This window comes from Triplophysa rosa, linkage group LG11 (genome assembly GCF_024868665.1).
Source record: "Triplophysa rosa linkage group LG11, Trosa_1v2, whole genome shotgun sequence".
In the NCBI taxonomy this organism is placed as follows: Eukaryota; Metazoa; Chordata; class Actinopteri; order Cypriniformes; family Nemacheilidae; genus Triplophysa; species Triplophysa rosa.
Window position 1 is genome coordinate 22,853,286 of NC_079900.1, and position 72,089 is coordinate 22,925,374.

At 38.3% G+C, this 72,089-nt stretch overlaps 2 protein-coding genes across 2 annotated transcripts; both read right to left on the minus strand.

The window, feature by feature from the left end:
* Nucleotides 1-2,041: 2,041 nt before the first annotated feature.
* Nucleotides 2,042-40,174, minus strand: LOC130561778 (putative nuclease HARBI1). The gene is given in 6 exon segments (XM_057346350.1): nucleotides 2,042-2,418; nucleotides 2,497-2,608; nucleotides 2,641-2,777; nucleotides 2,873-3,253; nucleotides 37,624-37,729; nucleotides 40,103-40,174. Coding segments are annotated over 6 exon segments (1,185 nt in total).
* Nucleotides 40,175-47,446: 7,272 nt separating this feature from the next.
* On the minus strand, nucleotides 47,447-52,698 carry nptx1l (neuronal pentraxin 1 like). Its single transcript, XM_057347025.1, has 5 exons — nucleotides 52,169-52,698; nucleotides 51,301-51,508; nucleotides 49,733-49,977; nucleotides 49,318-49,497; nucleotides 47,447-48,734 (listed from the first exon to the last, which is right to left on the minus strand). The coding sequence occupies exons 1-5, from the start codon at nucleotides 52,607-52,609 to the stop codon at nucleotides 48,513-48,515; spliced, it is 1,296 nt and encodes a 431-aa protein (XP_057203008.1). The 5' UTR covers nucleotides 52,610-52,698; the 3' UTR covers nucleotides 47,447-48,512.
* Nucleotides 52,699-72,089: the final 19,391 nt, after the last annotated feature.

Consider the following 72,089-nt stretch of genomic DNA (forward strand, 5'->3'; position numbering starts at 1 on the left):
CCTTCTTGTTCTTTTGCTTCGCGTTGTTATACAAAGTAAAAAAAATAGCGTCTTGTTTGCATTATAGTGTTTTTGATTCGGTACTCAAGGGGGCCCCCTGGTGGTGCAGGTGAACTTGGCGAAGTGACCTGGGGCCCGTTTCAATAAGGAGGTTCAACCAACACCGAGTTAAAATGTGAACTCTGAGTTGATTTACTCAGAGAATCGCAACTCTGAGTTTTCGGTTTCAGAACAGGTGATTTCAATTAGTTCAATCCACTCTGAGTAAATTCAGCCTAGGTTACGCGCTCACACCATGGCTTTAAAAAGCCATCATCAATTGAGCAAGATAGCACGATTCACCATGGCAACGGCACGTGACAAAAAGCGCTCTGTTTATTTCTCGCCAGTCGAATTGGAGGTACTGTTACAAGCGTACAGCGAATATGAGCACATTTTTCCAAAGAAGAGCAACACAGCCGCAGCAGCAAATGAAAGAGAGTCAGCGTGGGAGAAAATTGCTTTGTGTCAATGCGTAAGTTTAATTGTCAATCACTTTTATATTCATTTTGTTGAAACCGTCAAAATGTGAATTGTATCTAGTTCTCTCTCTCTCTATCTCTCTCTATACAGTATATACAGTATACTGTATACACCTACGTTTTTTTTTTCATGTAGGTGCAATCCTTCTGCAATAAAAAGAACATGGCAGCAGCTGAAAATGAAATATCAAAACATCATTCAGTCAGGTGAGTTTAAAGAAATAAAATGCTCTTGCTAGTAGGATGCCTGACTTTGAAATGTTTGATATATTAATTAAACTGGCCTTGAAAGCTGTGAGGATATGAGAACCGAGCACTATGGCTATAGAAGACAGAAAACTGGCCATGCTTGCACCTGATCCCCCAAGAAATTCATGGCTGGGTTTTCTAAATCCTGTCTGTCAGACAGCTATGCACTGGGTTGTATAGTCCTAGAAACCACAACCAATGAAAGTCATCATTGGTTGCAATGGCCACCAGAGAAAATCCTCTCTGCATGTCTTAATTAGGGCAATGACATTAATTTGACTATTTCATTTCTACTCAGCCAATAGAAAGAAGGCAGAGGCATGTAAAACCGGAGGAGGACCTGCACCACTACCTCTGACAGATGCAGAGGAGATGGCCTTGAGCCTCAACACTGGGCGACCAGTGGCTGAAGGAATTCCAGGAGGGAGTTCATCAGAACCTGTCACTCCCCAGGATACAAGTACTGATATAATATGTAAGAGGCCTACCTATCTTGGTTTGTACAGGCTCTTTCTGATAGTTACATTTATTTCACTTTGGCCTTTTTCTTTGTCCCAGCATATTCTGATGGTAATATTTGCCTTGTGGAGCCTCTTGTCACAACAGAACCCCAGGCATTGGTAAGTGGCCTACCCAATGCAGCAGAATTTAAGGGCATTCTTAAAAAGTGAATACTACACCAAATGCTCATCTTCACAGGATGAAGGGGATGAAGAAACCTTGTCTGCTGACACAGAGAGGTCTACAGAGGTAATGTTCATATGATGTATCTCCAAATCACACACTCTGTAGTAGGCCTCTAGAGTGCTAGTTGGTACGTATGCACAAACTGACATGCTTCTCTTTTTTTGAACAGAGCATGGCAGAACAGGAGGAGGGTCTATCAAATTCTGACACAGAAATAAACTCAGTTCAGTAATGTTCCGTAAATGCCATTGTTTAAATCTGCAGACTTTTTTTAGAACACCAACATCTAACCTCAGTCTTGTGTTTTTCAGTTGCCAGTTAAGGAGCTATTTAAGATACATCTCATTAAACAATTACAAAATACAGATAAAGAACGTGTGTACTTGGACCGTCAGATCCTAAAAACAGATTTGGAAATTGAGCTCCTTAGGCACAAACTAGAGGTGGGTGTACAAAGTAATGGAACAGTTTTACAACCTTAAAGGAAACATAACTGTTGCTTTTGGATTTGTAGGAAATAAAGAAGACCAAATGAAATGTGAATAAATTGAGTTTATTTAACAGTCCTGTGTTGGTGTGGTTTATTAGTGTCCAAAGACATTGCGGCATATAAGATCTCTGACCACCCTTCCATCCTGGAAATCCTCAGGGTGTATGAGGTCTTCCTCAGGGTCTTGAATTTGTAGGGCAGGGTGTTGCTCCCCTCTAATAATGGCAATATTATGAAGAACAACACATGCCACAATAATGTCACAAGCCCTTTCAGGGGTCACCCTGAGGTAGCGTAGGCACTGGAAACGTGATTTCAACAGGCCTATGGTCATCTCCACCTGGGCTCTTGTCCTGCTGTGTGCCACACTAAAGTGCTGCTGGGGCCCTGGCTCAGGTTCTGGGTAAGGGGTTATGAGTGTAGTTTGGCAAGGGTAACCCCTATCACCCAGCAGAAGGCCATCGGTCTCTCCTCTAAGGTCACATTGGTTTAGTGCTTTTCCACAGACAGACAGACATGACCATGTGTTCAGTGCATATATTTACTTACCTTGGCCCATTCTGTTGCTCAGAGATGACTCACGATATATCCGTGAGTCATGAACCGAGCCGGGCCACTTAGCCTCCACATTTGTAATTATGTGTGCAGCATCACATATGATCTTCACAGTGACAAACAAAGACATTAGAGTACTGTACTTGGACACAGTCAGTGTGACTGCACATTAATGCTGTGGATGGACTTCCGATTGACATAATCGGCCTAATTTTGGGAAGGAGCGATGATGGGAATATGGGTGCCATCAATGCACCCAATCACATTGGGAAATCCTAAAGGGCATTTAATTTATTAGCTTACTTCCAGAGGTGGCAGCAAGACGTTCAGAATTTGATCAGCCTAATTTAGAAAGATGTACACCATTCACCTGCAATCCTGTGAAACTCCTCTTTGATGGCTCTCACAGGTTTGTGGCCAGGAAACTTAACAAAAATGTGCAAAAAGTGCTTGAGCGCGAGGCACACTTTTCTTACCGCTCTGCATACTGTTGCCTTGCTAACGTTTTCTGCATCTCCGGTGTTATATAGAAAGCTACCATTAGCAAAGAAACGTAAGGCCGTACAAAGAATTTGCTCAGATGTAAGAGCACGGCCCCGACGAGTGAGGTTTGTGATGTAAGGATGAAGCAGAGAGTGGACATATGTAATGGACTGTAAAGAAAAACGGTATCGCTCAAATAAAAAATCCTCCGGATATGATAAAACATCCAAACGGGGCCTCACCATTCTCTCCCGACGTAAATTTAACTCTCTCCGAATTCATGCAGCTTCCTCATCTACGGGTTCCTGAATAAACGGACATGCCATTTTAATGTCTGTGTGACGAAATTGTGCGCGATTAAGGAAAACGAATGAATAAACAAACGGCGTAGGCAATTTCAACACTGCTCGCGCTTCGAAAAGGGGGCGGAGATTGTAACAAACCCTGGGTTTGTGGAATAAAACCTGCTCCCGACCAGGTTAGGTTCACAGAGTAGGTTACTATGGTTACTCACTCTGAGTATAAGATACCTCGATTTCTGAAACAGGCTTGACTTATCCCGTGGTCTCGGGTTTGACATACCTCGCGTTCTGAAATGGAAAACCCTGAGTATCCCGTTTTCCGGGGTTAACTTACTCTGAGTTTGCACTTACCCTGCTTTCTGAAACGGGCCCCTGGAATACCTTTATAGGTGTGCATTTACGGAAAGTTAATGCATACCCATGGAGCGTTTGTCAACCAATCAGATTGAAGCATTCAACAGCCCCGTGGTATAATCCAGTTGAACCCAGTGGTGTTCATGTCTGTCTGTTTTCCACACCAGACACAGTTGAAAACATATTTTTCTAGAATGTTATTGTATGCTGTATTGTACTTTAGGAGAGGGTCTCAGCATATTTTGGCAATGTAGTGTAAAATGTCATAATTTGAGAATCCTTTTTTTGCTGCTATAAAAATTACTTTCTGAAGGGCAAATGGAGCTTGAATATTGTATTGTGCCAACAAAAGGAATGAATATGAATGCATCAAGCAGCAGAATAGCAAAATCATCAGATAGTATGGCAAACATTTGTTGACATGTTTTCTTCATGAGTAATTTTTCACCCTGCCTGTGTGCAAACAAAAATCATACAAGTAAAATCACTCAATAAAATGATATTTTCGTATTAGGCTCTTGACTACAGTGTCTGACAGCAGACAGACAGTTACAATGTATTTATAATTATATTTGGCTCATTATTTTGCAATGTTGAAGTTGCCTACAGCAAAATGTAAAAAAATCTTGTAAATATCAATCCGCAACTAAGCTCATATTTGGTCTCTTTTCAGGCATTTCGAGTAAAATAGTTCTATATTCAACAAGCGCATACAAAAGACATGAAGTGCATGCGATGAGACCTGTTTTCCAGTTTCTGCATGTGTCATGGAACTGACAGGAAACAGAACCCAAGTGCAGACAGCTCTCAACAAAAGACATTTTATTTTACATAGACAAAACATAACTCAAAATCCCTCGATGGGGAGAACAAGAACAATATACTGTGACAAATTAAACCTTGACTAAAACTTAACGACAAACCAAGGGCAACAGGATAAACCAGGGATGAAGACAAACAATCCAGCGCAAAACAGCAAACACAAGGGCATTAAATAGGAGAGGAACAAAAGAGGCATAACGAGGGCAACAGGTGAAGGCGTGAACTGATAATGGGATAATGAATAAGGAAACAAGGGGGCGGGGCTAAGACGCAAAACAGGGGAGAACATGCACAATCAATGGCCATGTGCTCTCCAAAACAAACACAAGAAATGGGGCTGCCATGATCCCGTCGGCCAGAACAAGATACAGTTTGCTATGAAGGTGGGATCATGACAGAATGTGACGTTCAGCATAAAGCATATTACAATCAAGAATTGTTTCGACTCACTGACTAGGAAAATCATAGAAATTAAATAAAATTATTGTATTATTCATTATATGTATTTCTTATGTATAACGACCATTTTCATTTGTGGGTTTATATTGTAAATATATGCAACTATTTTAAAAATAATTTTTGAATGTTCTTCCTAAAAAGCTTCTTTCTAACGTCATGTAAAAAAACTCATTTTTTACTTTTGTTCTAGCTGTACTCAATGAAATCTATCTTTATGTAAACAAGCACCCCGTATTAAGAGTGTTTAGTTGTCACAAAGGATTATCTTACTAACATTCATAGAGTGTGACTACAGTAGCTGTCAGGAGACAGGACACGTGATCTCTTCTGTCTTCACAACCCATTGGTAATCTCTTAAAGTTTTCTCAGTCTTGTCCAGTCAATTGGCACGCCCACATACTGTCACCAGTGCTTGGCAGCTCCTATGAGTGTCAGTTTATAGCTCCAAAGAAACCTAAACCAGCTGATCAATCCCTGTGTCTGAAAGCGCTCACACGTTCGATTACATACTACATAACATTTGAGTAAGTGTGGAAGTGAATGAAAATGAGCGATTTCAGTATGACGGCGGACATTTTCATCATAATCATCACATTAACATCTGTGTTGATTTATGGATTGTATCGTGACACAGAGAAACGGAGAGAAAATGATAAAACAGTCTCTTTAATACAGAGGTCAAACAACTTCTTGTCATATTTATTTCCATGTCAGCAAGATGGCTAGATTGTAAAAAAACGCTTCTGCAGTTGCTTCTAGATGCGTTCACACTACTGCGTGGTTAAATATTAAAGTATATTTGTGCAACATGAAATAAAAACACAAATACTGCAACAGCTATATGACATACTAACATCCAACAAACATGCCAATGCCACAGTTTGATGCAGCCATCTTTGAAACATTTATCTGCCTCCTCATTCATTCAGCTTTAGATGTTCTCAGGGGGATTTAACATTAATAGAAGGGGAAACAGGAGGCAGCTGTTACGTGTCTGTCGTAACCTGTTGTTTTCCATGACTCGTGTGCTTTAGTCGTAATGCCATAATAGCATTAGAAGGTAAGGCTGACAGGCGAATGGGAATGGAAGGAATTCTGCCAAGCGGGAGGGAAACTCGGGACACCCGACAGGGGATGATGGCAGCGAGGTAACCATGACAATTTAGGGTTTGAGCGTAGGCTTTAAGGCACCATGACTGTTTGATGGCAGGTACACTAAAGCGACTTTTTAAAACCAGTCTTAGGGCTGGATAATAAATAATAATCAACCTGATCTCACTGGAATTCGTAACTATTTTACGAGGTGGTTTATTTGTATGAAATACGTACAAATACGTTGTGAATCGTACAAAAACATACAATTACATACAATCCCTAAACCTCGCCACTGGCTCAAAAGCCAACACATTCTCACTCTCGACTCGTCACATATTTACGCTCGGTCAGCGCAACGTCTGTCAGCCGCAGTGCCCTCGTGCTCCACAAGAGGGCACTCATCTCATCACCCGGACTGCCATCTCACACTACATTTCCCATAACCTGTGTCTTGTTATCTTGTGTGTGTATATATAGTGCCTGTGTTTCTTGTGTCAGTTGTCCGGTATTGTTTATATTGTAATGTGTTCGTCGTGCGGTATTGTTTATATTGTAATGTGTTCGTCGTGCGGTATATATTGTAATGTGTTCGTCGTGCGGTATGGTATATATTGTAATGTGTTCGTCGTGCGGTATTGTTTATATTGTAATGTGTTCGTCGTGCGGTATTGTTTATATTGTAATGTGTTCGTCGTGCGGTATATATTGTAATGTGTTCGTCGTGCGGTATTGTTTATATTGTAATGTGTTCGTCGTGCGGTATATATTGTAATGTGTTCGTCGTGCGGTATTGTTTATATTGTAATGTGTTCGTCGTGCGGTATTGTTTATATTGTAATGTGTTCGTCGTGCGGTATATATTGTAATGTGTTCGTCGTGCGGTATTGTTTATATTGTAATGTGTTCGTCGTGCGGTATTGTTTATATTGTAATGTGTTCGTCGTGCGGTATTGTTTATATTGTAATGTGTTCGTCGTGCCTTGTTCTCGGCCGGTGGTTTCCGTGGATATTACTTTTATATTAAATACTGTTGCATTTGGATCCTACTTGACCATCTCATCATTATAGCACCCTTTGGTGTCACTTTTGAACGTGCAGGGTACCCCATTGGCGTCGTTTTTCGAATTTCGAAGGGCACGCGAATTTCACCGTCATTATGAAAATGTATATTAGATATAATTTGCAATGATGATGTTTCGGGGTTTAATTTAAGTTTAATATCCAGGATAATTGTCTTTACATGACAGTATTCAGACAGTTTGAGCAAGTAATGTAACAGTTCATTTATCTTAAAATAAAACACATAATACAAGCAGTCACAATGTCGTTCAAAAATACAGATATTCCAAGGGTACTAACGCGAAACGATTGATTTGTATGAGGAACAGATGCGAAAGCGATCACCGTCCGCCGTAAATCTCAAATCCAGTGATGAACGACGTTCAAAATTTGCCGCCAGAGGATGTTACGTCAGCTTCGATGCCATTGGCTGTCCCGCATCTCGTGACCGATCGCGTCATTTCGTTGGCTTTGAACGTGATACGGTATTGGCTCCCGCAACCGACTGCTTCTATCTGTTTCTGTTTATCTTTAATTGGGTGCCGACTTTATGCATTCACGGACACGCACGGCATCTTCATGTAAAGTTATCGTACGGCTTTGGTGCAAAAAGGTCTTCGAAACGAGTTGTTTGTTATATTTTGTAATGCTTTTGGTCAGTTTTGGTTGTATTCGCGTGTTGTGTTTTATATGGCTGACAAGTGGTTAGGGTTAGGTTTAGGGTGAGGTTGGGGTTAGGTGCTACAAAATATTAAAACCATAAATAATTATGAAATGCTAAGAATTGCACGCATCTCAGTCTGGAGCATGTAGAAAACAGCAACGCAGTTCCCTGTTTGTCGAAAAACGATGCCAAATGGGTACCCTGCGCGTTCAAAAGTGACGCTGAGGGGCGCTGACCGAGCGTAAATATGTGACGAGTCGGGAGTGAGCACGGGTTGCAAAAGCATATCGTACAAAAATGTACAAATGAGATCGTTAGAATTCATACGAATTACAATTACATTGTAAAATAGTTACGTTTTTGCTGTGAGAACAATGATTCCTCAACCATTTATTGAAACTGAATGTGGGTAACATAGATACGACTTTAAATCTGATTGGACATGTTTGCAAGTTCACATAAAAATTGTCTGGTACATGAATGAATTAAACGAATGTATGAGTTGTCAGAAATTTTGCTTTTTCTAATTATAATGTGTATTAGCAATATGTATAATGTTCCTGATGGATGATAGGCATCAGTGTGTGTATTATTAGTGTGTGTATGTGTTGTCTGTTTATGTTTGAGTGTGAAGAGCCGTATGTTAGTGATTAGCTGCGAGTATGCGTGACAGATGTTTTGTGAGTACTACACCCATCCCAGCAGACATACCAACAGCTTTCTTTCTCTCCTCCATTAACACACAGCACCATGTCCTGAAACTGCAGTATACCCGGTCTAAACACACCAAAGTAATTTAAATTGTAGTTGCAGTCAGAATATCTGTGCGCCCATATGAAGATTATATCACAGATGAGATCTCAGTTATTTCTCCTAGACATCAATGAGATTAAATAGAGAGGAAATGGAAACTTTTGATTAAGTTTCATCTGTGTCTCAGATGTTTTACAAATCTCACAAATGTCTCCATCAGAGTTTCAGAAGAGATCTCAAGTTCTCAATAGTCAAATCTCCTGAACTATACAAGAGCAATATCTGAGCAATAACATTTTCCTCTTTGCAAGTAGTGTTATAACTGAAAAAATGCTGCTTTGCATTAATGAGAATGTAATGGCAATCTCTATTGAGAATAATGGTCATTACAAAACAATTTGAAACAAAAGCGTGTTGATGCATTATGGTAATTAGAACTTTGGCTAAAGGTGTGATTATTTAAAAACAATACATCGTATTGGTCCTAAAAGAAAATAATTTAAAAAGAAGCAACGTTTTATTTGTGTAACATTTCTTTAGGGTGAAATTAGACCTAGAGAAATGTTTGTGAAAGGCTGTAGTGAAAAGAAAAATCACAAATAAGATTCATTTTTGCCACATCGATACGATTAAATGGAGAGCAAATGGAAATTGCTCAAGTCCCCTGGCGTCCGAGAAGAAAATTCACATACTGAGCTCAGATTTGTCAAGTCTGCAATCAAAAGTCAATATTATTAAAGATCTCAATATGAAGTCACACATTTCTCAACAAATGTACCCAAATCCAGATTATTTTACCTCTACAGTCACTTATTTTACACCTCCATACTCTTCATGTATTTGAAAAATTGTCACATATGTTTCTATTACTATGTCTTCTTAGCTATTTCATGAGAAACATCTGAGACTAATTTGAAACTTTAAAGGGGTGATATGACACGGCTAAAACAAATATTATTGATTACAATGTGTATACACGATGTAAGGTTCAAAATCACTGTATTTTCCACATACCGTGCATGTTTGTATCTCTTCTTTGCTCCGCCTCTCTGAAACGCACGGATTGCTATGATTGGCCAGTTAACCAGCGCCTAGTGATTGGTCGAATGCTGCAAGCGTGTGAGGGAAATGTACCATATATGGAACATCAGCTTCCAAAGCAATTGTGCTGATAGGTACGCCCACCTTACTTGCGTATGCATTTGGGCGGTCTTAGTCAAATCAGACCACGAACTGATGTAGATTTGTGGGGGTGTGGTTACACGAGGCATTTCAGGCAGGTCTGGGTGAGCATTCGCTTTTAGATAGAATGCATCTTTAATTTTAATTTTAACTTTAATTTTTGCAGTTTTACGTGTCTAATACATGCATGGGCAACTTATAACACACCAAAGACACAGAAAAACACGTGTTCGTGCCATATGACCCCTTCAAATGAAATAAAAGCGAATTCCATCAGACCTCTTGAGTTATGAAAGAAACCTCAGAGCAGGTCCTCTGGGCAGGTACTGTTCAGCTTTTCTGAATCTTAGTAGCTTTGTGGCACTTCTGCAAGGCATGCTGTTAGCTGTGCCCTTATGACATGAGGACCAGTGATATAACAGATTATTCAGTGTGTTTATTTAGTGTGTGGGTGGCCTTTATCAGTGGACAGCTCTTTTTATGACAAACTGCCTGTGATTGTATATATTGCTGTCAATTACTGAGTCATGTTAACCTTTTGGACACCACATCCATACAGCTATAGTCTATACCAGTGACCTGGCTTTAATGCTTTCACATGAACATAGTCTGTGGACCACTTCATGTGAAAAAACACTGTCATCCAAATAGTCCTATTAATCTGCATGGGTCTCTTTCTCTCTGTGTAGCTGGTTAGTGGCCGTTTAGCCCTCTAACTCTGTCCCGAGAAGGAGAGATGAATCATTGGCCACCTCACTCTCAGTCAGCCTTGCTACAAAATCAGCCACAAAAGCTGACAAATTATCCACTGACACCTACAGCCAGCCGGCCGATTACTCACACTGCCTACAGTTATATATTAAAGAGAAGACATGCCAGGGCAACGGTTGTGATTAGAGCTGAGGAACATAACACACAATATAACAAAACAATATCATCAATGTTAATATTATATTATTATATTACACACAGTATATTTTTTTAAACGTCCACACCCCCTTTTCAAACATATTATGAGATATGTAATAATGCAGTTGTGCTTGCAGTGTGAACTGGAGCTCAGATCTAAAAAGAATTTAAAAGACTTGGCATTAAAAGCATATTGAGTAAAGACCTGGAAGAATGACTGTGGTATATTGAAAAGTAATTAAATGTATGCCTATTTTCTGTAAGATTTTTTTTGTTATATTCAGTTTTTCTTATATTAGAATACAACCAATATGCCTTAATACTGGTACATGATACCTTTTTCGCCAAATAAACGTTTAGTGTTTTCTTCATTTACCATACATATCATACTTTGATGAATTAATTTAACCTGAGGTGGTATTTAAAAGAAAACATTGAAGAAAATATTCTCCCCCTCCCATACTGTCCACTATACTGTATGTATAAGATTTATCTCATTGTTTTGGAAAAGCTTGAAAGTTTGATCAGATGTTGGTTTTCTTTAGCATATTATTTTTGGTTTGTATTTCAACAAGAGATATGCTAGCATACACCGTAAAAAAAAACCTGTAAAAACGTTATTTTTTTGTGACAGCTGCAGACGGCAGTAAAGTACAGTAAAAGAAAAAATTCAAGCAAAATTGTATTTTTTTCTTGAAAATTTGCTGTATTTTCTGTAATATATTTTCCCCCCATTTTAAAAGTAATAATAGAAAAATCTGTAAAAATAACAGTAAAATTCTAAAATTACAGCTTTTTACAGTGTACATTTTGCTAAAACACTTCAAAATCTGTGTTTAAAAATTCGTCATAATGGTTAATGAATTAGAAACACGCATTAAATCGAGAATCAATTTACTGAAATGGACAGTTTGAATTCATTCACTCAGATTAAACTCATAAACTCTACTGACAGACTCTTTGGGAAACATAAAAAAACATTAAAGCAGTTAAACTACACTAAAATCATTGCACAGCCCTAGTTGTGATACTCTTTCATATATATTGCATGGCATGGCAAAAAAAAGTGTATCAAGAAAAAACTAAGAAACATCACATTGTCTCAGTTTCCCTGTTATCAGTCATCTCCAGTGCACTACATCTCCCAGCATTCCCTACTGCTCATCACCTGCACCAGATTTGTAATCAGCACCTCCTCACCTCCACAATATATACAGTACAGCCTGTTCTGTTAGTTATCTCGTCTGTGATGTGTCCATGTTATGCTGTGTTCCTGTTTCTCATGTGCTTGTATTACATGTTGAATTATTGAAAGGATAACTCCTTGATCTCCGGTGCATACTTTGCACGTACGTTCTGTTACACACATGTCCACGTGTACATTCATAATTAATTTGCTGTCATACTGTCATGTTGCTTTATTTAGTCAGTTATAGGGAAACCTGATGCTTCTACACGTGTCAACATCCCTCAAAAACACCGCTTTCTGAGTGATTGTCCAGTTATAATGATTTTCAGAACACTTCTGAGGATGAGATGATTCAAACAGAGAACTCCCTAGCGTGAAAGTGTCCAGCAGTGATATGGCTGGTCTGATATTAAATGACCACATACTGCCTGTAAGGCATGTTACCTGATGAATAACGAGAACATGCTGTTCATAAATATTATTGAAACTGAACCAGGTTTGACCTCAGTTTAGTGCACATCAATGAATTATTCAGTCTGAAGAATGAACTGGTGGGCAACAAATTCACGAACTCTAGAAAAAGTGTCAGCAACTGAATATTTATTTAGAAAAATTCAAGATTATTATATTGGAATTTATGACTAAAGAAGAATTGAATGGTTTTAATAGGTAAATGCGAGTGTCTAACTTTGCAAACTTTTTTTCTTGAAAATCCATAAAAAATAATGTTCTCCTTGGTGACAATGATATTAAAAAGAAATAAATCGAGATTTTTGCTTTAGCTTGTGCTTCTTAGGCATTTCTCCTGAGAAACAGACTGTCTGCAGAAGAGATCACAACAATGTGTACATTTGATATCTGAATGAAACCAAACTTACATCTCAAAGACATTGCAATAATATTTTATTGCTATGTAATGCACTTTTGAAACATCATTAGGGTAAAATTATGAAATTTAATTTTTCTCTGAATCATATTGCTTCAAGGATGGAATAAAAATTACTCCCATTTGAATACAATTCAAAACAAAAATAAAATTCACCAAGGGTTTGCAACAACGGCTTGATTCTCTTTGCCACAAAGCTCATTCGAATAAATGTAATAATTTATTTTAACAAAATGTGTGTCAACTTTTGCCAAAAGTTGCCCACAGCGGTTTGCGGGAGAAGCAGCCATGACATGTGCTTTTTGCAAAAGACTTTTAGCCAAAATACCTCAAAGTTGAGAAAAACATTTTGAAAAAAGGCTGAATAAATAATGGCATAGATTTCCTTTTTGAGTGAACTATTCCTTTAAAACATCTGCATACATATTTAATGAATGGGAAACTCGCACACCAATGCAGCAGACTCATATGGACTCACTCTCATCCATCAAGTTCTTTTGTCCACTAATGGCTGGTTTCAAACCCTCAGCGTTCACAAAGAAAATAATGTTACATATCGATTACAGAGAGGAAATACAGTACTGAAAGAGAATGAGTGGAAGTGAACATTCATTACTAATGGGTGCCTGTCAATAATTCATCTATAGGATGTATTTTTGCGTGTCATGGTGAATGCCTGGTCTTACCTGAATGCGGAGATAAAACTGGCTTCATGACTTCACTTCTGTGCGGATGGATGTGGGAGGTTCATTTCATTACATGCTCTCTTGCAGTTTCTCTGAAAAAGGTCAAACACCTCGTCCTCAAACAGGCACCTGGGGAGTGCGATTTTCAGCTGGTGCCCTACAAAATGAGATTTTTCTCCCACTTAGTTTTATTAATATTAAAACAGAGCGCTCTGAAACCAAGCAAATCCATGAAATTGGAGAGAAATTGCAGATAAATGGGGGAGTGTAGCATCTAACACCACCTGTAAAAGTGTTATGACCGAGTTTGCAAACTGTTGGACAAGTTGGTTCAATTTGGCTGAAAATAATGCAATGTAATAAAAGAACACGACCCATTTATCTAAGTATACACAATTATCTTTCTCCAATATAAACCTGCTTATAAGAAATTACCCTGACCTTTGAAAGCCAAGCCAGTGAGTATTTGGGTATATCTTTCGATGGAAGGAAATGATCTGTACTTACAAAAAGGTTCGTAGATGAGTTAGTGATGTCCACCATGATGAGTGTTCTTGGTTTAAAACCTGCATATGACTCTTTCTTCTGTGAAACACAAAAAGAAGATATTTTGAAAATTGGTTTTCTGGCCATACAAAAGACGTCAATGGGGTCCAGTGTTTGGTTAACGTTTAAAATATCTTCTTTTGTGTTTTGCAGAAGAAATAAAGTCATACAGGTTTGGAATGACATGAAAGTGAGTAAATGATTTTCATTCACAGAATTTTCATTTTTGACATCTTGGATTTAACTCTGTTAGGGGTGGATCACTTTAATCTCATTGGAGATCACAGTATTGCTGCTCATTTGCATACCAAACTCTCTTCTTGTCTGAAATACAAAACCCATTTAAATTGAATAACTTCAGGTCGTTTTATGGCTGCAAATTCACTGTCAGTGTGAATGTACCTTTAGAGGGGTTTAAAAAAGCCTGAACCCACATCATAGCAATGTTACTATAGTGAAGCATGTCTAAGCAGCAGCAGTCTTAAGTGATGTACTGTAAGGGTGTGAGCGCTAATGAGCACTGCATTTCAACAAGCCTTTGGGATCTTTTGGAGATTTATCTTGGTGTAATCTTCCGTTCTGCAACAATTTTTAATGCAACTTTAATGATGTTTTATGGGTAGTATGGGGCTGGGTAGAAACGGTCCAAAATTTCCAATTTTACAGGAAGTCATTAATCTTAAACATGAAACGGCAGATTTTACACCTTTGGTAAATCAACTCCAAAAAGTTGCAGCATCATTTACTATGGCATTTATGTTTACAGTGTACCACGGTAGCAAAAATACAGGAATCATTAAGCTGTTTACACGAGATCAATTTTTAACTAAAAACAGAAAACTTTTTATGCGTTTTGGCTGTTCATTTGCACGAAAATGACGTTTTGGGGGACTGAAAACTCAAACTTTAGCAAACGGATCTCAAAGTGCAAGTTTTTGAAAATGACGGCATTATCATTTCCGTGTAAACTCTGAAGGAGGCGTTTTTCAAAAACGATGACGTCATACGCATGTGTATTACGCGTACAGTCTCTAGGCATGCGCGAGTATTCCCCAAACATTAATGGTGGCCTCCGTGCTGCATGTTTGTGCCGCGTGACATACTTATTATCATTTCTCCAGCAAAAAGTAGATTTACTGCACAACTACAACCAGCAGAGACATACGCCGTTTCTCAATTCCAAGAACGCAAAGAACAGACTTGTGTTCTCGTGGAGACCGGTCTTGCTAGGCTGCCTCGGAAGAGCAAATTTGGATGGAAGCGCCACAGTGACTTCTGGGACTTTAAGCGGGTTGCGTACGAGCGCAAGACTTCTTTCGATGCATCCTTGATATCGAGAACACATCCGGGTACTTTCATGCGTTCTTGAGTTTTGGAACCAGACTTTGACGGTTTCTGATGACGTAGAGCGAGAACACGAGGACACAAGACCCTTGAAGAACGCATATTGAGAAACGGCCATAGTATATGCACACTACTATAAACACACATACACGCCGACAACGTGTATTAAAAGCGCGTCTAGAATAAAACCGTGTATGCGGATGTGCGAAAGCATGTAGGGTTTCTTTACAGCGCAACAGCGCCATCCACTGGCCTGGCATGCATAATACATCATTTTTATTCGTTTTCCCGGATCCATGTAAAAGCAGATCGTTTTGATAACGCTGTCGTGTGTACGTGAAACTTTTCAAAAACACAAAAGAAAAACTTTTCAGTTTTTCATCGTGTAAACGTACTCCCATTTGATACAATCCTTGTACCATATACTGTGGGGGTAAGAGTTCAGATAGTTCACTGGTTTTTACATCCAAATCCTCCAAACGCAACGTTTTCCTCCCATATGGGAATGAGCTTTGATATGATACGCTGAAGCTCAATATTGTTCTGATGTTACACAAATCCCTTCCTCTCATTGTCCATATGAGTTCATGAGAACAGCTTTTTAAATGAAAGACCAGAATTATTGAAAAACTTTGACGTGGTCTCAAAGAGACATTTCAATCAGCACGGTGTTTATATTGGAAAGAATCTGAAAAGTGATTCTGCACTGTGTGTTTCTCAGGGGAGATCTTGTGCTTGTCTGTTTATGGAGGTGCTTGGCATTTTTGGCTCAGTGCTTATTGAAGCTGGGAAGAGTAATGATATTTACTGCTTCAAAACGAGCTTTAATATATCACATCTGTGTGTGCTCTTACAGACAGGAAAGGTCATTCAGATCCTCCATTTTTATGCAAGTTAACAAACGGTCACAGGTCGCTAGCACATGCCAAAAGGAGTGACAGTTGTTTTATCTGCAGGATTAGTTAGTCTCTTTATTTGCTCTGTATAAATGTGTTCGTAGGCTTTGATTAATAAAGGATTAAGAGATGACAAGAGATGTGAGGATATGACCTGTGAAACTACAACATGTTTCAGTATCATCCGTATGAAGATCTCAACTGACAGTGACATCACATTCTGCTATCTCGTGTTTCCTGTTAAAAGCACAGATTTAGAAATTCTAAACATCAGTAAAAAGGTACTGTTAAAGCTATTTAATGTTTCAACAGTATTTTCATTGGACCTTAGTGAGTGCGATGCCATAGTCTAACACAAGATGCAAGACACAATAGGTTTATTCAATTTGTCATACTGTCCCAATGAGACCCGTTAGGTTTACACCTCAACGTTCATGATAAACAGTTCTATGGCAGACCAATAACTCCGGCATTCTCTGACATCATCTCTCAATTGGAATTTAGTTGAGGTACTAAAGCGTAATTTGAGGCTACGTGATGTTTTATATTTTATGTCTTTTTTACAGCTGCCATCCGTAACTCTTGCCTCTCTCCATTTCTGTTTGAAATAAAAAGTAGCTAGTTATTTTACTGTATTTACTTATCTTCACATGAGTCAAATAATTATTTTTGTTCTTTTTAAGCAAATGTTAAACCAAAGTGACCTACATTTAGTCATTTAGCAGATGCTTTTATCCAAAGTGACGTACAAAGTAGGGTAAACAGTAGAAGCAATTTGTGTAACAAAAGAACAACAATGCATAGGTGCAGTACAACTGGTCTCAGTCAGCCTATCATAGTATACGAAGCTAAGAATTTTTTTTTTGGGGGGGCGGGATAGGAAAGTAGAAAAGAAGTAAGACTGTACTAATGGGTCAGATGTTGACGGAAGAGATGTGTTTTTAGCCGATTCTTAAAGACTGCTACAGAATCCGCTGATCTTGTGGCAAGAGGGAGATCGTTCCAGAGTCGTGGAACACATCCGGAGAAAGTGTTTGAGAGTGATTTTTTCCCTTTGTGGGATGGAGTGCAGGGAACGGGCGGGTACAGGTACATAAGTCTGCCTAGTGACCATGTGTTATTAGTTCTGAGCAGTGGTTATCAGGAAATAACAAACAGGCAATGTCACGATAGGCCAATCAGAATCAAGTATACCAGAGCACCGTGTAATAACTTTGAATCTGTAATATTTTTACATGTAATATTTCCCTCTTTTCATCACCTCGTCCTCTAAAGGAGTTTAGGGTTTTAAGTAGTGTGAGCTTCGAACATCATACGGCACACTTAACTGGAAACAGTTTGAAGTCGTCATCTGATTGGTTGACTTCTACAACGTTTAACGGTCCGCCTGGAAACAACCCGAAACTGTTTGATTGAAAAACCGACTGTTTTGTTTCCATCGGTTGCAATAAGAATTCATCGTGATTGTCTATACGCTTAATTCTTAAAATTATGTGAAGCTCATGGCATGAACTCATTAATGTTGTTGTTAACATTTGACAAAGGAATGCACACTGGTCTGTTACTGTTGGAACATTTCCACTTCCCTAAATATGATGTGGCACAAAACGAAATGTGATTGGTTGCTTTACCTGTCAGTCATATGACCTCTAAGGCGGTCAGAATTTAAATATTTAAATATGACATTTTTTTGTTAACTGCATGTTTGACACCAAGTCATACAACAGTACAACCAACTTTAATACTACCAACAGAACTACCGCAACTTCACTGTATTTCATGTCGAATTAAAATAATCAACCTAGACAAATATAAATTTGAGAACACAATACTGTATACAGTATATCATGTTTAGACATGATTAATTTCTCAAAACTACAAACAATTGTTGTTGCCATAAGAGCTGCTATTGATTTTTTTCACTTCCACATTGCAATACACTTGCAATGTGGTATATATGGTATATATTTTCATCAGTTGAACATAATTTGAATCTCGGCCACCAGTGTTTTGTATGCTGGTCCACACCAGGCGGTTAACCTACTTTTTGACCCCTTTGGTCATCCTGCAGCTTCACCAAAAAAGGAATTGGCTCATCATTACTAACCAGCATGGTGTTGGTTTGGTAAACAACAAACAGTACATCACTTCTGGCCTTTAATCAAAAACTCAGGAGCTCAATAGAGAGTCAACAGATGTACATGCACCACTCACTGAATTGAACAGAAGCCGGAATATAAATACACAGGGTTAGATGACGTAGCTAAGCCAGACACCGGTGATACTAATCAGGCACCAACGAAACAAATAAACAACGTTTTGAACACGGTGTGCACTTAAAATAATGTTAGCTTTTGCTGTGGTATTAAATTTAGTAACGTGAGTGGTAAAATGATGTGTGATACTGACACTAGACTGAATAAATCTGGGAAAGGTGACATATTTAAGTTATTTTCTGGTTTTGTTCTGTAGTCACACGCATCTGGATATTTTTATCCCCTGCTGTCAGTAATCTCCACCTCATTCTTAACACTAATGCCAGATGGAGGTTGCTGGGCTAGAGTCATTGCTTACACTAAACTGCAGTAATTCAGAGTTGATAAAAAAATATGTGTCACAAAAACATTGCAAAACAAGCCAAAATCTAATTACAACTCCAATGCTACAGCAACGCTAATTAAGTAAATTTAGTAATATTTTACTTCCACACATGCCTACGCTGGAGGAGTAATCGGGGAGATTATTATTTGTATTTAGTTATTAAAGTCTCTTGACATTCATCCTGAATTACCGCTGATAGTAGCCTGTGTTATTTATATTATATTATATTATAAAGGTTACCAGACGCTGCTGGTCTATGCATGCTTCTCTACAGGTTACACAATCTGAAGGTCACAGAAAGCATGTGACTCACAGTTAACTCTGGATTAGAAATCTGCTCCAAATGTGACATGAGGATATAGTCTGGCGTGACATTAGACAGGATGAGATTAAAGAATATGTTGCCTTTGACACTCTAGGGATTATCAATACAGCTAAAGCAGGAGTGCAGTCACGTGGTGATGTCAACCGTGATCATTTACCCCTTTGGAGTCAACGATAGACTGTTATTGATATTAGATATTACCATCCACTCATTCGTGTAGATAATGTGTCCTTGTTGGCGTAAAACAGAACTGAGATGAGGTAAAGATGAAGAGTGTTAAGACTTGAACTGATGCAATACAATAAAAAGTAAATGATGTTTGGTTTGTTGGACTGAGGGAGCGAGGGCGTACACAGGATCTTTCCAGATCTGATGTAAATCTAAGATCAACAAAACGATTTTACTCATTTTCTCATCTGCCGGTGGTTACAGTTTAGGAGGAATCCACAGGAACAAAAACAAATGTGACCAAGACCCATGGTCTTAAGGGTCAATTTTTCGATTTTACATCATCTGAAAAGTGAATAATTAAGCTCTCTATTGATGTATGGGTTGTTCGGATAGGACAATATCTGGAAGAGATACGACCGTTTAAAACTCTGGAATCTGAGAAAATCTCCTTTGAAGTTGTCCATCAGAGGCACTGTAGCAGGCCATCCACTCACAAAAATAAAGTTTTTATATATTTACGGTAGGAAATTTATAAAATATCTTCATGGAACACTATGTTTACTTAACATCCTAATGATTTTTGGCATAAAAGAAAAATTGATAATTTTGACCCATACATTGTATTTTTGGCTATTACTACAAATGTTCTCGTGCTACGTAAGACTGGTTGTGTGATCCAGGGTCACAAATTGAATATCTACACTCAACATTAAGACCTACAGTAAATTCAGACCTGTCCAACATGATCTGCTGGGAAATCAGCATGTTGGTTCCTTACTGCACCAAATTACTCACAAGCACCACAAAGCATTTTGATGTGATCTTCTGCATGCTACATGTGTGAAAGAAGGCAGTTTTGGTTTCAGTGTTTAGGATGTGTGTTAAATGTGTTAATGTCATTGATTGTTTAATAACCAACTGTTTTATTGTTTATTGTATAATGTTTGCTTACGTCTCATGCTTGTGTTATGCATCACACAATTGTGTTTGTATACAGCAGTTCCAGCTTTGGCCAAGGGGTAGAGGACCAGCTGTACAGTCACGTTTCCTCTGTGCAGGGTCATCAAAGATACTGGAAATACATTGTGACTATAAGTCGAGATCCAGGCCCAGACCAGGATAAAGCAATGTTTATGTTATCTGGAGAGTTCTCAAGATCAAGAATCAAACTCAGAAGCCCACTTTCCAGAGGGATGTCTACACAAACCAAAATTTAACAAACTGGTGGACCAGACAAGGTAAAAGAAATCCAATGATGTGTGGAGGATCAGTAATACAAATGCTTTTCTCTGTGTACCTCACATGAACCAACCTATTAAAGGTCTAGTGTGTAACTTTTTTGAGGATCTAGTGACAGAAATGCGATATAATATGCATAATGTGTTCAGAGGTGTATAAAGAGCTTACGTAATGAAGCGTTATGTTTTATTACCTTAGAATGAGCTATTTCTATCTACATTCACCTTGCATGGAATTCTCCATGTTGTTTCTACAGTAGCCCTAAATGGACAAACTGCTCGGACAAACGGACAACATTTACGCATTGTGTAAATACGTTGTCTCATTCGGGAAAGAAGCAAAACGTGGTGACATCATAATCCTGTGTCATTCATCGTAGTGCTTCGAAAGGGGGGGGGGAGAGGTGGAGTGAGCAGTTGGTTGCAATTCGCAACCTAACCACTAGATGCCTCTGAGAATTACACAATGGTCCTTTAAGGAAGAAGAGCAGAGAAAACATTATCATGCCTGATAATGTAAATTTAAAGCCTGGAAATGTCTGAGGATTGGTCAGCACAGAAAGAGTGTATTGTGGATATACTGGAAATCATGTGACTTCAACAGTAACCTCTGAAATAGTTTTTAAGAATATTTAGAGTAAGCAGTCGGTAGACGTTTCTCTTTAAAGCGGACACGATACCGGCAATAAGCAATGTAATATAATTTTGCTAAATGTTGCCATAGTCACATTTCTCATTTGACAGCTTCAGTGTACCTCAATTTAATGGATTTGTCTTTATGTTCCTAATCACAAAAACATAAATATTTGTGAACTATGACATTTTCATGTTGTAAAACATTCGGTATGAAAGCATTTTTCTTTTTCTTGTTGCTGATGCTCGAATTGTACACAGATGAAAAGTGGAGCAGACGACTGCAGTGCATCGCGTTTTGTTCAGGATGTGAATCAGGGGAACAGCCTTGAAAATGAAATCTGTAAAATATTTCAGAGATAAATTAGGACGAGGGTTCAAAACATTTTCTAAATGTTTGGACAGCTCAGTGAGCGCCGTTTGTTCAATTTTCATGGAATCGCATCAGACCACCTTGACGCGGTTTATAAAACATCATGATTCTTTAAGAATCCACACAGGCAAACAATCACTCTGAAGGAGCTATACAGGTACACTGTATACCAGACAGACATATCAGGAACACTACACAGGGCTGTGGAGGAGGGAGACACAAAAGAAGTCATAACTCAAAACGAATCCCTTGGAGCGGCAGCTGCTGGTGGAGAAACACACATACGGATCACTTATCAATGGCAAAATCACAGCTATTTTTATCTATTGCAGTGTTGCTCCAGAAAGCTGCTTCTCGTTTTAGTCCAATTTTTGGTTGAAAGATTTTGAGTTTATACAGCGATATTTAAAAAATCACTGATTATATTACACTCTTAGAAATAAAGGTGCTTGAAAGGTTCTTCACAGCGATGCCATAGAAGAACCATTTTTGGTTCCACAAAGAACCAACTCTTTCTTACTTTTTTATAATCTGAAGAACTTTTTTCGCCACAAACAGAAAGGTTCTTCTGTTGTTAAAGTTTCTTTATGGAACCAAAAGGTTCTTCTATGGTCTCAAAGAACCTTTTGAAGCACTTTTAAGAGTGTACTTCCATTTAATTCACACTGGTTAAGGACAGATAAAGGCAGAATAGGTGATCCTGTCCAGAAACATTTTTTTTCATGTTGGTTGGAAATCTCTTTACATCCTGATAGCAATCAAGAAGTATAGTGGTCAAATAATATTTTTATTAGAGCTGTCAAACGATTAATCGCGATTAATCGCATCCAGAACAAAAGTTTGTGTTTACATAATATTTATCCATGTACTGTGCATAATAATTTTGTATTTACAAATACAAACACATACATGTGAATACATATTTAGGAAATATTTAAATGTATTTATTTATATTTACCAATAATTGAAATTATAAATAAATGTTTATAAATTTTTAGATTTTTCTTAAATATATGCATGTATGTGTATGTGTTAATATATACAAAATTATTATGCACAGTAAACAGATATACATTATGTAAACACAAACATTTATTCTGGATGCGATTAATCGTGATTAATCTTTTGACAGCCCTAGTTTTTATAATTATATTTCGTCTGTGAAAGGAGTAGGACCAAAAAAAGTTTGCCCAATCAAAATGTTCTGGCCGAACGCTGTGACTGGTCATGTGTACGTCATCAGCGCGCTCACGTCCGCTGTGTCAATGTAGGGAGAATGGCGGACAATCAGCAACAATCAAACACTCCTGCGGAACCGACAACAAGTAAATCTACATAACGAAAGTCAGTTTTTGAAAAAGCAGTGACGAAAAAAACATCTGGATCATGAAAGAGGAAAAACTTGAATTAAGATCAGATCAGCTTTTACACGATGGAGACAGCCCTGGCTGTCAAAGAGTCTGAAAGACGATTCCGTAACCATGGTTTCTCTCTTTCTTTTGGACAGGTATGTACATGCTTCGAGAACAATTTAATGGATTTAGTTTTTAATTCGTTACGTGGATTTACGAAATACATTCATGTGTTTGGAGGAGGCGTGGCTTTGGACGGCGAATCGCATAGAGGGTGGGATTATAATTTCAGTGCTAGTAGGCCCTTTCCAAATCAACCATCCCACCTTTAAGTGGAGAGTTGTATTGTGGGATACAGTATTTCACAAGTGTCATTTGAAATGTTCACAGGATCCGGCCGGGAATAAAAATGATGTTTCAGAGCCTTCAGTCCTATAAACATTGATCTTTGCACCATTACAATCAATGTTATCAGACAAATCACGGCTTCAATAGGACTCGATGGGCCATGTGTCAATGGAATCCTATGCATAAATCTATGTAGATTAAAAGCAAATCACTTTAATTGAATAACCTGCACTATTGTGCTGTGAGACACTTTAAAGCTGCAATCCATAACTTATCTTTATGTGTTTTGAGGTCAAATGACACAAAACTGACATATTCCAACATTTTCCATTTCTGAAAAATTGTCCCCAGCTCAAGGTATAAATCATTGACAGTTTGGAATGACTGATTTTAGTATACAGTCGATATACAGTATGTGTGCATATGAAATGTATATATTGTATACTGTTTGTACATTAGGTTGCATTTTAGGTGCAGTCTTACAAACATTGTTGTGAAATTCTGCCACAGTAGTGGTTTTGCAGTAGTTTGCAGTAAAATAAAATGCCGCATAGTTGGGGCCCCCATTTGCCTAGGGCCCCCAAATCACTAAATCCGCCTCTGCCTGTCAAAAGAGGTAGAAGAGGTCATGCAAGTAGGCAAGTGAAAAAACTCCAAGTCTGAACATTTGGAAAGACTTTTGTTGAATTGTGTTTGTGGTTGGTATATAAACAAGCATATCCAAAACATTATGTAAAAGCAATCCTGTAGCTCCACAGCTGAGGTCATAGGGCTTGGCACTCTGGGAACACATATAAACAGACCCCATAAGATTGCTGGGAGGCACTGTATAAGTCAAGTCTCAATATGTGTCTGCCAAATGAATACATTTACATTCAAAAACAGTTAACAGTGGATGAACTGTATTTGAAGCCATTGTTAAATGCTGATACACCTGTGCCTGCGTATTTATTAATGAAGTAAGTTGTCAAGTTTCTTGGCAGCAGTAAACCACCTGCAGGTACAGTAGAACTAATGAACTGCACTGCTTGGCAGATGAATTGTTTATTCTAATTATTAGTACTAATAAACGTAGCCCATCTATCGAGGGTGTACCTTGCCTGTGGCCCAAAATGCTGGAATAGGCTCCAGTCCCCCGCAGTCCTCCAGAGGACATATCCGGAGAATAGATGAATGGATAAATTTAGCTAAATAAATTAAAATTTGGTGTCCTTTATCATATTATTGTTGCCATGCTTCACATTGTGCCTTAGAATACCACTTCATGGCTTATTGTTTTAAAATACATATATTAAAAGACGAATTGTTCAGCTGTATAGAATATTACCATGTTGTACTATTGTCACCGGCTTGGTTCTTATTTGATCTGAATGCGGACAGCACTGCTGTGCTCTTATATCTCTCAAGCAGGGATTTAGCCCTGAACTTCTCCACAACCATTCCAGAGATATTGTGGAGAATACGGAAGATGATTGGTCTTTGAAGTGACAGTGAGAATTGTTCACCATCCAAAGAAAAGGCCAGGGGAGAGATTTGGGTAAATCCAGGTATCGGTCTGCGTCTGCATTTTACTCTTCGTAGATGCTGGCAGAGGTGGATTTGATAACACACTGAGTTGAACAGACTTTTTTGGACTCGATTCGATTTTGTTGTTGTTTGTCGAGCATTTACAATCCTCCACAGTCAAATTGGAACAAAGCCAGCACAGGGGTGAGTGATACAGAATGTTCATGATGAATTAATTCTGCTGTTTCCACTTGAAATAAAGCCTAAAAAAGTTGTTTAAGCTTTAGAAGACTGCTACCTGAACCAAACCCAACTGGATCTGATTAGTATCAGGATGCAGAACTTGCTGTAACCTCACGCTCCAATCTCATTGGCCAGCTTTACGAAGAACCACATGGGATTTTTTTAATCTGACTGCCATGTTTGGGTCCCACAGGGCACGATTCACTGCCGTGTTGGTTATTCCAATAAAAGAGGTTTCTTTGTAAACTTTAATCAAAATGTAGTAACCACCTCTGAAACTTCTTTCCCGTTACTCCTCCCCTCCAAGCACCTTGCTCTATTCTGGTATATGGAGCACTCGTCTCTTGGGATCTAATTTACTCCCAATGGATCCAGTCTTGACCTCCATTTTTTCTAGTTTAATATCCTCTTTCACCCAGAAATATGTAACATTACCCAAGTAAGATGGGTTGCAAGTTGCATTTCACCCTGACTGTGACCCATCAAAATTAGAACTCCAAAAAGATGAGAAAGATTTGAAGTTTGACTTTATATCCTTTCTTTCCCAAATGAGGGAAAAACGACAAATGAATACTTGATCTTTCTTCACCTGACTTGAGACACTGGTGCAAATGGCTTGATTAGAGTTTTGATATCTGTGAACTTTCTGTGAAGTTCTTCAATAGTACTCTCATTGAGTTCTAATTTAATCCTTGTTATCATCTCATTTGGCCAGCTCAGCGTTAACGGATACACCCTGCGCACACTTCAATCCACATATTAGGGCTTAAGTAGCTGTGACATAATTCATCTTTCATAGTCCTGTACTGGAACGTCTTTATCTGCTGTAATTAAACTCTATAATGAATAAGGCATTTAATTCCAACAAACAGCATTAATCAGGAACAATAGCCTTTGAAGAGATTATGCCAGCTGAATGCTAATTTAAGCATTTTCCATTCTACTCATTCTTTCAGTTTTTTCATTTGCTCATTCTTTTTATCTTCAACCTCAAGTTACACCAAAGAAACCCCAAAGAGTGCATTTACATTTATGCACTTGCCAGATGCTTTCACCCAAAACAGTGCATTTAAGGTGTACAATTTTCCAGCACGTGTGATCCCTGAGGATCGAACTTGTGACCTTTGTGCTGACACCAACACTGAAGGTGCGTCCCAAATCGCACGCGTATGCACTATTCTACGCCATTTTGTAGTATAAAATAAAATCGGCAATTCTCAAAAAAGAAGTGCACTTCTAGTACTCGGATGATGCACTCATTCAACCGAAAATATTTAGTGTGGAACTTTGGACACTTCATGCACTCAACGGTTGAGGTTTCGCTCATGTAGCAGAAAGGAGGCGGGGCTATCAGATGCTGCTCGAGCAAAACTCTCCTGCGGAATGATTACCCTTCAATCTGATGGTGACTGAAGTCATGCTTGACAAAACAAATCAAAATAACATTAAATACTATGAACACAGATTTTTATTGACACTCATTGTGTTGTGCGATTGATGTCATTTGCCTTTGTCTGGGAAACCGCATGTGCTTCCGGTTAGCATAAAACTATCAAGTATTCCATTTGGGACGATATTCATACACTAGTTGGCTGAGTGCATAGTTTAAGAGCATAGTGTATAGGATGTCATTCGGGACACAGCCCGATATTTGTTCACTCTGCGACCAATTCAAAACTTTCATTGACCATACATACAAAAACATCTAATCTGACAAACCTGACTGAAATGTGACGATAAATTTCATCTCAACTTTGGCTCAAACAGAAATGTGGGTTCAATTGTAAAAATCTGAATTTGTGTGTCTTTTTCAGACTCCAATTAACTGAATTAATTCAAATTGGATAAAAAATGTTTTGCTTCCTCTCTTAACAAAGTGGCTGCCAGCCATTTTAAGTAGACTAGTTCGGTATTATGAGCCAGGCATTTAATGTCAAGACTAGTCATCTGCTTCTATTGGCTGACCTCGTGTCACCCTGAGCCGTGTCGTTCATGCTTCATTAAGGAAGTTAATTGCACGTCGATTACAGAAGCGATACCCTCACGCTCTGTCCGTTTCGCTAAGCGATCATACGCTACTTGTGAAGTGTCTCTTCTGCAGTCAATTTGCACTTCAAATGACAACCAGAGAACAAATGACTTCAGCTAATGGTGCTGCGATAGGGCTTTCCCTGATAGTGCACACACGTCAATAATACATCTTTTTAATGGATGTTACAACCATATCCCCCAGGTTGTTGTTTTGCTGTTTAACCAGTTGGTCTACCAGCCTGACCCAGTTGACTGGTGTCCAAGATCTCAGAAAACCACCACAACAAACCAGTTTAACCAGCTAGCAGGAGTTTTTTACTACTGCACTATGAATCTACATTTCCCATCATAAGACAAATAAAATATAGGCAAACAATTTATTACATACCCGATGCGCAATCCTTTGCTCTTTCTTTCGTTGCAAAAGCACCAAAAGTGGAAAAAATGACAGATTTCCAATTTTTTCCAACCAAAATAACCACATCACATCATTCCGAGACTTCCAAAGTCATAGGTATAAACCTCCCAGCAGAACTGGGAAACACGCTTTACCGCAACTTTTCAGTAGTCTGAAAACATCCTGCCTCTATTCAGATGCTGCCCAGGCGCAGACTATACCTCATGGACTTTTCAATAGCCATCTGCTATTAAGTCCATGGTATCTGAAAGATGGAAAAACACAAAGAATGAGGGCAGGAGGGAAAGTGTGTGTGTGTGTGTGTGTGTGTGTGTGTGTGTGTGTGTGTGTGTTTTTCCCTCATTAGTCTTTTCTCCAGGAGAAGCGTCACTATTCTTGTTGATGCAGCGTTGCCCTGCAGCACGCTGGCGGAGATGCACATTGTGATGTTACTTTCAGCTGCTGTACAGGGAGTGTGACAGTGTGTCAATGTTAATGCATTCTTCCTCTACAGCTACACTATAATGAGGTCTACGTGTGTGACACTTCTCAGCTATTTTAGAAATGCGATAGCATCTCAGGTCGGCTTCCACACAGGTAAAAGCACAACAAACTTTCACCTCCAAGTTTCGCCCCATTCTGTGCTGGCAATTGTTTGTTCATTTTTTTAAAGAAATTGAAAGTTCAGACCCAAAATTCTGACTGAATGAAACAAAGTTTTATTAAATATGACAAACAAACAAAAAGGCAGATAAATGCACACCTGTGACCGCTATGTTGCTTGGCAACTGTAAATGGCCCACTTGGTGAGAAAAACTATATGACTTACTGAAAATTTACTCTGTGTGACCTGCTGTCAATTAGCATTGAAAACATCAACTCAATCCTCAGCTTGTAGACAAGAATTTAAAGTGGGTTCATAGTAATGCACCTAGAAGTCTAGGATTAATTGTACTGCTCTTTTACGGTACTTGTACTGTAAAAAACACCATCACTGTAAAACTGTCCCACTAACGTATGCACTCCTCGTGTCTCCAAAGGGAACTGTGACCTTTCCTCACCTGAAAAAACACTAGTATACTATAGTATGTACTATAGTACACTGTAAAAACTGCGAGATCTTGGCATTTTTAAACCACAATGCAGTAAATTATTTAGATTATTTGTTAATTAAAGTATCCTAGTTATTACTACATAATACTACAATTTACTGAAGTTTACTGTAAATTCTAGAGACTTTACTACAGATTTTTAAAACTGGGCCTAATAAACCGAAATCATTGGGTTTTGGGCTGCAGTTACTGGAACAGAACTACTTACTAACATTGTTTGTTGTATTTTAATCTTCAATGTTATATTTAATTGTTATTTTGATACAGATTAAATTGTTATATTTAACCTGTATTGTTATATTTAATCTTTCAACTCTTTTCAATCCTTCAAAGCAAACTGCACCCATAGAAATTATGTTGATAAAGTGTAAGGAAATTCATCCACTTTGAAAAAATAGTTCAACATCAAATGGTCAAATTAGTTAAAGAATGTCAGTAATGATCATTGAGTATTAAAGAGGACCTATTATGCAAAATTCACTTTTATCAGTGTTTAAACACTGATATGTGTCCGCATTGTGTGTGAACAACCATAGTGGTAAAAATCCACTCATTCCCATGAATCAGTCTCTTCTAGTGAGCGGTTTCAAAATTTCCCCCATGATGACATCATCGTAGGGAGAAGCTCCGCCCACAACCAGTGACATCTGAACCATTAGCATTGACACAGCCCTGCATTTGAGCACATAGTCCACCATTTCTTTATCCTCGCTGTAACAGCTGGCGTTTTACCATGTATGCGCCAAAGAGGCAGTACTGATGTTGTGTTTTAGGATGTGCCAGTGAACATAAATGCTCACACGTGCCCATTTTGCTGGAGAGGGGGAGACAGCAGCTCATTTGCATTTAAAATTCAAATTATGTTTTTTCTCACAATCCAAAATGGACATTTAGAGCATGATAGGCTATAATAAATGATCTGTGGTACTTTGAGCTGAAACTTCATAGTCTTTTAAAAAGGGGTATAATAGGTCCCTTTTAAGCCCTACAAACTTCCAAGTGCACTCCTGTATGTCCTCTCAAATATAAAATGTCACATTGCAAAATGTATCAACTTGCATTTTGCAAAAAACTTGTGTTTCGTACCTGAGATATCTAGGATCCGGTGAGATTGCTGCTATGTGTCTTAAAGATCAGGAGAAAATAAAGAGTTGGTGGTTAATGAAGCAGGTTTCTCTTCTTACCCCAGTGTGTCAGTATCGATTACTAAAACACCTACCCTGAACTAATGATCAGCTCAGGAATAAAAGATGTGAGCAAGAGGAGAGCCCCGGGTGAGAAAGTCTTAACAGGAAACTGTGCTTTGTGTTTCTTAATGACTCTATCAGTCTGGCCTTCTGCGCTGTACTTTGAGCACTTTAAGAGTACGTTTACACAATAAAAAAAACTGCAAAGTTTTTCCTTTGTGCTTTTGAAAAGTTTCACGTAAACACGACAGCTTTATGAAAATGATCTGTATTTACACGGATCCGGGAAAACGAATAAAAACGAAGTATTAGGCATGCCAGGACAGTGGATGGCGCTGTTGCGCACATCCGCATACACTGTTTTAATCTAAAAGCGCTTTTAATACACTTTGTCTGCGTGTATGTACGTTTATAGTTTGTGTACATAAAAACTATGTCTCCGCTGGTCGTAGTGGTGCAGTAAATCTACTTTTTGCTGGAGAAATGATAATAAGTATGTCACGCGGCACAGACATGCAGCACGGATGCCGCCATTATTGTTTGGGGAATACTCGCGCATGCCTACAGACTGTACGCGTAATACGCATGCGTATGACGTCATCTTTTTTGGAAAACGCCACCTTCAGAGTTTACACGGAAACTTTCAAATGCCGTCTTTTTTAGTCCCCCAAAACACAGTTTTCGTGTAAATGAACAGCGAAAAACACATTAAAAGTTTTTTGTTTTTAGTTGAAAACGGTCTCGTGTGAACAGCCTCTTAGAGTCGTTCACTGTGATTTGAAGCAACAAAATAACAGGGCAATGTTTATTTTCAATGAAGGCCAACTTAAGGTGACATGAACTATGTTAGAGACATTATAGCCACACCTGGACTTGCGTAACACATTCCGGCATATGGCAAAGGGATCAAGTGGGTATGCAAACAGCAAATGTTCGTGACGATCGTTGCTTTTCCTCATAATGATGCACATTATAGACCAAAGTGTGGTATTATAGGTAGAATTCTTCTAAATGAGTTTTTTAATGAAGCACTTAGATGTCTGGGGTATTTGTGTAGCACCTTGCTAAATGTATAAAAATCACAGTTCGAGCACTGCAGTGGGTAATTTCTGCATCATTTACCATTTTGGCAGACAGTCTTATTGGAAGCAACTCTTCCCTGGAAATCAAACCCACTTTGCACTACCAGCTGACCGAGAGGAATGGTATCTATCTTTTATTTGCTCATTGAGAATTTGTAAGGCATTTAGCTTTCTAAAGCTGCCTGGAACAAAATGAAACAAAATGTGTATTTTGAAAAGTTTTATACATTAAATAATAAACAACACTGAATTGATTTCCACCAACAGTTATAGATTTAGCTTTTCCCTGTTCAGATAAATAAGAGATTGCCTGAGAGAAAATAACTGGCCTAAGGTGTTGCCAGAATGCCTGAAAGTGGTTTTGATGGAAGCACCCATTGAAAATTAAAACAAATGTGAACTTCACGAGTTCACATGCCTATTCAGTCTAAACAACATAATAATGGTAGACGAATTTTACTTAACAAAAATCATATAAATGTTCATTTGACTTGCTGTCCGAAACGTGACTTGCGCTCAAGCTAGCAAACCTGGACAACTGAACTGGATTAAAAAACTATAGGTAGGTGATGGGAGGAGTCAGGTGGTAGGGGGATGCTGGAAGAGCCATCATAAGATAAAGGTTATCGACTGGTAGGCGGTTTCTTAAATACACTTGGCAAATACACAATATTGTATTTTCTGCATAGATATAACACACGCCTGCTGTTGTGAATATGCTGCTGTGGCGCTGCTTTGACTTGCTACAGATGTATGATGTGTGAAACAGACCGACCATTTGAGTTTTCTATGAGGTAAAGTACGTCTTCCTCCATTTTCAGCAGCCCAGGAGATGAGAAGATCCCTGATGTACTTCCACTTTTTAACCAGACAGAATCATCTCCACTTGCTGTGATATCGACCGCTTCCTGTAATAAGATCTTTACCTCTTTTGGACCTTTATCAGAAGAAGATGTTTGTTGCTATTTTCTGCCCAACTAAGTCATAGGTCAGACACGTCATTGCATTTCATTCGTTTTTTTTAGCTGTGTCTAAGATCAAACATGGATGGAATACAGTCAAATATACAGACATAATGTCTGGTAGTTAAGGAGATTCTAGGAAATGTTTTGTTGATGATGCTGGGAATGTAGAGACGTTGTTGGCATGCTTCATGTAGATAGCTATTGCGTCAAAGCTTTGAGAGTCATAAATCTACTCTGTCTCATAGCAATGAGCGATGACTTGTATTTTCCCCTTTTTTACGCATATTAAAAATCGTACAGCCAGAGCCCATAAGCCTCTTGGCATTTGCCCATCGCTCATGGATTATGGTACAAACTGTTAACCGTTAGCAAATGGATTACCTTTAAATATGACAAATGAGAGAATAGTCCTCTGACTGCCGAAACATGCCAGTTGTTTTCTGAATCACTCGTTTACCATGTATTGCTGAGTCAAAGAAAACATTTTCTCTGATGGTACATGTAAACGCTTTTGCGTTGACAGGAAAAAGGTGAAATAGTTTTGATGTTTGTATAGGCTCATGATGGTAGACACAGTTTTACTTCTTTCACTGCAGTGGTCTTAAAGTGAATAGCGCATTTCATTTCTTGTGCATTCCCTTGAAACATTGATTACTTCAATTACACAAAACATGTGGCTCTAGAGACACGGAGGGGATTCACAGAGAAAAAGAACAGCATCCACTGATAGCATCCAGTATTTGCACACACTGTTTGTGTTGTTTTAGCATTTGCTTATTAAAAAAATATGCAAATTAGGTAACAGAAAAAATGGCCACAATTCTTGCATAGTAATAATTTGCATGACGCAGTCAACAATTTTGCAGGCTGGTTTTGGGGACTTTCTATTTTAGTTTTCACAATGAAGCAATTTTTGGTGATTTTTGGTGGCATTGGTAATAATGTTGTGAAGTGAATAGTCCTAAACTGGACTACACGAATAACAACAACAATAATAATAACAATAATAACAATAGCAAGAACGATGTTATTATTATATATTTTTTATTAATATTATTAATGTACTATAATAATAAACATAAACATAATATTTATTGAAATTACTATTATAGTTTTATATTTTAAATAAATGTTCATTTTATTGAACATAAATGCTTTTTATTATTGTTGTTGTTATGAATGATGATAATAATCAATAAGTTATAATATAAACGTAATATGTATTTAAATTATTATTATAGTTTTATAGTTGTAAATAATAAATAAATACATATTATTTAATATACATGTTATTTAAAATAAATGTATCAGGTTTAATACTATTTAATATTTATTTAAATCTTACTAGGTTGAATTAAGACGAAGACTAACTCTAAGAGGGGATGACCTGCGTTTTTCAAGACTACTAATTTGAATATATTCTGGATTCAGTGTAAATGTACATTATTGTTGTTACCATATTAGTTCGAAGTAATTGTCATTTCTTTACGTGAAAACCCCTTTAATGAGAATCAAATGACTAAGCGCACCATTAAATACGAGCTTTAATGATGACAGAACCTTGAACAAATGAAGCTCTTCTGAGAGTTACAGAGGCCTGTGTTTTCAGGCCTGTGTAGATTAATCTGACCGGATTTAGCTTTCCTGCAGTCATTTATCAACCTGGAAAGAGTCCCTTTTCCCCGGGCGATAAATCCAACAACGTTCCACATTCGCTAAACATTGTCTTTATCCCGATTGCTGTTTGGTTTCACTCATTCGGTTCATCTTTCTCAACCTGCATTGAGAGGCTGCTAATGATTTCTGTCATGGAAATGAATGTCATTTGTCTTCAACACTCTCATCCACTTTAAACAGCCAACATCGCCCCTGATGCGGCGATCTTCTTTTCTTTGGCAGTCCTGTGGGATACGGTCTTGCTGACTGTATATTTTTGAAGGCTGGTAGTTTTGAGTCCCAGAAGGTCAGCTCTGCTTTGATCATCTACAGCACACTAATGTAAGACAAACTGCATGGCAAGCAGTCATCTTTACTATAGATATTTACAATATCTTTAATATTGAAAACTCAGGACTGAACGAAAATACCCTCAGTTATGAACAACACAGACAAGAGAAATTGTGATCTGTGCATTATCCAGACTGTAAAGAAATCTCTGTTTATATTCTGGGCATGACAAACTATTGAGAAAAATCTACGTGTGACCTTGCCGGACCTGAATGTGCAGAAGGGCTGTTGGCATATGTCCCAGAGCATGGGAAAATTGTGTAAAATCTGTGTAGAAGCCTCCCTGTGGTGTTACCTTATGTCTCATGGCTCACCTAAATATATTTGCATCACACTGAAGCTGGCCTCAGCTGATAAATACATATACCTGTAAAACGATGACTGCCACACAACTCACACACAGGTGGGAATTCACTGAGATTGCATTGTGACCGCTTATAGTGTTGTTTATTTGCACACTGTCTGTATTGTTTTAGCACCCGATGCACTAAAGGAATTATGAAAATGCAATTTGCACTGTACAATTCCCCATCTCGCAAGTGGCTCGGAGTGATTTTGAGGTTTTGAACAGTGTAGCAGATTATCTCTCTGGCATACGTGCTGCTGTACACTGAGACATACTGTGGTCTTTAAAAAATATATAATATTCTCAAAAAGAAAAAGTATATATATATATATATAAGAAACAAATAACACATAATATTAAACATTTAATGCCCTTTAAAAGGTCAATTATTTGTTTAATAGTTTTAGCAAAATTGAGTTTTTGTTACCATTCAACCATATTTGTGTACCATTACCATATTTTAATACTGGGCAATGTTCCCTCCACATATATACATTCAAAAAAATTGTTAATGTGTGCATTCAGCAATTGACCATCATTTTATTATTTATAAATGGAAAACAAACAAAAACATAGTTTAATAAAATTCAATGCAGTGCCTGATTTCGGCAATGCCTTAAATACTTACGGTGAAGTGTTATTTTAGTGTATTTAGTGGCTGGTTTGTGGGTTTACCGAATATGAAAAGTAAAATTCTTGCAAAAGTGATGCAACTGCTTAGTGAGTTTGCCTCTCGGTATCAAACCTCAGTAACCAAAGCAACAATAAACTGATTTATACAGTAAGAACCAAAGCAAAACCAACAGAAACAGACAGCAAGGGAGTTTAACAAAACACAATAACCAGCAAATGGATGTTAAGTTGAATCATTGGTCTATTTAATCTTTCATTTCATAGCATTTTTCAATTCATAGTATGTAAGATTTGTGTACAAAATGTATAAACCAGCATGTCCAAAAGAGTCTGAATGGTGTGCTGTGGATTGGATCTTTCATATGTACAGTAATCAAAATAGCACATTTTGTCGGTCATTTTCTTTAATGTCATTTGGGGTGTGCCTCTGTAAACGAGCAAAATGAAAGCATGTGCCAAAGCAAATGGTTTAAATTACACCAGTAAAATGTTTCATTTATTTATCAAGCCTCAAAGTAATTTAGGAAAATGTAATTGCATATGCAAATGACTACAACTAAGGCAGGTGTTAATATTGTTTGTCACATGGGTTTAATCATGGTTAAGGGATACTGTCTGATTTAATCTAGTTTTACAGCAGGATATACATTTACTTGCCATTTTTTACATTTTACAATTTTCCTTATTATGAACTTGAAAAAGTACTATTTTGTCATCTCGGCTTCCGTTACATTGCCTCTGTGATGTATAAAGTCAATTCATTCGGTATCATCTCCAGCAGAATTATTATATCCTTCAAACATCTTGGAGACCAGCCCTGTACAGTATGTACAGTCCCAGATGAACTGAGATCTCAGATCTGCACAGCTCCAGCATCACTCATCCTCACATCTCCAGCCAATAGAAAGCTTCCTGATTTCATAAGATGCTGACCTACATCTGCAGCATCTTTGATGGGAACGTGAGCTACAGTGCATACATCACATTACTGGGAAATTCCAGGACCGGAAGCTGAGAATACTTAACTTTTGCTAAATTAGACCTTAATCATAGAAAGCCGACGACAAGTTAAGAGTTGGGGCGAAGGGGTTCGAAAGGCGTACAATGAATTATTTACAACCTAATGATAACTTTGGACCAATAGTTGGCGCTTTCAGTTAATTGGTTTAGCATTGTCAGGGCCAAGGGTCATGGTACTCATCCCTCTCCGAGCATTACGGTGAAAGGATTATGAAATAATGCATTTAATGCTGTATGTACACTAAAAAGCATTGTGGATCACTTTGTATAAAAGCATTTGTCATGGATGTAACAGTGCTCTCATCTGAAGATAGCAGCCTGCTTGCTCTTGGAACAGAGCTTAGACGCGAGCACCACAGTTCACCTCTGGAAAGTAAAGGTCCAGGCGTGTCAGCGGTATATGAGAGGTAATGGGATTTCTATCGAGTGTCTACTTTGCCTTGTTAAACTGAAGAGTTGCTCCTTGTTCGGACTTCTCCTGGGGGAACTTTGTCCTCTGTATACTCGGAGAGCCTGGAGTGGATCGTCTAGGGCTGCCATGATGGCGTGGATCAGAAACAAATTTCCCCTGTTGGAGTGAAATCAATTATTCATTGAGTTTGCATGGAGCATGGGTAATGAGATCAGCACTGGAAGACGCTCGAGAGGAAAGGAAAGACCTTTATGGTTTGTGTTGATTCATTGTTGTCTTGTGTACCAAGACTGATTCCTGACTCTGGGAGAAGCACTTAATCAATTAAGCGCGTTTACTAATATTTATATGGAAGTAAATGAGCTTAAAATGATTGACATGAGAGGGACACGTTCTAATAGAAGCATCATTTTGGAAACATTTTGACTATGACTTTGATCGATTCAAGTGGATTTGAACAATGAAATGACTTGAAAAATGTTTAACTTTGGGTTGGGGTCACAGTTCAGAATAAAACATCATCTTAGTTGACTTTAAAATCATCTATTAGTTTGAGAGAGTTATTTTAAAAAAGCCAATGCATTTCACATTCCTATTTACATTTGTGATATTTTTGATGTTCCACTTTTACATGTGGTGACGCAACCATCATCAAAGCTAAGGAGAACACATTTCTCCAATACCTAATACAACAGTTGGACAAAATTGGTTGGTCATTGGTTAATTCTTAAATCATTTAAATTAAATGTTAAAAAAACTGGTTTTGGTTTGATATTCTTAATAAAAACTTTAGCTCAAAGCAATAGTTTTCTTTGTTGGATAGGCTATAATTCAATAAAACTGGTTTTCCATTTGTCATCTTCACTTCAGACTTTAAAACTCAACCCCAGTAAACCCCTGAACATGTGATGTGCTTCAGTCAACAACAAATGCTCTTTCATCTCATGAACAACACCATATATTCAAAGACCAGCGTCATGAAGCCAGAATCTGATTTCTAACAGTGCACTCCGGTTGCAGATGAACAGGACTCTGGTTTTATTGCTAAAGAGCCATTTCATCTGTACTGATTCACAGGCATTTCATGGAATAACCTTTCTAGTATTCCTCTGGGAAATCCACAGCCTCCTCTAGGGTGTTCTTACTGCTGATTTGAATCATCAATGAGCAGCTTCATCAACGAGCAGATTTGGCTTTATAATGTGTAGAGCCTGGCATAGCCAAATTGTTGGATCTTTATAATAATCTGGACTGATATTTTGTAAATTTGCTACGAGGTCATAATGATGCAAATTAGCTGTTGAGTGGACAAAGAACCTCTCTCCTGCTCAACTCTTATTGGTCGATTCAAACTCAGGTGGGCATGTGCCCTCTCATGAAGTTAATTATCGACCGTGCTCTGAAAACTTGCTCTTTCCTCTCTGAAAAACATCGCGTTGGACCTTTCCATGGGTGGGGGGTCCTTGGAGATGGACTTGCTCTCCATCCCTCCTTCTCCATCTCCCCTCACCTGGACTCACGAGGCCTGGCCCACAAGCCTCTACTTCAGCAGGACAAGCTTTCTGAACATCATCGGAACTTTCTTCCCACACGGATCTGGACGGTTGCTTTGCACACTGAGAAAAAGCAAGGTATTCTGGTCCGATTTCAACTTAGCCAGGTTTAAGTTGAGCCTGTTTTGAAATAGTGATGGGTGTTCATTTCGAACAAATCTTTAACCTGAATCGGGAACAACGAGTTATCTCAGGGAATGATTTGTTCAGTTTGACCGTGCATTGCTCATTGCGCATTGCACAACATCCTACGTGTGACGTAATGGATACAGAATTGATTAGTTCACCTCTTGAGTCGTCGGGACCGAGTCGTTTCGGTCATCACATGACAGCCCTATACGCTAAACCAATGCAGTACATACTGGTTACAGAATTGATTAGTTCACCTCCTGAGTCTAATAATAGAGATTGTCTGTGTAACCTACAACTTTTAACATAACAATGCTCTGGACATTATAAACACTGTACACACTCTTGAATTGTTGTTTGTTTGTTTTTATTTTTGCCAGCAATTGGGATAACAATCCAAGAATAAATAGAAAAAGAAATGAAAATTAAAGTACTAAGCACTATAGCCTAACTTAACCATATAAGTTTTAAATCACAATATAAAGCCTAAAATATATTGCACAACAAGCTGGGCTTTTCGAATAAATAAAAATGAAATAAAAAATCTTAAAACACAATGTTGTTATCTGTTGTAATATTTTGGGCTGGCTTTAAGGCATGTTTGCATTTAGAAACACAAGCTCCCGGACTTTGGATGGGCTGAGCCTGTTTCTTCTTTCGGAGATGATCTGCCCCGTCTTAGAAAACATTCTTTCAGAGGGTATAGATGTGGCCACAATGCAGAGCCTCATCTTCATGACATCTGAAAGGGTTTTGTGCACAGGTGAACATCACCTCCACCATGCCAGAGGTTCTGATGTGCGGGGTAGAAGTCGCTCTGCTAGGAAGTCCCGCATCTCCGTTATAGCGTCTGATGTATTTGAAGAGGTAGCAGATTGCCTCAAGGTCGCTACCCTCTCATCAAAGTCCTCCCAAAACATAGCTCTCCAATGGCAGTCGCACAAGAACCTGTAGGATTCTACTCTTTACTCTGCATTGGGTTAATAGCGGCTGCAGGTGCTGTGATTCTCTTTACTGCCTGTTAGTTGACAAAGCCTTGCTTTTTGAATCTTGGGTCCAAGCAAGTGGCATCAGCAAGCTTCTCAATGTGCTCCAGTCTGCCAAACCTTTTGGTCATTTCTGACATCAGAGTGTCCACTAATTTTTGTACAGGTTCAAACCTGGAGGGATTTCTTTGATACTGGGCATCAATTCTCTGGAGGCCTCTTGTCATCAAAATGACTTTGGAGGCAGTGGAAAAACCTACAAAGATTAAGAAATGTTTATATACAATTAACCATGTCAAAATCAATATAGATGCATCTCTGTGAAAAAAACAAGCTTTAATCAAAAATGTTGAACTACTTACTTTTCTGTACTCACTTCAGTGGTGACCTCTTCAAATGGTTTTATAATATCCACTAATTCTCTGGCAATTTCCCATTCCTCGGGTGACAAGGTTGCCATGATGCATTAGTTAGTGCCAGCGTGGAGGTTATTGGATCCTTGATTTCAGTGAATCTTTTCAACATGTAAAATGCTGAATTCCACCTTGTGGCCACATCCTGTTTTAAACGCAACTGTTCTAGACCCATCTGTTTTTGTGTGGCCTTAAGCTTGTATGAAGCAACTGTGCTTCTGTGAAAGTATTCAACCATTGCCTTTAGTTTTTGCAATATTTCTTGGACATCCTTAATCCGCTCTGACAATAAGGTTTAGCATTTGGGCAAAACAAGGTATGTGGTCCCAATGGAGGGCTGAAACAATGTTGCTGGCATTATCTGTGACACATGCTACAACTTTGTCACCCACACCGCATTCATCTGTAACCTTGGTCAGCTCACCTGCCAGGTAAGCAGCAGTGTGTCTTTTGGTCAAGACAAAGCAGTCTAGGAGATAGGAGGTCATCTGAAAATCCTCTGTAAAATGACACGTCGCACCCAAGTAACTTGTGGTAGTCATGGAGGTCCAGCAGTCTGTTGTAAGATATTCACCAAAGGCACTCCTTATTTTGTCCATTATATCAGCTCTTAACTTGTCATACAGCCTAAGCATTACAGTTTTTGACAGTGTTTGTCTGCTAGGCAGACTGTATGATGTGTCCAGAAGATGTGAATAATCCTTAAAGCCCTTGTCTTCTACTACAGAAAATGGCTGAAAGTCACAAACAATTATTTTGTCCAGAGCCTCAGTTTGCTTTGCCTTAAAGGATCCATTGGTCTTGTCACAAAGCTGCTCATAGAGGTTTGCTGTTGCAGTCTCCTTGGTCTAACTGCTTCATGGCTGGTGCTGGTGGTGTGCCAGATGCTGCAGATGTGCTCCGTGTACCTGCCAAAGCAGACGGCCTGTCTGAAGAGGTACTGGTGGTGGATACAGATCCAGCTGCTGCAGAGCCGCCATCTTCACTCTCTGTTCTAACTTGTGCTAACGGGCAGAGTCGGATGTGAAGATTTAAGGTGTCTCCTTAAATTCGAAGTGCTTCCTCCTTTGGTAGAAAATATTTGCTTCAGTGGCTAAAGTTGCCACAAAATGAGTCCAAATATCACTTCTTTTTCTAGTGCTCTTTCACTGTTCCCTTGGTGACAGCCAATGATGGTTGCACTGCACCTGAACCCTTGGCTAAACGCTTGCTTGGCCCAAACCTTATACATTTGTAGGTGGGCAATATCATTTGAACTCTTCTGTTTTATTTAAATTTGAACAAATATTAAAGCATTATTGTAGCGAGGAAGGCGGGACGAGAGCCGTGGGGCAGGAAGGCGGGGCCGGTGGCGTGAGTGATAATGAGTATCAGCTGTATGCGCACCGGTCCCGCATGCCTCACGGGGAGCTAGGGAGCATAAGAGGACGAGCGACGTGACTGCCGATGAGAGAGGACCGGGCCCGGAAGTGTTAAGTTTTGTTTATGTTCGTGTGGCCGGCAGTCGTCCGTGAGGGGCTGCCGGCCTTTTTACTTCTGTATTATTGTTTGTTTATTTTTGAATTAAAGTTTTATGAATGTTCGCCGGTTCCCGCCTCCTTCCTTCCCTACATTGAACTGTGTTACAATTATGTTTTAGCATTACCTTAATATTTTAAACTGATATGAATGTATTTGTTAATTTTGTTATTTGCTTTTATGTCATGACACGTCATCGTTTTATACAAATATTAGACCAGTACAACCGCAGGAATATCAATTATAATACCAGCAAACCCACAATTGGGTTCAAGTTAGCAAACAATAGGTACTTGTGTAAGGCTGTTTACTTTATTAAGTAATTTTTATTTACCAACATACAACAACAGAGAAAGGGCAATTTAATTAAGTATTATTTCTCTGTCAAAAACAACCAGGGTTTTGATTATATAGTCTAGTATAAAAAATACAATAAAACATAGATCCATAATAATACACGTCCTAAAGAAACATTTAACAGCAATAAGAGACTGACAGGAACAAGAACAGGACAAATATGTACGAGTCGATATTGTTATTACTTCTGCCATATCTACTACAAAATGTGTATGCTTAATGATGATTTGATTATTATACGTATTTTTCTTTGAGTTAAACCAATGATTCCCTGACTGAAACTGATGTTTTAAATAACTTGTTTCAATTATTTCGACCTGGTGGAGATTTTACCTTTAAAGGGTGAGTAAGCTCACATTTAACGTTTCCAAATCGCTACATATAGATTACATCTTGGTGGCGAATCTTGTTTTGGTGTGAAAAGCTCTTCATTATTTTAACAACAGTGAAAATCCCTACAAATGCATGAACACATTTTCACTTGACTAACAGTATAAAAATATATAGATTTCCCACATGTTTGCAGTCTTTCCTTTCAATGACTGAAATATCATCCGTCCTCTGCATTATGACTCCTGACGTTGAAAGGTCATCTGAGTGGTGGGTCTATATGGATCAGGCTCAATGTCAGCAAAGATCTTCCATTTGCCTCCCCCACTTGAGTGACCCACTTTGACATGCTGTTGTTTACTTTCACAGGTCATGCATTTTTCATGGGTCACCATTGGGAGAGAAGCTGGGGATACGGCGGTCATTAGGAATTCCAATCAGGTGGTGTGGAGGCCGAGAAAGTAGAGGCTTGTATGGAAATTTACATCCCATCACAGTGTGGCTCCTGGGTCATGCGAAAATGGGAAATGGGCATCTGCGTTAATGCTTTTCTGGGTCGGTTTTCTGTAATATGCAAGATGGAACGTGCATAGACTTTCATCCTGGAATTGGCTTGCATGGAGTTGGATAAACTTTTGCACCGTGTGCTTTAACAAACAGCTGTTGATCTGGCAAGCAGGCATGGAGGTGATTTGGGATTTGAGCCTGCTAGCTGCATGGCTGTGTGTCGGGACTGTACGCTTCATATGTCATGGTTTCGCTTGAGGTTTGGCTCAAAGATTGTGGCATATGCAAATGAACGTGTGCTGTATATGTGAAAACTGTATACCTGCTATTGAGCACACCAGCATCCAGACGAATTACCATCAGATAGAGTATGAAAGAGAGAGAGACTGTAAGATGTAAGGGAAAATGTATGCTCTTTTTCAAAACCTGTTAAGCTGCTTTACTGACTGCCACCTAAATAGAAAGGATTCCAAATCTCACTGATTCGGGACTTCAAAAACAACATGAACCAAATGAACCAGCACTAAACCTAAAATCTGAATCTTAACATTTTATAAAGGAAACCTTTGGTTTAAAGAAACATGCATACAAATCGGATAATCCGGAAATGTGTTTTCTGCTAAAGCACATACAATATCACTAAACAGCATAAGAGCTCTGCAGGTCTGTCTTAATGGATTCATGCATTATTGTTAAAATTTTGTAAACTGGATGGAACAAACTCTGGTTATACTGTCTAACAGTGAAAACATGGAAATCCAGAAATACTTGTTAAGGGTGGAAAAGCATGGTGACATAAATTTTACATATAATATGCGAGAGGAGAACTGGCCATTGAGGCTGCATTCTCCCAAGGTTTTTTGTCACATTTAAGCCGCGGTCAGACTTGACTTTGAGAATGCGAAGATCGTTCGGACGGTGGTACGAAAATGGGCGGGCGCGATTCCTCCATTTTTTACATTTCTGTACAGAGATGTCACGCTGTGACGTTTTGATCTTCTATTGGTCTCACTCACTCAGGTCACATGATTCAACTTTGCTATGCAGCGAAATGCAAAATATCGTTGGTCGGGCTTGCGTTTCGGGTCTGTTGCATTCGCATGCATATGAATGGAAGTCAATGAAGGGAAAAGTCAAGTGTGACCGCGGCTTTATACATATATACATTTATAGGGGAGTTTTGGTTGCTTGCAACTGTCATCAGTGGCTTATTTTTCTTATTTGGGTTTACACTCCATAAACAAACATTTCAAATTTAACTTGTGAATTTAACTTTAACATATACCTTCTATTTGCATGTTATGGTATTTTTGCAAATTCTTCTGGTATATTGTAATTTTAAGTTTTGAGTAGTGATAATGTTTAAAATAATATACTTCAGTTAAATAATATACTTACAGTTTCTAACAATCCAGCAATCAGTCCAATTTTTTTATTATAATGTATGTAAAGCTGCTTGCAACAATGAAATTGTGTGAAAGAGCTATATAAATAAAATTGACTTGATAAATTACAAAAAATCTCATCAGTAGCGAGAGAGTTTAGCCCTGAAAGAAATTGATTTCTTGTTGGTATAATTTCTCTCATCTTGACTGCCATCTTGTTATTTTTCTTTTCCGTTTTTGGATGCTTCTCTGCATACAAAAGTCAAAGTTTAAAGTCATTCATTACAATATTGTTGGGTTATGAATGTAAACTGTGACTGCATGAATCTAAAAGTTTGCAGAAAATGTAAAACGGTAACTCCCATTATTGACATCACAAAGTTTATGTATTTTGTTTCTGTAAAAAACTGAATGCTGTTGCTCATGTGAACAACATTGGTATATTCCTAAAAAAGTTGTTCTGGTAATTTTATGGCCATTTACCAGGATTACTGTGTGAAAATGGCTTATAATTGTTTAAAATTGTCTAGGAAAACAGGTCCTGTAAAGGTATAATTTTTGTTCCTAGGGCATCAAAAAACTGTACCTTTATAGGACTACACAATAGATCCTTAGGGTACAATTATATGTCCCAAAAAAGGTATAAGATTTTATGTTTTGTACAGGTAAAGGACACCCTCCCCGGTGAAAGCTATGGTATCTGTACTAAGTACAGTCTTGTACTTTTTTTCTGAGAGTGTACAGTTTCTATCACACAATGTTCAACACATTCCTAAGCGAACAGCATACTTTTTCAGGTTAGACATGCCATTTACCACCTGTGGATCAGTTCACTGCATAGATTTCATCACATGTAGGTGGTGTCTTATTGGGAGATGCAAATGGCTGTATACTGATTTGGTCTGAGGTCAGCTCAAGCTGAAGAGATATCACTTTTACACAATATACTTGGAAGACCTCTGGGGGTGTGTGCTTGTGCGTGTGGGTGTGTTGGGTTTATACTGCAGTATAATATGAAGGAAAGCCAATATGTCCGATACAGAGTCATGTAACAGCTGTAGTATTTATAGCAGTAAAGCTATAAATGGAAAATGTATTAATATGTGTTCTGGAATAGAGCCGTGACAAAGAGGTCAATAGTGTGGAATTAAAAGGAAGTGTCTTTTTTTCTCTATCTCTGAGTTTCTAGGGTCATCATTTACATGTATAGGGCCGGGACAAAGGTCGTGCTGGTTGGCACTACCCAGCAGTAAAGACCAGCATGAATTTCCAGCATAAATGATGGTCCAGGCTGGATTTTGCTTGAAGGTGACCTACAACACATGGTCAAAATACTGGTCAACCAGGATGTTTCTCTGATGAAGCTGTTTGACCAATCTAGAATAGCTAGTTAAAAGATTAGTTCACCCCCCAAAATTTTTTTTGAGTACTTGTCATGTGTACTAGTTGTCATAATTTGTCACAAGACACCAACCAAACTTATGTATTGCTTGGATCTGTTTGTTAACATTAATGTTTCATTTACTAAATATGCTCAAACATTTTAATCATTTTTCACTCAGTAATGTATACATTTTCAATACATTTATTAATACACCTGTGTCATGTGTATTACTTTAATGATGGATGGGTGTGCTTTATGGAACTTCACTATGTTGAGTCCTTTATAAGAAGATTAAATGACAATATTTTATTTTATAAATGAATTTTTTCTGAAGAACTGAAGAACATTTATCACTTGCCAAACGTGAGTTAACAGAACAGGATTTTAGTATAATGTTATATTTTTACACAAAATAGTCCTATGGTGTGTTACCTGTCATGGCTCTGCTTCATTTAGTCATGTCTTTCTTGTTCCTGTAGCAGAGCCATGGCAAAGCCTTTGGTTATGTGTGGAGAGAAACATATTATTGTCTTTTTGACAATAATATACATTCTCTCCAGTGTCTCGTGACAGTTACCCATATTGGCATGTGTGGGCTATATCTGTGGTTTGTGTTTTTTCTTTATTTATTATGTGTATATTTGTTTAGGATGCATGTGGGATGCAAGTTGGTGTGAGAGTGTGTTTTCATTAACACTCTTATATAACAACTTATATTTCAACACATAATGCCCTGGTCTTTTTTTGCATACATACACTAGGAAAAAATCACTCTTCTATGCAATGCTGTAAGCGTAACACCTTAGCAAAGAGTTAAATATTTATAAATCGCCTTAAGAAAAAAGAACTGTGCATGTAACACCTACTAGGATCCAAAAAAATTGAACTTCTGCTTACATAAGCGATATTGACTCAACGTGTCTCTTACATATTTAATGTGTGGGTTTCCATTAAAAACAGCAAGCAAGCGAGCAGCAAGCAGTGTCATATAATCAAAGGGGTATTAAATTCAGATGCTTTGAAAGATGGCTGTTTTCATAAAGTCACAGATTCCTGAACTTCAAACAAGCGCGGCACATCAAATGTAATTTGAAGTGTAGTGTCATAGTTTAAGATTACAGCCAGTACTGATCATCTGATGCTCATTGCACACAAAACCCTTGTACATGACACATGCTCCAATCAGATTGCTCAACAGCAGTGAAACTTTGGGATTTTCTCACCATGCGGGGTGAGATTCAGGCACAGCGCTGCTGCTGGTTTGCTTGATTGTGAGGAGAACTGGAACCTATCTTGGAAGCATATTTTGGGTGGTGGCAGGGCTCAGTGAGTTTTTTATATAATAGTCAATTTATGTAAGAACATGTAATTATTAAGACGTGTACAGTTTGTTTTTGGCATGCGAGTGTGTCTGGGGGCCAAATCCCACCTTTCTCCCCAACCGATATTTTACTATGTAAAACTGAACTTGACAGCCCAACCTGAAACAACTATTTTACAAGGTGGTGATTTCTTATGAATTACTTAAAATAAACAAATGTATAGTACAATGCAATGTAAGTCGCTTTGGATAAAAACGTCTGCCAAAATGCATAAATGTAAATGTGGTAACGGTTTAGATTACGGCCCGCAATGAACCGCATAATTAAACAGGATTTACAGCGTAACGAATTGTAACAATAATGTACCTCTACATTACATATCTGTAGGTAAAGGGGAACAATATTCAAAGTTTGGGGAATAAAGGGGTAAGAGTAAGGAAAATGTAAAAAATATTTATGAGGGAACTGCATGCCATATAAACATCCAAATCAAACCCCTCTTGAAATACTTGATAGTCTCAAGAGATCAATGTTGACTTAGCACATTTTACACATTAAAAATCAGCAAAATAACTCATAATTAAAAGAAATGATTTGTGACCAACAATCCTAAAATCAATCAAATAAAAAATCATCCTAAAGTCAAAAAAATAGTTACCCCTTAGTTTTAAAATACTTACAATATAAATATTTTTGGAATTTCCTGACTTCTTTATTCCCCAAACTTTACATATTGTTCCTCTTTACCTACAGATATGTACTGTAGAGGTACATTACTGTTACAATTAGTTAGGCTGTAAAATCTGGTTAATTATGCGGTACATTGCGGGCCGTAATCTAAAGCGTTACAGTAAATGTAAATTCATAAAATGTGAATGGTATTCTTAGATTATTAGAAACAATGCAAGAATGAAGCCCCACCCCTAAACATCCCTGCGGAAAGCTGACGGTACTTCATACAAATTTGCCACCTCATAAAATAGTTTCAAATGAGTTTGTGTTGGACAGCCAGTAATAATTATACATTTTCACTGTACCTGAATGCAAAAAGTCTAGTTGTTTAAAAGTGCGAATAGATGAAGACAGAAAGCACGCCTTGATTGGACTGATCGTATTTACACATGTGGATGTGCGATTTCTGATTCAGATCACACAGATTTTTGTGCAGCCACAGAAGACTGCAGTGCCATATTTATTTGTAATTTGGTTATTTTTAAAAATGCCACCCTTGAACACCAGACAAAAACACAATCACTTTATTCATATGGTCGCCTTCTGTCAAATTGGAAAGAATAAATTGCCAATTGGAGGAGACGTGCTGGTTCTTATGCAAAGCTGCTGGTAAGCCAACACTTTCTCTGAATTAGTGTAATTGTACTCCGAGCACTTTCTGCAAAGCATTCTTCTGATCGTTGGAAACAAATCATTAAAAGGCATTCTCACACTGGCTCTTTTTGATATAACAACTTTTATTACAAAAATTAGACCTTTTTTCATCTTTCAGTGCTGCCATGCTTTTAGCATATAACAATACAGTATAAAATCTCAACCCAAAATGAGCTAATAAAAGCTGATTTTCATTGATGCTGTTGCAGCATTTCGATGATCATGCTGTTTTCTGTACACGTAACATTCCTTGAACAATACAAACACCTGCCGAACACGCCATGACTTGAAATGAACAATAACTCATCTCACCGGCCAGCTGAATTGTTACGAGGTGTAATCAACATAACGTTCAAATCGGTAGTTACACAAGGAAAGAAATAGATAAATAGAAGCACACAGCAGAAAATGACGAATGTGTCGAATTTTGATCTTTTTCAACAGCCCAAGGCACCCAGGCTTGAAATGTGTTGGCAATTATTACGTTTTATTTTACAAACGCGCACACACACACACACACGTAAACGCACACACGCCAACCAACGAAAATGCTTCAAGCAGGAGGTGAAACGACAGAATTAAACCACAAGAAAAAGCAAAAGAAGAACAAAAACAGAAGAACATAATTTTGTACTCGTCTTTGCTTGTTTTACATTCTACATCCGTAGTTCACAGTGAGTATCCCAGGCAGTGGGTAGATCTATCTAATAATCCTGATGGGCAAGAAGGAATTTAAGTGGTTTCGGACATCGACTATACAGTATGGCTTCCTGCGAGAAGGGAGGGAGAAGGGTCAAATGATCCAGGTTCGCCGAGATGTATGTGCCGTATCACGTTAAGTAGTTTTCCGGTATGGCGTTGATTGCTCGAAAGAGGACCGGAGGAGAGCAAAAACACGGCGTCTAGTTCTATCAGCAACTCAAGCTTTTGCCTTCAAGATCCAAAAATGAAGAGAGAAAAACGGAGAAATGTTAAGAGACGAGAATTGTTGAAACACCTAGAAAATCCCCCACGATACCGATGTCCATGATTGTACTTGTTTTAAAATGTTCTCTGAAAGTGAATGATTGGACAACAAAGACCTGGTAACTCGTATCTCTCACTGGTTTCGAGATTTCTGTGCTTTTTTTCAGTTCAGCTGGCGACAGGCCTCGAATGTCCATTTCGAAGCCCCTCCGTAGATCTCAATGTTGGTTTCCAACCAGGAGAAGATGTTCCCCACTTGTGCTTTGCTGCTGCAGGTGGCCAAGTTATAAATCTCTCCCACGGACAGCTTTCGATCCCAAATGTTGAAATTCGCCATGTCGCCGACAAACGCTTGAGTGGCATCGAAGCCTCCGCCGAGAGTGTCCTGCGAGATCACAGATTCATTTCAGATGCTGATCAAATAAATGCATTATGACTTCAAAGCCTGTTAACCTTTGAAGCTAATTTCACCCTAAATAATGCATGTTGGCTTTTCATCCCTACAGTCTAAAGTTGTTTCATCTAAAATCCTGTCTGTCGGTTTTGCAATTGTTTATCATTGGAGGGTTTCACGTGATATACAATTATTATTAGCTCCGTTTCAAAACCTATTGAGCTACAGTTAGCATGTTGCTAGTCAATACTCGAATAAGCACACAAATATGTTGTGTTGTTGGAATAAACTAGAAATGTATGGGATAGCGATACAGTATACCGCTAGCCATCTTTTTTCACTGGGACCCCACAACGAATTCTGGGATTGTTCCATCAATGAAGGATGTGTGCAATTCTGCCATTAAATTTACATGTAGGGTATTTTTGCCATGGCACTTTGCATCAGTTTCTATTTTCTGCTTGCATAGCTTTTTAAAGAGAGCCATGTTCTTGGTTTAACATTAAATCAGTTTCATGTAAATGTCACATTTTGTCATTGTTTGATGAGTGAAGCATGGACAGAAGATCTGTACCTGTTCTTGTCCCAGAATCAGGACCCCCTGTGGTTTGATTGGATGATACGGAGCCAGACTGTCCCCATTTCCCCTCATTACGCCATCCTGGTAAGCTTCCCACACTCCATCTCGGGTGGTCCAAGTGACACAGATGTGATGCCATTTACCGTCATTGATGAGGAAAGGCAGCTTGGCAACCTACAAATAAATAGAATATGTAAAACAGATGAAATATTTGATGCAACTTTCCTTAACAGCAAATAAAATGCTATTGTTTAATAATGAATACAAATATTTCATAATAATCATTTTGGTGAATATCTAATTGATCTATCTATATGCCTTGAAAATGACACATTCCACTGTTCTATTGTCAATTTTTTTTTAAATCACTTGTGTGTGCTAGGCCAGGATTTCTTTTGTTCAAAAGCACCTTATCATTGATGAGCAGTTCCATCGGGTTGTTTCCCCACTCGATGAGCACCAGCTCATTGGCCTGACCAGGCACTGCATAAGAGAAAGGCGTCCCCACTCCTGGAGAGGCGTTGGATTTGATCCACAAGCACACTGTGAAGGCGTACATCTCCGGCAGGCTCTTCTTCACTTTAGCATACATGTAGTTGGTCCTCAGTGGGAATGTCAGCTGAAATTTATCCAGGGGTCTGTTTTCCTGTTTACCTGTCATTACAAAAAGCATTTTAATCCTTAAGCAATATTTCACACTGTAGTGTGCAATGGCAAAATGGAAAACTGTGTAGTGTGAAATGACAAATACATATTACATTACGTTACGTTACGCTTTACATTTGCTGCGTATACATTTATCCATTCTTATAAACAAGTATGCTTTAAAAATGACTTATGGTCACTCAGTTTATATTACTAAATTTTCTTTATTCCATCCTTTGTTTCTCTGAAAAGACCACCAGTGTGATGTCATCGCACCCACTGTTCGATACGTGATGCATTCTGGTCAAATAATCGTGTTATTTGTCATCATTCAGTCCTCCTCGTGACATTTCAAACCTGTATGGCTCTCTTTCTTACGTAGCACACAAAGGATGTTACGGAGGAAACCAGCGCATACAATGAAGGATCAGCATCAATCACAATAATCCATGCAACTTTTGTGCTGAATCCCAACTCTTCTAAAGCCAAACAACGCCTGTATATAGAACCAATTCCATTTGTGGGTCAACCGGTTTTCATTTTATGAAATAAAACGTACATTTTATTTTGCACATAAGCACATTCAAACAAGATGTGCCGAATACCTTCGCCATCACAAAGTGCTTTGAGAGCTGCTGTTATAGATGCTATCTATCTGCCACAAAGCATAAATCATATGAAATCGTTTTATTGGAGCCGTAAAGACGTTGACGTGACATGCCCTATGGCACAATATTCAGTCTAGTGTTTAAATGATACATGATTTTAAATAGTTGATTCTTATTCTTATGGTTCCACATTTATTTATAATTTCACTTACATTCACATTTATTCGTTTGGCAGAGGCTTTTATCATTTGTAATTCACTATCAACTTTAACTTTAACCCTTAATGTAACATATTTGATCAAAATGGTTCATTTTGACGTCACAACCTTTTTCTAGTGTTTTAAATGACTGCATGCCAGCTTTAAAGTTAAGGCGCTGCAAAGGGTTTTGCGCCACGGGTACATTTAACGACTGGCGAAAACGTGATTCACATGAATAAAAACGCACAAAACACATGAGCTTGCAAAAACTCCCCGGTTCCGACTTCTATATCCGTAAATCACGCCGTAAAAGTGGTTTGGTGGAATTGGATATGCAAAGCAATGCAGCTCTTTAAACCCCCTCCCACTTTTCTTCTGCGACACGCCAAAAAAACTACAAAGGCTCTTTATCCACGCTTTCTTGTTCGAGACATCTGTTCTCGTAGACGAAAAATGAAGGAATCACCCGTGACATGTCCGCACAACCTTTATCTGATAGCCGGGGCAGAAATGTGCACGGTTACCTTTCTCTAGATCTGTGATTCTCTGCTGCAGTGAGGTGAGAGTCGACTCGACGCGCCCGCGCTGCTCGCTCTCGTTGCGCATCCCGGGCTTTCCCTCCTCCAGTCCGTTCACTCGGGACAGGACCTGCTTCTCCAGGTCGTCAATTTTGTTCTGCAGAAGATCCTTTAGGCTGTTTGCCTGGACGGAGTTGTTATTCCGACTGAATTGCTATAAAAACAAGTTTGAATAAGAAAATGGTCTTGCGTTAAAACGTTTATTTAGGAACGGTACAGGATGACTTTAATGCCGTACTACTACAGCCACACTGTGATACTATGGTGTGAAGGAGTACATTATAGCTTTATAATTGTGTCCTGTAGACGTAAATCATGTAGACGTAAATATCGTTTAAAATTAAATAAACAGAGTTACTGTACAACATAGTATTTGTATCCGCTACTGTGGTTGTGGATTCATACAGTAGGCTACTGCACGTTATTGAAAGTCCTAAAAGACAAATTGACTATCATTGTTGTTTTTTACTAAATTAAAATAAATTCACATAATGTAAAGCGTAAAGTAAATAAAAAGTCTGCATTAAAAGTGAAAAAGAATGGTCACTTTAATAGTATTTCGGCGCCATGGTGTGAAAGATTTACAGTATAGCGTGAATCTGTACATTTTGTCTCTGAATTTCCGTCCATTAGTACGTTTAGTAAATATATATTTTTAAATATATGTATTCATTTTAAACGAAAATTTAGCACTGTGGTATTTAAGTTGAGTGTTAAAACAAAATACATTTCAGAGAACTGATTTGGCAAATAAAATCTTTCCACGAAGTGTGCTCAACAAACACAACCTAACACACTCTTCAGCAGAACATACCTCCAGGTTTTCCAGCCTCTGCTTGAGGGACTGTAAAGTCTGCGAAAGTTGAGCCAGTGTATCCGTCGGACCCCTCGACACATCTCCCATCGTGTTCTTAGTGCCCGTTTCTTTCCGCCGCCCCCCGACCCTGGTGTCTCCGGGCTCGGGCGCACTCTGACTCTCGCATCGCGTCAACTTGGATGTCAGTTCCCTGATCGTTTCCTTTTGGTTCATGATTGTTTCTTTCTGTTGCAACACCGTCTCTCTCAGCTGCATGACCGTGCTCTTCAGATCCTCGCCGGGTACGCTGTTCTGCAGTGTGGCGGCGCATATGTCCATATCCTTGGGCACGGACGTGCAAATGAACTGGGTCTGTCCAAAGTCCTGGCTCATACCGTTCGCCAAGAGACAGGAAAGTATCAAAAGTTTCCTGTGCATTCGTCTTGCTCCGGCCTCCATGCTGTGTGTCCGTTTCGTGCTGAAGAAGTAACGGGAGTATTTCAGCACTTCTCTCTATGGACAGCTCCTCCTTGTTGTAATCCGGTTGTGGTGCGCTCGTGGCTTTATATAGCGAGCGCGCTCTGCGGTGCTGAGATCATTATCTCCCGCCCCTGGATACTACGGTAGAAAAAAAATTATAGTTTCGGTAAATGAAACTGGTCTTGCCCCCCAGTTTGCCCCTTAGATTTTCAGTTTTCCAAAGCTTAATGTGTCGTGTCACTGGCAGATTTTCAGCTTTGCGTAGGATAGATATTAGGAAAGAAGAGAGAGATGTTCATATGATATGGTATTCTCATGTCACTTCAAAACTACACTGTATCTTTCATTGAAGAACATCCTGGCCACTCTTTTCTGTATAATAATATACAGTCTAGATGAACGGACTAATATATTTATCAGAACAAGAAATTTCCTTTTAGATTTTGTTAAAATAAACATTTTTATAAATAAATCTTACTAATCTCATAATTTTTTAGCACAGTGTAACCAAATACCATGACCCTATTCAACAATATATCCGCCTGTAAAATGTTATTGTATTGATTTGGTAACCTTGCCATTATAAATAATTGAGGGCAGATTTTATTTCCGCTCCTGTCGTTTCCTGTCAGCTATGTCCACTTCACTAAACGGGTGTCTGAAAACAATCACTAAGGGAACAACTTCATTAGTGATGAAAGCATCATTGCAGTATCAGAATAATTATTGATCCTGTGCTCTCCTGAGACACACCCACATTGTCACTGACTGTAACATCAATTCCAGTGATTGTGTTATTGAGTCGTTGGAGGATGTTACTGCGGATTAAACATCACGTTGGTGCTGCACTCACGGTTCTGTCAATGACCAGGCTCGTGAAATATTGTGTGGGTCTGTCTTTAAGTGTCGCAATGAGAGCTTAAAGTACATTACAGCGACCATATGTGATGCACCAATGAGCCGTAATCATTACACCCAAATATTCTGCTTTGTGATAGCAACCACAATAATACAGCTAGGTAGTAAAGTACAATATCACAGGATACAAGCTGCACAACTGGTCCCTTCCTGGAGCATCAGCTGAAACATTTACAATGCATAGTGTTACCCACACAAAGGCAAAACCCAAGGGGAACTCACATGACTTGAAACATTACAACATTATAAAATACTGTAAATGTATTTTAGCAAGATACAGGTCAGTACAGGTCAGAATAAAGTTGAATATCATTTAGGCGTGAACTGTCTGTAGCATTTTTAATAACTGTATGGTGGATAAAGAGTAAAATATTACTGCAGCTTAGTTGCCAGCATTTGCTTGTCTGAGTTATAAAAGAAGCTGTGCATGTGAAACCGGGTACGGCAAGCATCAGATTAAACATAAAACAGCGGGTTTAGCGCTTATTTGGCCAGCTCTCATTGACCACCATTCCATTGCCCTGCCTAGTTAAGGGCTTTTCTAGAACATGTTAAACAGGAGATTTAATTGACTTGTTGAAATTAAGATAGACCAGAGCTGTGGGTAAGGAGCTTTGTATCACACATGCCCTCTTGTCCAATCGTACAGTACTTGAGCTGACATCGTTTTGGGTTTTCTCCCTTATGAAATAAAGCTTTCCAAAGCATCCAGGATGTATTAGATGTTGTTTTAATGATGTAACCACCTCCGTGTTGTGTAATAGCTTTGTTGAGAAGAGCATTGTGGGCGATCCCTCACCATCGGTCTAATGATTATTTTCTTGCACCTTGTGACAGTCGACAGTTATACTTTCTTTCAGCTACAGCTTCCCTTTCAGAGTAAGGCTGTTATTGAAAGACAAATGACAATAAATGTTTAGTTGTAATTTTCTAAGGTCCTTTCACAGGTTTGTCCTTCAATATTCATGTAGTGCTAGTAATAATGCTTAAGGAGATTTTCAAATATGTGCCCTGGTACAGCCCAGCAATAAAATGACCAGAAGTTAACAAAGTACAAAGTTAATTCATAAATCTGCTTCCTACCCACAACACAGCCCATGCAACTAACACCAGCCACCCATTCATCCTTTTCCAAACCTGCTTGCCCTCAGCAGGTCTGTGGGTGGCCTGAGGCCCAACTTACACCATTCATTGTCACATTTTGACTCTACCAAGTCTACATTTTGGCAATGCCACAATGATGGCCAATGCAACAGATCCCAATAATGGGCCTCTACATCCTGGGTCCTTCGCCAGCTTGTGACTCTAGAGAAACAATAACATGTTTAGTCAAAAGTTCACACTACACTCTAATGTGTTAAGTTATGCCCTCACGCCTCTGGTATGTGTGCAAGATTTCATGAGTTTTTTAACGTGCCACAGCAACATCCTACGCACAGTAGACACATGCGTTAAATAGAGAGCTACAGAGCCACTTACCCAGGCCTAAAGGCTCACAATGCGATGTCAAATCCCATGATATGTGAAGCATACCAAGTGTCTCACAAACACCTCGAACAACAAAAAAACAAATATTAATATTATATACTTTGCCATGGCAACACTTTTTGGGATGTCAGGAATCCTGTCACGGTTTAACATCAGCAGTGTTTTTAGTAGCATCATTCTATTCAAATGTGAAGTTATTGGGGTATGATATAAGAGCATGCCCATAATAACCCATAATAACTATGACCAGACATCAGACAATGCACAGAGAAGATATGTAAAACTTCCTGTTGGCATTTTTTTTCTATTAATGTATTACTTTGCTCTGGCAACACTGTTTAATGTATCATAACTCTGTTTTCAATCTATCAACTTTGGTCGGTTGAAATAATGTTCACCAAATTTGATGAACAAATCATCTTGAAGAATATTTAAGGATGCAATTTTAAAAATGTTAATAATAAATCCGAAGTGTCCTGACTTCGAGTTGGGCAGGGTTAATAGGTGTACATTTAAAAGGGCTGACATTTATGCAATAATAGGAAATACAAAATAAAAACAAAACTAAATAATAATAAAAATAAATTATTATTTATTTATAATATCGTTATTGTTATTATTATTATTATTATTATCGTTATTCTTATTATTAATATTAGTCAAATGTGAATTTTTATCATCCTGGGGCATGGTTGGATATTAGCAATTACCTCACAATACATATCAAGATGCAATACATTTCAGTATCATAACTGAATTGCGTAAGAAAGTGTAACTCTATGCGAGAGACACAGCGTGTCTGCGAGATAAAAAAAATGTGTTCTCTGATTGTATCAGGTTTTATCTCTCCCCTGTCTCCCTGAAAAGGCTCTGGGATTTTCTCTGGTTTCGAAACGGACCAATCACAGCTTTTTTGATCTGCGTGGGCACGATGCGTAGGTACATTTTTAAAGAGCTGCGCGTCAGGCTACGGATGCTCAGAACTGCACAGAAGTGATTTTGCTGTTACAAGCACACACGATCTCATCGTGCACAGTGTCAGTGAAGAGGATGGTTAACAGTGTAAATGTGACCTGTGAGAATAGATGTGTCAGGTTCATTTGTCCCACATTACAAAGTAAAATCCTTTCTGTGTGGTGCAGCACTAAATGAAAGAGGGCGCATTTTATCAGCGCTATTAGATACCAGTTTGCTGAGTGTGCCGTGGAGCACCAGCGCTAATGTGGCTGGGTGTGCTCAGACCCATTCAAAAACCCCAGACACTATCTTACTGGAAAAGCAAATCTAATGTACAATTCACTGCACCCAAGACGGGTTATCCAAACTCCCTCTCTCATTAAGGTGTGAAGCAGAGAAACTGTTGTAGCTCACATTCTCTCACGCACACACGTAAATACTCCAGAGTTTCGTTACAAAACAGACTTACACCTGTTGTGTTCTGCCACTAAATAATGTATCCCCCTTAACAGCAGAAACACAGTGAGTAATGACAGAGATCTATGAGTGTAATTTCACATGGTGCGTCTCACCTTACCTCACATAAGGAAAAGAGCCACGGCAGTATCTTTTAAAGTTGTGTTATGGCACTTTGTCTAAGAGCAGTTTTTCAGCTGAAGGCTTCTACAGCTTTGAGGGTTATGAGAGGTTAGAGCCCGGCCGCTGCTAATAAATGGCAGATGTGTAATTCTTGGCTGGCACAGCGGATGGTTGTGAGGTCCTTATAAGTTATGTTTTACTCTAGGTCCTCTGGCCATGTTCGTTATTTGTCGCTTTGCGTTGAGTCACAAAACTTTTGATAGTGTGATCTCCCTCTACACCCTTAAAGGAACATTTCACCCACAAAAATTGATTCTGCTATTATTGACATTATTATTTACTTTTCTAAACAATGACGGTTACTAAAAATAAAGAGAAGCATCGGCTTTTCTTTTTGAAAATAGTCAAATGTTGTCAACAAACACCCTCGCTTGTCTTTCCTGTCATAAACAAGCATGACGTGCCATGTTGAATCTTAAAAGTTGCTTGAAGGTCTAGTGTGTGAAATTTAGTGGCATCTAGCTGTGAGGTTGTGAATCGCAACCAACGGCTGACTCCACCCCTCTCTTTTGAAGCACTACGGTGGCTGACACAGAACTAAGATGTCGTTTTCACTTCTTTGCCGAAACACATTTACTTGTTTGTCCGTTTTAGGGCTACTGAAACAGTGGTGTATGTAGATAGAAATAGCTTATTCGAAGGTAATAAAAACATAACGCTTCTTTAGGTAAGGTCTTTATACACCTCTGAAGACAAAGTTATGTGTATTATATTATATTGCATTTCTATCAATAGATCCTCCAAAAAAATTACACATAGCACCTTTAAGAACTTACATTTTTGGCACATTACATCAGAAAACTTGCACTATATTGCATGGTTCATATCAACTGTTTTGGTGTTTTTGATGGTCATTTTGAAACATTGACAGACATGGTTTCTATGAACTGTTATTGCATGAGAAAGACTTTTTTGAAGAGTCTTAGAGTTCCTCATATGTTTCACTGGAAACATTTACATGTTTACCATTAAGTCCCACTCATGACCCGCCTCTTGAATTTCCCTTTCTGAAATATTTTGGGCTAATCTGATGATGGCTTTCAGCCTCTGATACGAGTGTAATGCTCTCGGCACTATTTAACACAAATTTAATACCATATTTACCTTCATTTCACTGAATTGCATAATGTTATGCAGAGAACGAGCATAAATAATGTGAAACCAATCTGCAGTCTGCCTGAGCCTGGTTAATTCTCTACATGGCCAATGACACCGGGTGGATTAAGTTATCTGCTCTCTTCCGGCTAGGCTGTGTTTCTCCAAGTAGTCGTGGTTAGCAGTATAATTTATGAAAGTTGATCCTTCCATTCCCAGTTTTCACAAAGCACTCATACAACCACAACCCATCAAAGAACCTCCGTGTGCTACATTATAATGTGCGATGATTTGTTCATGTTAGTGCTTTCTTGGGAAATCAGTATTTCCGATGTTTTAAGTGGGCTTATTTTTTGTACTAAATGGTTTCTGCCTCTGTGCGTTTCTTCGGTAACTTAATTTTACATGCAAGATTTTAAATACTCTATGTGAGAACTTACACCCAAAGTAAAAAAAAGACAAAACAACACGATTCTATGTTATATCAGCTGTCTGCAAATTTATGACATTGCATGTGAACATTTTTGTCCAAACATTGTGTTCATTTCCCCCCCAAAAAATAGTCTTTTCACCTGATATGTCATAGATGAAAGCATTTGTGATGACATTTTTTCATACCAAAAATCTTTATATCCGTGATATTTTTCAACTCCCCACCTACACCATTAGCGCCATGAATTTCTTGCTCTTTCAGAACGTAATGAAGCCCTAGAAAACGTCCCGGCGCTGTCACATCGTCCCCTACACTCACAGTAATGAATTTTATTACTGCATCATGGAGAAAAAGGCAATTAAAGCTGCGCTCATGGGCCGAGATCATCCCGCAGGATAGATGTGCTCAGTCAGAGGTCGCAGCGCTGACTGGAGACTCTCAACGCAGGAGAGTTTCAAATACCAGCCCACTATATCTACCCCACAATGAGGAATATCCCCGAGTACAGCTAATTAAGAGCAGACTGAATCGCTCATGGTCACACGGCATCAGCGCACTCCACTTCTTCATTACATTTCCCTTTACGCTTTACGGAGAAATGTGTTTTTAGCTTTCCACCGAATGTTTTAGTATAGGTTCAAATTGGATTATTTTCTTCTAAGTCTTCCTAAATCGATATCATATATCATCAGAGTGGAGTTAAACTCATTCTGTTCTTCCATTATTTTGTTTTTCTTCTCTCTCAGATGCGCTTTGTCTCCAGCTATACTGATGGGGGATAACTCTTCACTGCGTTTCAATAAGTAACATGCGCCTCATAAATAATCTTATACGACCGTGCAGTGAGCCGTTTTCACAGTTGTAGAAATGCAGTTTCAACATCTCTGTTTTTAGTTGTTAGAATGCCGTTAAGCAGTCTTTTCCATTTTAGTCTCACATGTTAGTCAGATCTTTGACTGTGGGCACTAAGTCAACAAGAACCACTTTATTGTAGACCGGAAGAGGCCTTCTGTCTGACATGTCAGACAGCCAAATTGATAATTTTATTTGAACATTTCCCAGTTGTTTCCTGGCAAAAACTGATTAGCTTTTATTCAGAACATTGTGGAAAGCCAATCAATCAAAATAAAGCTTCCCAGATTTATAAAGCACTTTCCAGTTTGATGTGTAATATGCATTATTTGGTCAGTGAATGGACAGTGGACAGGTTCTGATGTCTCTCTTTGTTTACAGATAACAATTGTATTAATCAAGGCCATACTTATTGTATAATATATTGAAAAAATTCAGTGATGCATAAATAAAAGTGTGTCAAAATGCAAAAACAAAACAAAAACAATGCTGCATCACAATTCTCCAACTCATACTAAGGACATATGTTTTTGTTATGGAAAAGTATATTTATATTATATTATATACTTTTTATTGTGTAGAAAAACAGTATGCACACAGTATACTATGCACACATTGTTTACTGTAAAATTCAATTGGTTAATTTAGTAAAGCATCACATATTTAATTTTATTAACGCAACATAGCATCACTAAGCTCCGCCCTCTCGCAGTAGGTTGTGGGTAATATCTTCCGGTTGAGTGTCCACACTTTCAATTTTCTCCAAAAATAGTAGACCATCCATGTACTTTAGGAATACTCATATGATTGTGGACATACTACAATATAATTTAGAATTGGACAGATAGTATGCCAATTGGGATGCAGTGAAATATAGAGGGTATGCGCTGACGTCACATTCCCACGCGTGAACATGTCGGGACACGCCCCCCTAGGTGGCAAAACACTCAGCAAAATGGCTGAGGAGAATAGGAGAACCAAAGCAACCTGTACTAAAACATGCAATTAGTTGCTGAGATTACAAGCAGCTGGACTCTTACGACTTTCCTATGACTTAAAAAGGAATCAGGTGTTACTGGAAACTGAAATGTTGCGCGGAATTGCCTTTCCTGATATTGCAAGCAGTCATTCTGCTGAGTGTTTTACCATCCACGTGGCGCGCTCCGACGTGCTCACGTGGTAAAGTGACGACACGTCAATACCCACTATACACAGAAACCAAGATGGAGGACAAAAGCGAGTGTTAATGAACAGCACTGATACAAAATCCTTTAAATCAGTTGTAAACCCAAAAGATGGCTGTCAACCTTTTTTTTAGAGGTGGCCAGGTAAGACCCATGATTTTATTAGGGTGACCAAAAATCCTTACAGACAGAAATTCTTTAACTTCTACTCTAACTTACACCAATTCTTCATTACACATAGTTTGCTGGTCAAAAACATACACAAGGAACGTAAAGTAAACAATTTATTTGCAATGCTTTCATGTGCTAACATTATTTTAAAATAATTTGCTAGCTATCATTTGCAGTAAGTTAGCATTTTTTATAGAAAATAAACATTGCAGTACCCCAACTTAAACTTTCGCGAAAATGTAATTGAAGAATAAAATCCAGTTAAACAAGATTTTACTGACCTGGGCCCGGTTGCATAAAGCACCTTAAGTGTAATTTTCCCTTAAGTATACCTTAAGTTTTACTTAAGTTATTCTCCTATTGTCTTTGGTAAAGGAAAATCACCCATTTAAGTGTCATACTTAAGGGAAAAACTTAAGGTGCTTTATGCAACCGGGCCCTGATCCTTCTGCTCGCGATGAACTTCCATGGTACACAGACAGTACCTGTCACGAAGCGGTTAGCAGCTGTTCAGCTATAGCGCTCAGACTGTTTGCGTTAGTGCGTCAGCGTATGACATCATATTAACGCGAGAGTAATGTTCTCGCGTTACTTTCAGTGCATACGCTAAATGATCTGCGCAGCACTCCGTAAACTCCGACACACATCTTAAAACTGCTTTGCACAACAGAGGTGGCCAGATAGGTGGCCATCCATCATTCATGTAGCCCCTGCTGTCAACATATTAAAGACAAAAAAAACCATTACTTGGTCACAAGAGTAATGGCATAGTCCGTTATTAGATTTCACTGCACACCACATGGGTTTTTTGTAAAAATCAAATAATAACCTTGTTTAAAGGGATAATTCACCCAAAAATGAAAACTCTGTCATCATTTACTCACCTTCAAGTTGTTCCAAATCTGTATTTCTGTGTTCATCCGAACAAAGAAATGTATACAGGTTTGGATCAACTAGAGAGTGAGTAATTCATGACAGAATTTTCATTTTTGGGTGAACTATCCCTTATTTTTACCTTATTGTGTTTTTAAACAACACTTTGAAAACGAAAAGTGAAACTCATCTCACTAAACTACTGAAGTCATTTCCAGTCTTCTTGTGTTGGCATTATGTAATACAGAATACTCTCGCAATTTCCGCTCTGACACAGATGGGGACCAACTTAAAAAACAAGACAATTCATCTCTGGTAATTATGTTTGCTCGTAATGACTGCTGTAATGGTATTTACATACGGTATGAGCTTGATGACTTGAATTATGACATCTATTAAAATTTTAATATTCCCAGAATCACAGCTCTTGAAATATGACGTTCTTTAAAAGGCGTGGACAACATGCTCCTGAATAATGGATGCATGCATGTCTTTATCCTGACAGATCACTTATGAACGTTTATATGAAATATTCATTGAAAAATCACATCATTGTATATTGTGTGGTTTTAATGTTTTATTCATAATATAGTACAAAATGCAGTGTAATATTTATGCGCATGAGTCAAGTAATGACTTTTAAAATCGCATCACTCCGGTAAATAAATAGTTTATGTATCTTTGAAAATGTAATTCTAAATGATGAAATGCCAATTACTTTGGCTCGACTAAGCTCATTGCACAACTTTTTTTTTACTTTTAATTATTCAAGAACTCCTGCGATCATTTTTTAACTCCACTCCAATGCGGTCCGTATAACTGACTATCACCACATCACTTTACAATAATAACATCTGATCACTTTCTTAAGATATCTCCATTGCATCTCCATGGCTTGCTATAGTAATAATTTTAGCATTATTATGATGCCAAGATACCATTCCATACAACAACTGAGTTGCTGTAGAAAGAGGGGACCGTAAACATCTGCCTCTGCTCATGTCTATCGTCATATCTTGCTGTGGGGCTTAACTTATTATGTGCATAAAATATGTGACTGCAGCGTTTCACACAGCCATGCAATACTGAATGCAAAACCCCTGACTTATCACTCACTCACTATTCACAACACAGTGAACGTGATATTGCTCACATCTTTTCCTATATGAGAAAAGAGTGAGTGAAAATGAGAGTTTACACACACCTCCAGACAATATTGTGCTCTTTGTATGATGTTACACACGTGCAATGTCACGAATATAGAAGGAACTTCTTTAAATCCAATTTGACTGTTAAATCCGAGATGACTTCCAAAAAAATTTGATTTTAATCTATCTTCCCCGCAGCACCCTAGCAACTGCCTAGCAACAACCGAGTGATTACAGATGCCTACATCGCTTCATAATTCAAATCTCCCTTTAAACTGTGTAACCTTCAGACGTCAAACCTAACTCTTCAACTATTGCAACTTTCAGATAAAGGTTTGCAAACCAATATTCACAGTTTGTCTTGACAGACAAACTTCCCACAAGAAATACTTTAGATAATATTTTGTTGCTGTCTTTCTGAAACCTGTTTGTGAAAAAAAATGATTAAGTTGATCAAAATTTACAAGCACTTTTTAATACTTCTTATTGGTTAGAAATTTGCAAAACCCAGTCACAAACATAAAGGGTGACCAATATCTTTAATATGACGCGGCTAAAACGAATATTATGGTATGTTTTAGATGTAATGCAATGTGTATACACTATTTAAGGTTAAAAACGCTGTATTTTCCACATACCAAGCATGTTTGTATCTCCTCTTTGCTCCGCCTCTCTGAAACGTGCAGATTTTTTACAAAGCTCATGGCTCTGAAAAGCGAGGTGTGCTATGATTGGCCAGTTAACCAGTGCGTAGTGATTGGTGTAATACTGCAAGCGTGTGACAGAAATGTAACGCCTCTTACCATATTTAGAACATCAGGTTCCAAAGCAATTGTACTGACAGGTACACCACCTTACTTGCGTATACATTTGGGCGGTCTTAGTCAAATCATACCACGAACTGATGTAGATTTGTGGGGGTGTGGTTACACGAGGCGTTTCAGGCAGGTCTGGGTGAGCATTCGCTTTTAGATAGAATGCATCTTTTCTTCCAACACTTTCATTTGTGCAATTTTGCGTGTCTAATACACGCATGGGCAACTTATAACACACCAAAGACACAGAAAAACACGTTAACCATTCAACTTATGAATGGTTAACAACAACCCAACAGAATGATCATTTATACATATTTTAGTCAACCGTACTAAAGTAAATTATATAGAATACTAGAGGACATCATTTAAAAAAGTTTTTCTGGCTTCTTTGTGTGTTGGCATATTGATTGTGTTGATGATTGAAGTGTTAATCACTTGTTTGTTCCATGTGACATGTTTATGTAATGTTTGATTCATGTGCAAACAGTTGTTCAGTATTGGCCTGCTGTCCGTAATGAAGGCGTTTAGTGCACGAGACTCGGGTGCTCCTTCAGGCATAATTATGGAGAGTAGGGACTGTTAGAGTGGTGGAAGTATGCTGAAATAACTCTGAAAAGTAGTGAGGTAAGCACTTCTGTACCCTTTATAATCACAGACATGAGTCAGGAGAGCAATCCAGGTGTCTGTGTAGTCGGGGCGGCTCTCAATAACCCAAAATAAGCAACATAAAAAATGCATTTCTCGGCCCGTGAAGAACTCCTTCCTCCTCCTGTCACGTGGCTCCTCTACAGCTCATCTTCTTGCTGCTTGACCCGAAGACCTATCTCACCTTTCAGTTATTTAGACTCACTCAATTCAGCTGATAACATAATTACATGAAAATTCTGTGATGGGATTCTCGCATGAATTTGGATTTGCAAAACGTTTGAATGTTAGATTTATTTACACAGCCTACTGAGAATGTACAAGAAACACATCTTGTTAGTTTTTACATATATTGTGTTCCTAAATGAACATGTTATTTGGGGCATGTGGCATAAAATGGAGTGTTTTCTTGAAAATTGATTAAATAAAATCTACTTTTGTGTATTTTATCAAGCTTCAAAAGGACACAATAGCACCAAAAAATAACGTGATATACTATACATTTCAAGTCTTTACCTCTGTATTAGAATTACTTTTGAAATAAATACTGTAGTTCACCTAAAATTATCATTATTATTTTATTTTTTTTGAGAGTGAGATGTGAGAGAGGGGTACAGGAGCCAGAAAAGGACCACAAGCCGGGAGTCGAACTCAGGTCGCCTGATGTCATATGCAAGTAGCTGTCATTACAGCAGAAAGTGGGCTAAAGGTACATGCAGTATAGATTAAAAACTGTCTGTGTGACATGAAAAGAAACATTGTGACTTTGGAAACTGTGCAATTGATGAACTTGTGTCTTTGAATGACTTTCATTTGTGTAAAGAAACTTTCTCAGAATTGATCCGAATCGAAATCGCCCCCAATTGCGCCCAAAACTTTCAAAACAAACTCAAGTGTCTCATTAATGGCAAGAAGACTTTTTTTTACAAAATGCATGTTGAAATATTTTTTATATAGTCAAAAAGGTTTTCTTTGCCGTTAATTCAACTTTTGGGTCCTTTACCTTTTTGATAACACCTTAAATGGTTAAAAGAACTGGGTTAAAATAAGCAAGTAAATGTGGTGATTTTTGAATCAATGTCTTGTCTGTTTAATTGGTGACAATAAAAACAAAACGATCCATATCTTACTTATTTATCATTTGGAATGTCATAAAGACACTTTACATTAAACAATTCAAATCAATTACATTACATTTCATTCATCTAAAATAATCATCAGTAGACCTTAAAATCAATTTATGTCCGAACAGAGAGAGAGAAAAATGACCCCTGTCCTTTGTCCAGTATTTTTCATCTATTTTAGTATTTTTCATTATTATTTGAATGATTCCCTGTTTAATTATAGTACTAAACTGTACGACTGAAAACTAACACATTTTTGGTTCACATTTAATGACAGGACACTTGAGCCTAATTGACAAGGCATTGTGTGTTTTAATCTTTAATTTTCATCACCTTGAATTGATCAAGAAGATTTGTTACCTCAAAAGGATCAACAACTCACTGAATCACTCAGTCAAGAGGTTTGGACCAGGACTTACAATCAAGGTCTTTGGTCAAAATGACTTTTTGTTGAGTTACAGATCAAAAGAAAGTGAATAAGTTACTCAACATGAGACCAACGATGATGTGGCACTGTGAAACAGACCCACACTTGGCAAGCCGTTACTCTTTCACAACTCCTCAATGCCATTTTCTCTAACACAATACAGTCTGGCCTTGGATGCGGTACCTACACAACGCTCACCATTCTTCTGTCTGAATGTGAGATTCTGAGTCACACAATCCCACTTACTCACGCTCAACACACGCTGCCAAGACACGTTATTGACCCTGTCAGTCGCTTTTAAACACGTTTCCAAAGTCAGTCATGGATGAGGCTTGTAAAACCATTTGTTTTCTCTGCTGTCTTACTAGAGGGCTGATGGAGTTTTGGATGGATGGGTGGATTAATCATTTGATAAGTGGCTGCAGTGATGTTTTGTTTTTGCTTAGCTGGGAAAGCCATGTAAGGATGATAATAAATTAAGTAATAAGGATGAAAAGAAATGAGAGAACATCTGCCCACAGCTACAACGGGATTTCCTGATTATAGATGGATTTCCTGGGTTCTCTGGTTGCACTTTCGCTCAGTTTCCAAGTGACTACTATACGCTAAGGTATTATTATACAAACACAATATTTACAGTACATTTACGCATTTGGCAGACGCTTTTATCTAAAGATACTAACCGTGAATTCTAGGTACTGATCTGCATTTTTGGGCTCTGTGTTGCGTCCATATGATTGTTAACACGTGAATGAACCACAACTGACAACCAAATAGTGACCGACTAATCTATTTACTTATGTGCAGCTGAAATGGTGCCTGTCCAAGGACAAGATTTACAGAAATGAATTTGTATTAGTATTATATATGCGCAAGAGTTTCTTTGTCTGCATAGTTGTAGAGTAGTTCTTTATTCACTCTTGAACAGAGATGCAGAGTTATTGTTTGTTTGCATTGGATCTGATGCGCTAAATAAATATTTATACACTGTGATGTAAAGGATGTACCCGTGGGACCCATTTTCACGATCTCGCTTAGGACTCCTAAAATGATCTCGCCACAGGCTGGCCCTGCAAGCATGAATATTGTATTATTCTGTATAATTACAACACGTGTGGTATTACAACCATTATTCAATGCATGATACTACGGACCGGGGAGCTATATGCTTTTATGATCGAAATAAATTCTTTATTGACCCTGTTTACTTTCTCAACCTTCTTGGTACACACACTCTAAGACATGATGGTTCTTTGAACCCAAGTGTACAATATGGATGGTCGTTGGTTTAAATGACCTTTTCTGACCATAAGTAGGAACAACGCAGTCAACCGTTGGGTTTTACCCAACCATACTGTAGGTTTGGAGCGCATGAGTCATTTCGTCTCCACTCAAGGCTTTCTTATCCAGCTGACTTCATGAATACTTACTTACTCCCCTCAAAACTCCATTTTGGTAGATAACACTACAATAAGTCCCACTGCACATTTTTTAACTTCTCAGTGGGATGTTTTGCTCTGAAATGCCATTTATTACAGAACAGTGGGTTTCGTGTTGACTTTGGAAGAACCTGATCTTTGATGTGACAGCGGATAATGTTTCGACGGTGACCATGTGAATTCTCTCCATTCTGCTCTTTGTTTTTCTTCCTTCTTTACTGTTTTACTGAGGTGCCATCTTCTTTATTACAGCCATGCCTCTCTTTCTTTCTCTCTGCAGGTCTCACCACCTCTCAAAGCTGAGAAAAAGCCCCACTCACGCTCCCATCAATAATTTAACCGAATCCCCACCCAACCAACACCAATCTATAAATAGATTATTTTTTCTGCTAAATATTTAATACCTATTTCTCTGTCTTTCTCCCCGTGTCTCTTTCTGTTAGGGTGAGATTTACTAAGCAGTCAATTAGAGTGAACGCAAATAAAGTTACGCACACTCTCTCTCTCCCTTTCTCTCTCTCTCTTTCTCTGAAGCGCAGTGTGACATTTCTGTCTGTATGGCGCATGGTGTGTGTTGACCCAATGGAGTAATTGGGCGAAACCCGTCAAGAATATGTAGAGGTCGTACTATATTTCACCAGAAAAAAATGCCATTTGCTTAATTTCAAGGGGGAAGTACTCTATGTTTAATTACCATAAAGAATTAAAACAAACACTCATAATGGCCCTAAAACAACATTCCTAGAAATAAACTGAGGTGAAATATAACCCGGCAGGTTGTGAAAACTTTGCAACTGAACCGAGCGGTTGTTGTTCTTTCAACATTTTTGGTATTTATGTTCTGTCTACCCAAGAGCCGTTGTTATGGTAACAGCGGTCAGGTAATGTATTATGCACCGTACGCACCATTGAAATTCAATGACAATGCATTTTCAAGATAAATGCTGTTTATTCTCAAGTCATCATGGGAAAAAGTGTTTTTTATGGAGGCGATATTACAAACGGGCTGGCACGCAAAGAATTGTGGGAGATATTTCATTAGCTTTTCCTCTGTTTTTGCAACATCTCATTTGGCCATTGGTAAATAAGAAAATTCATCTATAGCACAGGGGAATGGTCTGTAATTATTCTCACCGTAAGAAAGATATGTCGGGCGTTGGGAAACGCTCTTTCTCCTGCGTCACACAGACCATTATCTGCCGCTCAGTCCTATCTTTACTCCTGGGGCATTAAGAGATATGTTGAATGTTTTGGCAAAGTGAATATATTCAGCATGACCCCTCTCCCTCTAACAAACACACAGATGCTCAGATAATCCAGTGAATGGCTGCACATGCTTTTATCTTTATATAACGTCTCTACGGTGTGCATGCTGGTGAGCTGGAAGACTCGGGTCGCTGTTGCACTTACCACAGTACTGTCCTCATATGTCTTTACACATCTTATGAAACAGTTTGCCTATTCCCCTTGTGGCTCTTCTCCTGTACAGTATCTAATCTAATACACTATATAACGTTCAGATGCCTAGTGCTCAGGACTGAAGCTTGTCACTCTTTCATGTTTAAACCTCTGACTTAAAGACCCAAATCACAGCATGACACATCAGTTTTCTAGTGTAAGAATTATCAAAAATCTTATTGACCAGTAGGTACACTAAGTGCAACAACCAAATGTTTTAAAAGGTATTATAAATCTTTTTTTTTTGAAGGAAACGTTCACCAATTAAAAAAACGTTCATCATTTATTCATCCTCATGTCATTCCAAACCTGACTTTCTTTCTTCTGCAGAACACAAAAGAAGATATTTTAAGAATGTTGGTAACCAAACAACATTGAACCCTATTGATTTCCGTTGTGGACACAGAAGACATTTCTCAAAATACTATTTTCTTTGCGTTCCACAGAAGAAAAGGTCATATACTGGTTTCGAACAACATGAGGGTTAATAATTGATGACAGATTTTTATATTTACAGGTGAACTATTCTTTAAATAGGGCTTTTTTATTTTATTTTAACACCAAAGCAAACCAAAAGTACAATAAAAGTGGTCCATTTATCATATATTACACTATACAGTATTTATACAGTAGTATATTGGTTCTAAAGACACGTGATAGATTTGTGTGAAAAAAACTAAATGTACAGTGCTATTTGTCCAAAATGTACAGTTTTATGTGTTTTGCCTTTAATTTTGTATTGTGTGTTGTATCTTGGTTCACTTCCTGTTGTAGTCTTTGCGACTTTTGTTGTAGTTTTGTCACTGTTGCTCCTCCCTAATTGTGTCGAGGTGTTCACTGTGCCCATGTTTGTGTAAAAAGACCAAAGTGGGTTATAAGTAGTTTGCTTTTTGTTGTTTGAATATGTATTGGACTTGATTTGAAAGCACTTGATTTGCACATAGACCTTGCCTCCTTTCCACACATACACACACACATAGGTTTTATTGACATTGACTTATTGATTTATTTTGTATTGTTTGCTTTAGTGTCACTAGAAATATCAATTTCAGATTTCCAAGTCATAAAGAATTACGTTTAAGTGGAAAGAAAAACAACAACCTGCAACAGATGGTTTGGCTCTAAAAGAGGTCTGAAATAAACGTCAGTCTTAATAAAAGAGTTGTGTAAGAAATGCAAGCGGTCAGATTGTGTCCTAACAGAATGCAGCTGTATATTGCACTTATCTAATGTAACCACCAACAATTCCTCTCTTTCCCTGTCTTTTTCGTGGTGTTATGGAGGAGGCTCTGCATTCATTTATGAGTGTTCTTTGTTGCAGAATAAATTACAATTTGCACATAAACTGCAGAGTAAACAAAACATTTTATGTGTGACATTGAGTCTTATTTATAGAGCTGATTATAGAGCTTCTGAATGACTATAATTGTGACCTGTGATGAAAAAAACTTTTTTTCCCCCAGAGAGACTAATTCTAGTATTACTCATGAATTTGAACAACGTGTTATATTTATATATTATAATTATATAATATATATCATTTTATATATTATGTATTAATATACAGTATATGTATAATATTTATGTTTATTTGTCAGACATTTCTATACAAAGAAATGTGAGAACTATTGTTTGATACAGCTCACCCCATTCCTGCAGTACTGAAACCAAAAGTTCATCTTGTTTTCTTTTCTCAGGCTATCTGTAGTTTGACAGTATGATGAAGCATCTGGCTTGCCTCAGATCATCGTTGCCCGGGCCGTTCTGTCACTGGCCCCTGTCCAAGCAAGTGGCCAAGTGATGTGATAATGTAAAACTGTTGGCAGCGGAGAATGAGGTTCACCTGATTCTTATTGTGCCTTGTCATTGCCAGAGTCGAATCACGATTCCCTGGAAATTAAACTGTTTTTAATTGTGCGTTGTATGTGCTGTACTGTATGCTCAGGGGCCCGAGGGTCCTGGTGATCTCTCACAGCATGTACCAAGGGGTTCAAAGGTCAAGTCAGTTTGGACTGCATGTTGTGGCCTGGTATTTAACTTTTCTTTTGAAATGTTTATCCTTGACTTAAGGCCTGTCCACACCGGGACGATAATCGCACATATCGCCAGCGTTTTTCGGCATTAATACCCAAACGATTTTCACTGGCGATGAGCCGAGTGAACGTTCAAATTCACTCCCTGACATAGATGGCGCTTAATGAAAAACAGAAATACTCCGGTAAATAAGGTGGCGCTGTGCAACTTTATGCTTCTGACACTCGCTTGTCACACAAAAGAAGAATTCATCTTGCTTCCTCTTCGTCATGTGCTCGGCAGTGTTTTGTGCTTCAGCGCCACCAAGTCTTGTTTTACTGTAACTTCAGCAGCTCCAGACACGTAATCAAAAGCGCCAATCTCACTGGTCGGCCAGTTTTTAACGCGGAGCCTCAAACCAAAAAGAGCCCGAGGCGTTTAAAAAAAATGACACTTTTACGGCTGCCGTTTTACATGTCGGTGTGCACACTCACATTGGCGACCTTTGTTTAGTCGCGAGGCGTTAAACGTCGATGATAAACGGGCGTGATTATCGTCCCGTGTGGACAAGCCATAAGCTGTTAGAGAGACCTGGGGGAACGCTCAATGCTTTCATAAATCTAGCATTGGCATGTCTAGTATGGCATGTGCACTTCCTTTCTATTTCCTAACACCTTTCCTTGTTTTATCTGTTGTTTTATTTAACATTCACAGAAGTGCATTTGTTTGCCAGAAATGTCGACATTTGCAATGACCTTTAGCAAGAAGAAAGACTTCCAAACGTCTAATGAAATTCCCCATCGCTCCGTATTATTGAATTCCTTGAGCATGCAGACCAACACCAGTTGACAGTTTAACTCATCCCACTGATGAAGAGGCAGAGACAGCTGGACAACATTGACCTCAGAGGTGGAGGAAACATTGAGGATTGATTTCAGCCAACCATGTTAATAGTCTTAATGAGCGAACAGGAGCACTGATCATCGAGTATTGATCTCCAGAGAAGGAAGATGTCATGGAAGCCAGCAATTAATGTTTCACTTATCTGTAAGACCTTGTGAATTGGATAATGATTGTAAAGTGCCAATAAATGCAGACCTCTCACTGAGTTTACACTACCACATCAAGAATGATTCATTGCTTTAAAAGCATAAACTTCATGTTAACAACTTATAATGAATTACATTTAACAATTCAAAGCTGCAATCCGTAACCTTTTTGGGATGTTTTTAAAAATGAACAAATTCAGCAAGTACATAAAAAGTCAGAGCAGATCAGAACTGACTCCTTAGGCTGGGGCCACACCAAAATATTTTTTAAAATCTTATAAGAGTTTTAAACTGTGAGAGACCACAAACATGAGGAGAAAAAATCCTAGATTGTATTGTTTTGCTCTTATAATGTGTGGTGCGCCATGATGTGACGAAGACAGCACACCACAAACCAACAGATTTTCAAACAGGGTCTTGACTGTGAACAACGCAAATTCTTTCGAGATTTCAGAATACGTTTTTATTGTTTCACTGTAGGCTATGTTTATAATATATGTGTTCAATATAAACAAATGTGTACATATACTGTAACGAGGAAGGCGGGACGAGAGCCGTGCAACGAGGCGGGAGGAGATCGGGAGCATAAGCGGACGAGCGACAGGACTGCTGACGAGAGAGGACCGGGCCCGGACATGTGTTAAGTTTTATTTATGTTCTTGTTCTTATGTCCTTTTAATTCCGTGTTATTGTTGTTTATTTTGATTAAAAGATATTGAATCTCTGCC

Coding starts and splice junctions, on each gene's coding strand:
- nptx1l (XM_057347025.1), bottom strand. CDS start 52,609: ATGGAGGCCGGAGCAAGACGAATGCACAGGAAACTTTTGATACTTTCC. Junction 51,509..52,168: donor AGAGGCTGGAAAACCTGGAG/GTATGTTCTGCT, acceptor TTGTTTTTATAG/CAATTCAGTCGGAATAACAA. Junction 49,498..49,732: donor AACTGCTCATCAATGATAAG/GTGCTTTTGAAC, acceptor ATTTATTTGTAG/GTTGCCAAGCTGCCTTTCCT.